The 72,089-nt window shown below is 44.4% G+C and overlaps 2 protein-coding genes, 1 non-coding gene and 1 pseudogene across 13 annotated transcripts in view; all 4 read right to left on the bottom strand.

Moving 5' to 3' along the window:
* The window catches only part of LOC121541446 (peptidyl-prolyl cis-trans isomerase A), an 8,950-nt gene extending 445 nt beyond the window's left edge, over positions 1 to 8,505 (bottom strand). The window contains exons 1-4 of the mRNA XM_041850455.1: positions 8,332 to 8,505; positions 4,823 to 4,853; positions 2,520 to 2,608; positions 1,787 to 1,959 (exon numbers count right to left, since the gene is read on the bottom strand). Of these exons, the coding sequence (XP_041706389.1) occupies positions 1,787 to 1,959; positions 2,520 to 2,608; positions 4,823 to 4,853; positions 8,332 to 8,400 (362 nt within the window). The 5' untranslated portion in view covers positions 8,401 to 8,505. The remainder of the gene's footprint in view (positions 1 to 1,786; positions 1,960 to 2,519; positions 2,609 to 4,822; positions 4,854 to 8,331) is intronic.
* On the bottom strand, positions 1,586 to 1,671 carry LOC121542247. The gene has a single exon (XR_005995856.1). It is a non-coding gene; the product is annotated as a small nucleolar RNA SNORD35 (small nucleolar RNA).
* On the bottom strand, positions 2,099 to 2,170 carry LOC121542248 (annotated as a pseudogene).
* Positions 8,506 to 17,757: 9,252 nt separating the features above from the next.
* LOC121541447 (zinc finger MIZ domain-containing protein 2-like) lies at positions 17,758 to 71,210 on the bottom strand. 11 transcript variants are annotated; one of them, XM_045208054.1, is made up of 21 exons: positions 70,679 to 71,209; positions 46,848 to 46,936; positions 46,015 to 46,129; positions 45,478 to 45,668; positions 44,707 to 44,878; positions 43,132 to 43,383; positions 42,786 to 42,971; positions 42,095 to 42,184; positions 38,228 to 38,414; positions 37,771 to 37,912; positions 37,499 to 37,595; positions 35,859 to 36,011; positions 35,526 to 35,631; positions 35,213 to 35,370; positions 34,966 to 35,033; positions 34,786 to 34,854; positions 34,279 to 34,520; positions 34,033 to 34,148; positions 20,632 to 20,853; positions 20,125 to 20,161; positions 19,683 to 19,775 (listed from the first exon to the last, which is right to left on the bottom strand). In XM_045208054.1, exons 2-21 carry the CDS (start codon positions 46,895 to 46,897, stop codon positions 19,765 to 19,767), a joined length of 2,664 nt encoding a protein of 887 aa, XP_045063989.1. In that variant the 5' UTR covers positions 46,898 to 46,936; positions 70,679 to 71,209; the 3' UTR covers positions 19,683 to 19,764. The 11 variants fall into 11 exon arrangements, with proteins under 11 accessions (XP_045063983.1, XP_045063986.1, XP_045063988.1 ...); XM_045208052.1 differs by having other exon boundaries at positions 19,693 to 19,775; positions 20,092 to 20,161; positions 70,679 to 71,210; XM_045208048.1 differs by lacking the exon at positions 20,125 to 20,161 and having other exon boundaries at positions 17,758 to 19,775; positions 34,033 to 34,145; positions 70,679 to 71,208.
* Positions 71,211 to 72,089: the final 879 nt, after the last annotated feature.

Raw genomic sequence — 72,089 nt, 5'->3', positions numbered from 1 at the left:
GAGAGCGAGATCAGCACCTCAGTAGTTACAGCAGCATTCTTCCTGACTGGACTAACAGATGTATTCCTGAGGTTTAGGGCAACCAGGAACTGTTCAACAAAACATGTTTGTAGTCAAAGGCTGTGACGATCATGGAATTCTGGGTAAGGATTATTTGTCAGTCAAATGAAGGTCATCACTATACCCGTTCAAAATATAAAATTACATTTTCTCCTGGCCTTCTCCCTGGCACTAGCAGTAGGCACTGCAGCAGGGCCGGGGCTATTGGGTAAAGTATACTGAACAAAAATCTGAAAATAGGCAACAATTTCAAAGATTCTACTGAGTTAAGGAAAATCTGTCAATTGAAATACATTCATTTAGGCCCTAGCCTATGGAATTCACATGACTGGGAATACAGATATGCATCTGTTGGTCACAGATAAATAAATACAAATGTAAGGTAGGGGAGTGGATCAGAAAACCAGTCAGTATCTGGTCTGACCACCATTTGCCTCATACAGCGCGACATCTCCTTCGCATAGAGTTGATCAGGCTGTTTATAGTGGCCGGTGGAATGTTGTCCTACTCCTCTTCAATGGCTGTGCGAAGTTGCTGGATATTGGCAGGAACTGGAACGCGCTGGCATACGCGTCGATCAAGAGCATCTAAACATGCTCAATGGGTGACATGTCTGGTGAGTATGCAGGCCATGGACAAACTGGGACATTTTCAGCTTCCAGGAATTGTGTACAGATCCCTGCGACATGGGCCCGTGCATTACTATGCTGAAACATGAGGTGATGGCGGCAGATGAATGGCACGACAATGGGCCTCAGGATCTCGTCACGGTATCTCTGTGCATTCAAATTGCCATCGATAAAATGCAATGGTGTTCGTTGTCTATAGTTTATGCCTGCCCATACCATAAGCCCACCGCCACCATGGGGCACAACGTTGGCACCCTGCTAGCCCACACGACGCCATACACGTGGTCTGCGGTTGTGAGGCCTAAAACGATGCTGGAGGCGGCTTATAGTAGAGAAATTAACATTCAATTATCTGGCAACAGCTCTGGTGGACATTTGGGCAGTCAGCATGCCAATTGCGTGCTCACTCAAAACTTGAGACATGTGGCATTGTGTTGTGACAAAACTGCACATTTTAGTGTGGCCTTTTGTCCCCAGCACAAGGTGCACCTGTGTAATGATCATGCTGTTTAATCAGCTTCTTGATATGCCACACCTGTCAGGTGGATGGATTATCTTGGCAAAGGAGAAATGCTCACTAACAGGGATGTAATTTTGTGAACAAAATTTGAGAGACATAAGCTTTTTGTGCATATGGAACATTTCTGGGATCTTTTAATTCAGCTCATGAAACATGGGACCAACACTTTACATGTTGCGTTTATTTTTGTTCTGTGTATATCTACTTAAATAAAGTAATTTACCCGATTACTGTACCAGCCCTACCATTGGTGCGCTGCCCTGTAGGACACTCCTTTACACTAGTGAGGACGTGTCTTAGTTTCCGCAGTTTGTGTGTGTGCACGCATTTATCAGAGAGAGACACCATTGAAGGGTCTGAGGAGTGTTAGGAAGGGTGGACTGCATCAGTTTTGTTACCATTAGGTAGTGTCGTCACAACCACAAGGTTTGGAAGACCATCGTGATTTAAGCATCACTTGCAGAGTATGCATGTAAATTATTCACTAAATTTCAAATCAATGAACTCATCTCACCAATCAGTGTCAACTGTATGTGTGTGTGTGAGATATATATATATATATATATATGCCCCTCACCAGTCGGTGTTAGCAGTGCAGATGAAGAACTGGGATCCGTTGGTGTTGGGGCCGGCGTTGGCCATGGACAGACAGCCCATGCCTGTGTGCTTCAGGGTAAAGTTCTCGTCGGGAAACTTGTTGCCATAGATGGACTTGCCCCCGGTTCCATTGTGGTTGGTGAAGTCGCCACCCTGGGGGAAGGCAAAGAATAAGGGACATCATGACCATTTTCTTTGTATAGCTATCCCCTTTCTCTAATCATGCCACTGACAAGGCTCCTGTATTCCACAAGAATCCCAACTTTGAGGCATGTTGGGGGACTGCATCAGTGTTGTTGCCATTAGGCAGTGTCGTCACGACCACATGGCTCGGAAGACCACCGTGAGAAAAATATCACTGGCAGGGAATGCTTGAAAATTATTATTATGGTTGGTAGGGGCCCAGCATTGGGCCTGGTTGCACCAGTCTAATCTAAATCAGATCAGGGCCCATATTCAGAAAGAGTCTCAGAGGATAAGTGCCAATCTAGGTTGAGGTCCCCCCCCCCCATATAATCTTATTCATTATGATCTAAAAGGCAACAAATTATCCTAGAACAGCACTTCTTGTTTGAGACACTTTATTCATATCAGCGCCGGATTGAGGAGCCGAAGCAGCCTTTGGGACTATTGAGTTTAGTCTGGAAACAGCAACCCAGAGTCTGCTGCCACCCAACCCACCCACCCACCCACCCAACCCACCCACCGCTCACCTGGCACATGAAACCGGGGATGATGCGATGGAAGCTGGAGCCCTTGTAGCCGAACCCCTTGTCCCCGGTGCACAGGACACGGAAGTTCTCTGGGGGAAACAGGCACCCTGTTATAGTCAGTGATATGTGCAAATCTGCTTAAAAGGATACTTCGTAATTTTACAAATGAGGCCATTTAGCTACTTCCCTAGAGTCAGATGAAATCGTGGATACAATTGTTATATCTCCGTGTCCACTATGACCAGCATTAGCGCAATGACTGGAAGTCTATTGCTATACAGTGCACTCTGAAAGATTTCAGACCCCTTGACTTTATCCACATTATGTTATGTTACAGCCTTATAAAAACACTTTAATATCACATTTACATAAGTATTCAGACCCTTTACTCAGTACTTTGTTGAAGCACCTTTGGCAGTGATTACAGCCTCGAATCTTCTTGGGTATGTCGCTACAAGCTCGGCACACCTGTATTTGGGGAGTGTCTCATTCTTCTCTGCAGATCCTCTCAAGCTCTGTCAGGTTGGATGAGGCGTGTCGCTGCACAGCTATTTTCAGGTCTCTGCAGAGATGTTCACTCGGGTTCAGGTCCGGGCTCTAGCTGGGCCACTCAAGGACATTCAGAGACTTGTCCCGAAGCAAATCCTGCGTTGTCTTGGCTGTGTGCGTATGGTCGTTGTCCTGTTGGAAGGTGAATCTTCACCCCAGTCTGAGGTCCTGAGCAGGTTTTCATCAAGGATCTCTGTACTTTGCTCTGTTCATTTTCCCCCTCGATCCTGACTAGTCTCCCAGTCCCTGCCACTGAAAAACATCCCCACAGCATGATGCTGCCACCACCATGCTTCACTGTAGGGATGGTGCCATGTTTCCTCCAGACGTGACGCTTGGCATTCAGGCCAAAGAGTTCAATCTTGGTTTCATCAGACCAGTGAATCTTGTTTCTCATGGTCAGTGTCTTTTAGGTGCCTTTTAGCAAACTCCAAGCGGGCTGTAGTGCCTTTTACTGAGGAGTGGCTTCCGTCTGGCCACTCTACCATAAAGGCCTGATTGGTAGAGTGCTGCAGAGATGGTTGTCCTTCTGGAAGGTTCTCCCATCTCCATAGAGGAACTTTGGAGTTCTGTCAGATTCACCATCAGATTCTTGGTCACCTCCCTGACCAAGGCCCTACTCCCCCAATTGCTCAGTTTGGCCGGGTGGCCAGCTCTTGGAAGCGTCTTGGTGGTTCCAATCTTCTTCCATTTAAGAATGATCGAGGCCACTGTGTTCTTGGGGACCTTCAAAAAGGTACCCTTCCCCAGATCTGTGCCTCGACACAATCCTGTCACAGAGCTCTAGGGACAATTCCTTCGACCTCATGGCTTGGTTTTTGCTCTGACATGCACTGTCAACTGTGGGACCTTATATAGACAGGTGTGTGCCTTTCCAAATCATGTCCAATCAATTGAAATTACCAAAGGTGGACTCCAATCAAAATTATAGAAACATCAAGGATGAGCAATAGAAACAAGATGCACCTGAACTCAATTGAGTCTTATAGCAAAGGGTCTGAGTACTTCTGTAAATAAGTTCTGTTTTTTATAAATGTGCACAAATTTCTAAAAACCTGTTTTGCTTTGTCATTATGGGGTATTGGGTGTAGATTGAAGATGTATTTAATCTATTTTAGAATAACGCTGTAACGTAACAAAATGTGGAAAAAGCGAAGGGGTCTGAATACTTTCCGAATGCACTGTATGCTAGCATGCAGATACACCCAACTTTTTTCATACTGGACACAGACATAAAACTGGTATCCACGAGTTCACCCGACTCTGGGGAAGTAGTTTAAGGGTCTCATTGCCAAAATCCCCACTTATCCCTTTAAAGGCATAAAGGTTGCATGAAGTCAAAATAGTGGTTTTCTGCTCCTGATCACTGAAATCTATCAAGACTGACAAGGTTGGCCAGGGCCGCTCAATGCTACTTAATTACTAACAGGAAGCAAACTTGCTCTTTTGCATTTATATGCATCAGCTGTTGCATTGTATATGATATCTGATCATTCAGCAATGCATTTTGTCATGTAGCGTAGATGGAACTAAACGTATGCTGCTGGCCTTCGGGGACCAGAGCTCACTGATGACACAAAAGGCGCCATTGAAGGGGGTGAGGAGCGTGGGGAAGGTTGGACAGCGTCAATTTTGTTGCCATTAGAAGGCAACGTCACAACCACAAGGCTTGGAAGACCATTGTGAGATAAACATCACTTGCAGAGTGTATGTGTTTATTATTCAGGAAATGTCAATCATTGAAGCAGTCTTACCTGCAGTCTTGGGGACCACATCAGCGAAAAGCTGCAAGAAGAGAAGAGGGCTTTTCATTAGTATAAATAAAATGTTATTTGTCACACACGTGTTTAGCAGATGTTATAGCGGGTGTAGCGAAACGCTTGTGCTTCTAGCTCCGACAGTGCAGTAATATTTAACAATTTCACAACATATACCCAATAAATGAAGGGGAAACAGCATGGAGATCAATGGAGGTAGAGCTCAAGTTGTCACTAAGGAATAACGTGATCATTATAATCCAGGGTAATAAAAGACTACAGCTAAAGCATTGACCACAGGACCCAAAGCAGACGGGGGCTAGAGTCTAAACAACTTCGATTCTAGGTGTTGCTTCTAGACTTATTCTGATCTAGAACAACTCCCATGTGAGAATCACATGACAGTAGGCATGTTTCCACTGACCAAGGTTTATTCGACAAAAGCAATGTCATAAAAAATAAATAAATAGCGACACGTGTAATGGAAACTGCATATATAGACGTTTTCTAAATATCAACAATTTGTATCTGTTCAACTGGGATGGATTTGTCTTTTGTCTAACTTTATTGCAACAAATGAAACCGTGTTCTTCGACTAAATGATGATTGCCAAATACTTTTGAAGGTACGCAGGGCACGTGATGTCATCATGTAACTATAAGCTCTACGCCACATTTAATTCTAAATGCTGGCAAAATAAATATTTAAAAAATAATGTTTCTTTGCAGGACAAGGATTGTCCTGACTTTCAAGAATGACCGAATTGCGTCATCTTACTTTTCTGGTAGGCTGGCAAGTTCCAGCAACCAATTATTTCAGATCTACAGGCGTGCAAGTTTCAACATAGCACAGACCTTGGCAATATGTTGGCACATGAGAATTATTAGAATATGCCAAATATTAGTCAATTATTGCAGTCTATCGATGCTGGCTTTCGCAGGCTACCCGAGGTATGAAACATAGGTGGGAGGGCATACAGGCTGCCACCAATTTATTAAGGCACAATTTGCCTAAATGGGTAAAGGAAACACTTCAACCACTACATTTTTATTCGACACTAGGTTTTTGCTAAAGTTTTTTTGTTGGGTTGATGTCATTACGTCTCCAGCTGTTTTTAAATCGACACAAGATAGTTCAAATGGAAACATAACCTAGCAGGCAATTGTCGCATCTACACTATTTTATGTGATCTATCTATCTATTCACTGGACAAGTTAATGTTAACAGCTACTGATTGTGTGGGACAAAGGTGCATCTCTACAGACACCATTTCCAACCTATCGCATGACAGTCAGTCTGGGGCAATCGACTAGCAACAACTGGCCACTACAGCTACAGGCAATGATGTCACTGAATTCCACAGCAAGACACATGTCAAGTGTAGTGTGCACCATCTCACTCACCTCATACAATCCACCTGCTCACATTACACTACCAGCTAACTACTGGTATAAAATGAAATCACTCTTTGCCTTAAGGTACTGATCTAGGATCAGTTTACCCAAAATCCTTTAAAATACATTAGGAGGGATGGGATTATGTTAGATCAGTGTCTAGAGCAAATGAGGCTATATTATATTCCTGCCAAGCACCAACCACCTGTGAAAAGTGAACGTTGACATATAGGCCCTTACACAACATTCCTTTCCCTCCACCAGGCAGCTACTGTGATGGGAGGGCCTCAGCATGAAATGGCAGATTCCAGCTGACACAGCCCCTCTTCTCACTTCCCTCCCTCCTCCAGCCCCAGACACACCCTCAGCTGTAGCCCAGTACTTTTCCACTCCTTAGATGAGGAACAAGTTCAAGGAAAAAGGAATTCACTACTGCAGTCATTGGGCCAATGTTGTAGGATAAAGTTGCCCCATCCCCATAGAGGCTGGTCTAAGATCAGTTTTGAGTGTCCCGTGCCCTAGTGTGGGTAAAGGTAAAGATTTAGGGAGGATATACTTTTTCTAGATCTGTGATTTTGACCAACTTCTGTACCTACACTACAATGTTTAGCTTAGCAAGAAGCACCAGAGCTACTGGCATCATGGCCGTAAACAATTGGTGTCAGCTGCACGGCCACGTGCTCCCTCCCACGGGATGACAAAATGTTTGGAGAAATTGTCCAAAACGAATCAAAAGGCAATGCTACAAGAATCACCAAGTACTACACTCCATTTTGCCATTTGGAAGATATTGTGTAACGTTTGATGTTTAAAAAAAAAAAGGGAATTTTCTCCTGCATTTCGCGCCAGGCTTGCGGGTGGATGGCTGGCCTTAAATGCGTTCTGGTGTGCGCCACTGCACCTACAACTAGTCAACAAAATCTGAGATGTAAGTTAATGCCATTCTAAATAATGCAGATATTGTGAAGGGAGTGAATGGGCATACAGGCTATCTAGGGCCACGTGCTGTTTGAATGGAAAACAAGTATGCAGCAGTAAACAGCAGCAAGGTTTTACCGCATAGAGAGAAAGGTCCGGCAGCTGAAAATGTATGGCCTTTATAGCATATTTCATAACAATAAACAGTTAGCATAACGTTACACCGCAGTACAGCGGATTGCAGAGGGACCATAGTCCACTTATTTTTTTTGCCATTTAGCAGACGCTTTTATCCAAAGCGATTTAGTCATCTGTGCATACATTTTTACGTATGGGTGGTCCCGGGGATCGAACCCACTACCCTGGCGTTACAAGCGCCATGTTCTACCAATTGAACTACAGAGGACCACATTCTCCTTGGTGCCTTATAATAATAATGGGGCTGGGTAAATTACCAGATTAATCAATTCATTACAATTTGTCGATTGCACCAAATCAAAGTATTGGCTGCGGTGTGCTTTTAGGTACATTGCGTTCCCTTAACCACACATCCCTCCTTTTTCAAAATGGCATCTGGCGCTATGAAAAGAAAATATGCTGAAAATGGCGACTGGCTAAAAATGGCATGTCCAGAAAACTTGAGTGAAACAGCAGAAACCAACGTTAGTTAGCTATGTTAATCTAAACAACGCAATTAACTATTTTACGCGCACATATTTTCAGTTCCATGATTGCAGGAGCATGGGATTATTATTGCGAAAGTAAGACCATTATTTTACATCAGGATGGTAAAACCTCTGCTCCAGAAACAACGCTGATTTAGATACCGACAAGAAAACAATGCAAAACATGGCTTTTAATATTGCGTTAATGCCCAATGAAAATGCAAGAACAGCAAATACAAACCACAATCATTGACTATACATTGTTTAAAATGTATGCAGATCAAGTGAGGTTCGAGCAAAGTTGGGGAGCTTTCAATGAAACTAAGTACAGTAACGTTAGTTAGCTAACGTTAGCCAGTTAGTAAACATGTCAAAGATGAAAGCACGTGGACCCGAGTCTGACACCATCCCGGTTGCATGCAACTATCTGGCAGCGAGCTAAAGCAGACCCTAACGAGAATTAAGCAATTATTTTAAAGATGTAAAGTTATATTTATTCCGAAACATCTCGATTTGCTCTGCTCCTTACCTCAATTTCAATCCTGCCGGCGGGGGCATCGCCGATAGTGATGTCGAAGTAAACTCTGGGGTTTGGCATGATTGGGATTAAACCGTTTTTTCTTTCGTGAAAATACACGAGTACAGGCCAAGTTTACTGGACGGTGCCGCAGCTGACTCGGAACGGAAACACTGCTGTGTACACAAAATATATATGCGCACCCCAGGGAAGCCTCCGGAGCCAATGCGAACCAGTAAGAAGACTGGGACCACTGAGTGACATGAGCTTGAACCAATTAATGTCTCGGGGGCGAATAAAGTAGAACAATGGTCCCTTCCCCTGCACGCCCGTTTGATCAGCGAGGTTTGGGGGACGGACTCGTGATTGGCCCATTGTGGTGCATACAAATGATGATGATACATACTGCCCAATGCGCTGCCAGGGAAAGTCTAGGCGTGTACTGTCCGCTAGCTGTATTGTACAGGGCGTTTCCCGCCGAATAAAATCGCCATTATGGCTGAAATATAAAAGTGAGTTACCAATGGCATTGTATGGAGCAACAGATCCAAAATGGCCTGTGTTTGTCGTTAACCACTTGACAAAGCGCTCGCGGAATGTATGCGGCATTAGCACGAATGATTGTATGCCTAACAAAAGACACCGAGTGAGGGGGGAGGGGGCACGACTGAAACGATGCGGTTGTATCGGGTTTCTGACTCGAGCCAGGGTCGTGGCTGGTAATGTCTAGATGGGATCCTGCTTGTCAAATTTACGTCAAAGCTCTATTATTTATTTATTTATTTGCATTTTAGCTAACCCTAACCTGCCGCGTAAATTCTCCTAAACCTGCTAGGAAAAGTCAATTCTGACAAAAGCTGGATCCCTTATTTTAACTTTTGTGAAACGGATGTCACTGGCAATTCATGTGTAGTTATTTGTATATATTTTTTTGCTTAATTTATTTTATGCTTCTTGAGAAAATATATTTGTAGTGGTGTCCTGTTTTTGTTATTGTATTGTAATAAAAAAAAAGGGATGTTGCTCATGTCAAAGTGAATTTTTGCATTTTAGCAAACCCTAAACCTTTTCCTAACCGTAACCTAATTTTCCTAACCTGCTGCATAAATTCTCATAACCTGCTACGGAAAGTCACTGCTGCATCCCATCTAGACAAAACCTGGTTTCTGCTCTCGGGTTCTGCTGCACATGGGATAAGTCAGGATGTACACAGAGAGCTAACATTAATAATATACATGTCAATCTCTCCTGGCTCAAATTGGAGGAGAGATTGACTTCATCACTACTTGTATTTCTGAGAGGTATTGACATGTTGAATGCACTGAGCTGTCTGTTTTGAACTACTGGCACACAGCAAGGGACACCCATGCATACCCCACAAGACATGCCACCAGATGTCTCTTCACACTCCCCAAGTCAAGAACAGACTATGGGAGGCGCACAGTACTACATAGAGCCATGACTACATGGAACTCTATTCCACATCAAGTAACTCATGCCAGCAGTAAAATTATATTTTAAAAAACAGATAAAAATACACCTTATGGAACAGTGGGGACTGTGAAGCAACACAAACATAGACACATGCATACAAACACACAATAACATATGCACTATACACACATGTACACATAGATTTTGTGTTATAGATACAGTTGAATTCTGAAGTTTACATACACTTGGTTGGAGTCATTCAAACTCGTTTTTCAACCACTCCACAAATTTCTAGTTAACAAACTATAGTTTTGGCAAGTCGGTTAGGACATCTACGTTGTGCATGACACAAGTAATTTTTCCAACAATTGTTTACAGACAGATTATTTCAAATCAAATCAAATTTTATTGGCCACATGCGCCGAATACAACAGGTGCAGACATTACAGTGAAATGCTTACTTACAGCCCTTAACCAACAGTGCATTTATTTTTAATAAAAAAGTAAAATAAAACAACAAAAAAGTGTTGAGAAAAAAAGAGCAGAAGTAAAGTAAAATAAAATAACAGTAGGGAGGCTATATATACAGGGGGGTACCGGTGCAGAGTCAATGTGCGGGGGCACCGGCTAGTTGAGGTAGTTTAAGTAATATGTACATGTGGGTAGAGTTAAAGTGACTATGCATAAATAATTAACAGAGTAGCAGCAGCGTAAAAAGATGGTGTGGGGGGGCAGTGCAAATAGTCCGGGTAGCCATGATTAGCTGTTCAGGAGTCTTATGGCTTGGGGGTAGAAGCTGTTGAGAAGTCTTTTGGACCTAGACTTGGCACTCCGGTACCGCTTGCCGTGCGGTAGCAGAGAGAACAGTCTATGACTAGGGTGGCTGGAGTCTTTGACAATTTTGAGGGCCTTCCTCTGACACCGCCTGGTATAGAGGTCCTGGATGGCAGGAAGCTTGGCCCCAGTGATGTACTGGGCCGTACGCACTACCCTCTGTAGTGCCCTGCGGTCGGAGGCCAAGCAGTTGCCATACCAGGTGGGGATGCAACCAGTCAGGATGCTCTCGATGGTGCAGCTGTAGAATTTTTTGAGGATCTGAGGACCCATGCCGAATCTTTTCAGTCTCCTGAGGGGGGATAGGCTTTGTCGTGCCCTCTTCACAACTGTCTTGGTGTGTTTGGACCATGATAGTTCGTTGGTGATGTGGACACCAAGGAACTTGAAGCTCTCAACCTGTTCCACTACAGCCCCGTCGATGAGAAAGGGGGCGTGCTCAGTCCTCTTTTTTTCCTGTAGTCCACAATCATCTCCTTTGTCTTGGTCACGTTGAGGGAGAGGTTGTTATCCTGGCACCACACGGCCAATGTCTCTGACCTCCTCCCTATAGGCTGTCTCATCGTTGTCGGTGATCAGGCCTACCACTGTTGTGTCGTCGGCAAACTTAATGATGGTGTTGGAGTCGTGCCTGGCCATGCAGTCATGGGTGAACAGGGAGTACAGGAGGGGACTGAGCACGCACCCCTGAGGGGCCCCCGTGTTGAGGATCAGTGTGGCAGATGTGTTGTTACCTACCTTTACCACCTGGGGGCGGCCCGTCAGGAAGTCCAGGATCCAGTTGCAGAGGGAGGTGTTTAGTCCCAGGATCCTTAGCTTAGTGATGAGCTTTGAGGGCACTATGGTGTTGAATGCTGAGCTGTAGTCAATGAATAGCATTCTCACGTAGGTGTTCCTCTTGTCCAGGTGGGAAGGGCAGTGTGGAGTGCAATAGAAATTGCATCATCTGTGGATATGTTGGAGCGGTATGCAAATCGGAGTGGGTCTAGGGTTTCTGGGATAATGGTGTTGATGTGAGCCATGACCAGCCTTTCAAAGCACTTCATGGCTACAGACGTCAGTGCTACGGGTCGGTAGTCATTTAGGCAGGTTATCTTAGTGTCCTTGGGCACGGGGACTATGGTGGTCTGCTTGAAACATGTTGGTATTACAGACTCAGTCAGGGACATGTTGAAAATGTCAGTGAAGACACTTGCCAGTTGGTCAGCACATGCTCGGAGTACACGTCCTGGTAATCCGTCTGGCCCTGCGGCCTTGTGAATGTTGACCTGCTTAAAAAAGTCTTACTCACATCGGCTACGGAGAGCGTGATCACATAGTCATCCGGAACAGCTGGTGCTCTCATGCATGCTTCAGTGTTGCGTGCCTCGAAGCGAGCATAGAAGTGGTTTAGCTCGTCTGGTAGGCTTGTGTCACTGGGAAGCTCGCGGCTGTGCTTCCCTTTGTAGTCTGTAATAGTTTTCAAGCCCTGCCTCATCCGACGAGCGTCAGAGCCGGTGTAGTACGATTCAATCTTAGTCCTGTATTGACTCTTTGCCTGTTTGATGGTTCGTCGGAGGGCATAGCGGGATTTCTTATAAGCGTCCGGGTTAGAGTCCCGCTCCTTGAAAGCGGCAGCTCTACCCTTTAGCTCAGTGCGGATGTTTCCTGTAATCCATGGCTTCTGGTTGGGGTATGTACGTACGGTCACTGTGGAGACGACATCATCGAGGCACTTATTGATGAAGCCAGTGACTGATGTGGTGTACTCCTCAATGCTATCTGAAGAATCCCGGAACGTGTTCCAGTCTGTGCTAGCAAAACAGTCCTGTAGCTTAGCATCTGCGTCATCTGACCACTTTTTATTAAGCGAGTCACTGGTGCTTCCTGCTTTAGTTTTTGCTTATAAGCAGGAATCAGGAGGATAGAGTTATGGTCAGATTTGCCAAATGGAGGGCGAGGGAGAGCTTTGTATGCGTCTCTGTGTGTGGAGTAAAGGTGGTCTAGAGTTTTTTTTTCCTCTGGTTGCACATTTAACATGCTGGTAGAAATTAGGTAGAACGGATTTAAGTTTCCCTGCATTAAAGTCCCCGGCCACTAGGAGCGCTGCCTCTGGATGAGCATTTTCCTGTTGACTTATGGCCTTATACAGCTCATTCAGTGCAATCTTAATGCCAGCATTGGTTTGTGGTGGTAAATAGACAGCTATGAAAAATATAGATGAAAACTCTCTTGGTAAATAGTGTGGTCTACAGCTTATCATAAGATACTCTACCTCAGGCGAGCAAAACCTCGAGACTTCCTTAGTATTTGATTTTGTGCACCAGCTGTTTACAAATATACACAGACCGCCACCCCTTGTCTTACCGGAGTCAGCCATTCTATCCTGCCGATGTAGCGTATAGCCTGCTAGCTGTATGTTATCCATGTCGTCGTTCAGCCACGACTCGGTGAAACATAAGATATTACAGTTTTGAATGTCCCGTTGGTAGGATAACCGTAATCTTTGGTCATCCAATTTATTTTCCAATGATTGAAGATTGGCTAATAGGGTTGATGGGAGCGGCAGTTTACTCGCTCGCCTTCGGATCCTTACAAGGCACCCCGACCTACGTCCACGATATATCCGTCTCTTCCTCATGCGAATGACGGGGATTTGGGCCTTGTCAGGTGTCTGTAGGATATCTTTCGCGGCCGCCTCGTTGAAGAAAAATTATTTGTCCAATACGAGGTGAGTAATCGCTGTCCTGATATCCAGAAGCTCTTTTTGGTTATAAGAGACGATGGCAGAAACATTATGTACAAAATAAATTACAAATAACGCGGAAAAACACACATAATAGTACAATTGGTTAGAGGGCTGTAAAACGGCAGCCATCTTCTCCGGCGCCATTTCGTTCAGTTATGATTCACTGTATCACAGTTCCAGTGGGTCAGAAGTTTACATACACTAAGTTGACTATGCCTTTAAACAGCTTGGAACATTCCAGAAAATGATGTCATGGCTTTAGAAGCTTCTGATAGGCCAACTGACATCATTTGAGTCAATTGGAGGTGTACCTGTGGATGTATTTCAAGGCCTACCTTCAAACTCAGTGCCTCTTTGCTTGACATCATGGGAAAATCAAAAGAAATCAGCCAAGACCTCAGAAAATAATTGTAGACCTCCACAAGTCTGGTTCATCCTTGGGAGCAATTTCCAAATGCCTGAAGGTACCACGTTCATCTGTACAAACAATAGTACACAAGTATAAACACCATGGGACCACGCAGCCGTCATACCGCTCAGGAAGAAGACCCGTTCTGTCTCCTAGAGATGAACGTACTTTGGTGCGAAAAGTGCAAATCAATCCCAGAACAACAGCAAAGGACCTTGTGAAGATGCTGGGGGAAACAGGTACAAAAGTATCTATATCCACAGTAAAACAAGTCCTATATCGACATAACCTGAAAGGCCACTCAGCAAGGAAGAAGCCACTGCTACGGTTTGCAACTGCACATGGGGACAAAGATCGTACTTTTTGGAGAAATGTCCTCTGGTCTGATGAAACAAAAATATAACTGTTTGGCCATAATAACCATCGTTATGTTTGGAGGAAAAAGGGCAAGGTTTGCAAGCTGAAGAACATCATCCCAACCGTGAAGCACAGGGGTGGCAGCATCATGCTGTGGGGGTGCTTTGCTGCAGGAGGGACTGGTGCACTTCACAAAATAGATGGCATCATGAGGAAGGAAAATTATGTGGATATATTGAAGCAACATCTCAAGACATCAGTCAGGAAGTTAAAGCTTGGTAGCAAATGGGTCTTCCAAATGGACAATGACCCCAAGCATACTTCCAAAGTTGTGGCAAAATGGCTTAAGGACAACAAAGTCAAGGTATTGGAATGGCCATCACAAAGCCCTGACCTTAATCCTATAGAAAATGTGTGGGCAGAACTGGAAAAGCGTGTGCGACCACGGAGGCCTACAAACCTGACTCAGTTACACCAGCTCTGTCAGGAGGAATGGGCCAAAATTCACCCAACTTATTGTGGGAAGCTTGCGGAAGGCTACCCGAAACGTTTGACCCAAGTTAAACAATTTAAAGGCAATGCTACCAAATACTAATTGAGTGTATGTAAACTTCTGACCCACTGGGAATGTGATGAAATAAATAAAAGCTGAAATAAATCACTCTCTACTATTATTCTGACATTTCACATTCTTAAAATAAAGTGGTGATCCTAACTGACCTAAAACTGAATTTGTACTAGGATTAAATGTCAGGAATTGTGAAAAACTGAGTTTAAATGTATTTGGCTAAGGTGTATGTAAACTTCCGACTTCAACTGTATGTGGTAGTATAGTAGAGGCCTGAGGGCACACACTTAATATGTTGTGAAATCTGTTATGAATATATTGTAATGTTTTTAAAATGTATAACTGCCTTAATTTTACTGGACACCAGGAAGAGTAGCAGCTGCCTTGGCATCAGCTAATGGGGATCCATAATAAATACAAATACAATACCTAGCTCTGAATCACTGTTCCACTCTGTCATTCATCAGATGAGAATAGATTATCTGAATCGGCAGTAATTGTCTGACTGAGGCCACATCCTCATCTGTTTCCCTATGGAATGCTGATCGATCAAATGTATTTGTATTTGTCATATGCTTCGTAAACAACAGGTGTAGACTAACATTGATGGAAGAGAAAAATTTGAAATAATAGAAAAATAATAACACAAGGAATAAATACACAGAGTAAGGAAAAGGTATATACAAGAGGTACCAGTACCGAGTTGATGTACAGGGGTACGAGGTTATTGAGGTAGATATGTACATATAGGTAGGTATAAAGTGACTAGGCAACAGGATAGATAAAACAGTAGCAGCAGCGTGGCGCAGCTGTAGAACCTTTTGATGATCTGAGTGCTCATACCAAATCTTTTCAGCCTCCTGAGGGGGAAGAGGCTCTGTTGTGCCCTCTTCACAACTTTGTGGGTGTGTGGGCCATGTTAATTCCTTAGTGATGTGGACACTGAGGAACTTGAATCTCTCGACCCGCTCAACTACAGACCCATTGATGTGGATCGGTGTGTGTGCGCGCCCCTCTGTTTCCTGTAGTCCACGATCAGTTCCTTTGTCTTGCTGACGTTGAGAGAGAGGTTGTTGTCCTGGCACAACACTGTCAGGTCACTGACCTCCTACCTATAGGCGGTCTCATCGTTGTTGGTGATTAGGCCAACCACTGTCGTGTCGTCAACAAACTTAATTATGGTGTTGGCGTCGGGCACAGCCACGCAGTCGTGGGTGAACAAGGAAGTACAGGAGGGACTAAGAACGCACCCCTAAGAGGCCCCGTGTTGAGGGTCAGCGTGGCGGATGTGTTGTTGCCTACCCTCACCACCTGGGGGCGGCCTGTCAGGAAGGCCAGGATCCAGTTGCAGAGGGAGGTGTTTAGTCCCAGGGTCCTGAGCGTATCTTAGTGTTCCTCTTGTCCAGGTGGGAGAGGGCAGTGTGGAGTGCAATAGAGATTGCGTCATTTGGATCTGTTGGGGCAGTATGCGAATTGGAGTGGGTCCAGGGTGTCTGGGATGGGGTTGATGTGAGCCATGACCAGCCTTTCAAAGCATTTCATGGCTACAGATGTGAGTGCAATGGGGTGATAGTCATTTAGACAGTTTACCTTGGTGTTCTTGGGCACAGGGACTATGGTGGTCTGCTTGTAACAAGTAGGTATTACAGACTTGGTCAGGGAGAGGTTGAAATATCAATAAAGACACTTGCCAGCTGGTCAGCGCATGCTCTGAGGACGCGACCTGGTAATCCATCTGGCCCTGCGGCCTTGTGAAAAGCTGGTGCTCTCATGCATGGATCAGTGTTGCTTGCCTCGAAGCGAGCATAGAAGGAATTTAGCACGTCTGGTAGGATCGTGTCACTGGGCAGCTCTTGGCTGGGTTTCTCTTTGTAATCCATGATAGTTTGCAAGCCCTGCCACATCGGACGAACATAAGAGCCGGTGTAGAAGGAGTCGATCTTAGTCCTGTATTGTTGTTTTGACTGTTTGATGGCTCGTCAAAAGTCGTAGCAGGATTTGTTATAAGCGTCCTCCGTATTAGTGTCCTGCTCCTTGAAAGCGGCAGCCCTAGCCTTTAGCTCAGTGCGGATGTTGCCTGTAATCCATGGCTTCTGGTTGGGATATGTACGTACGGTCACTGTGGGTCGATGCACTTATTAATGAAGCCGGTGACTTATTTGGTATACTTCTCAATGTTATCGGATGAATCCCGGAACATATTCTAGTCTGTGCTAGCGAAACAGTCCCATAGCTTAGCATCCGCTTCATCGGACCACTTCCGTATTGATCGCATCACTGGGACTTCCGGTTTGAGTTTTTGCTTGTAAGCAGGAATCAGGAGGATAGAGTTATGGTCAGCTTTTCCAAATGGAGGGCGAGGGAGAGCTTTGTATGCGAGACATAGAAAAAACAGCTAGATGTGTATTATCCTTTTCCTTGTTCAGCCACGACTCTGAGAAACATTGGATATTACAGTTCTTCAGGGTCCCGTTGATAGGATAGTCTTGAACGGAGCTCGTCCAGTATGTTCTCTAGTGATTGTACGTTCACCAGTAGAACGGAGGGTAGAGGCGATTTATTTACTCAACGTAGTCTCGTCAGGGAGCCCGCTTGTTCGCGTCATCTCTTTCTCTTTAGAGTCCAAGGGATTAGGGCCTGGTCCAGAATGAGCAGTACATCAACAGCTGCCGAGTCGTTGAAGTAGAAACCAAATCGAGGTTAGCAATCGCTGATCTGATGTCCAGAAGCTGTTTTTGGTCATAGAAAATATTATGTAAAAATAAGTTGATCAGTGTAATTTTTTTAAAAAAAATAGCAGAATTGGTCAGGAGCCCATAAAACGGCTGCTTCCATCTCTGCAGCGCCATCTTATTTCAGTCAGTGGGAATTACATCAGTTATAGTAGTCTTGTGTAGCTCAGTTGGTAGAGCATGGCGCTTGCAACGCCATGGTTGTAGGTTCGATTCCCACGGGGGACCAGTATGAAAATGTATTCACTCACTAACTGTGAGTCGCTCTGGATAAGAGCATCTGCTAAATGACTAAAATGTAAATGTGTCATTTCCTGTAGCCTACACCTGCTAGCTTGGGGGGCCAAATACAGTAAAGAGAACTAGGGAAACATGATCAGAAGTAATATTTTTTACTTATAAAACATAATGGAAATATTTCACATCATTTTTAGAAAAACTGGTGTGCAGTTAATATGACAATTCAACAATGTATTAATTGTATTTACTGACATGGGCCTCTTAAGCATCATCATCTAGACAATAATAAAACATGAGAAATTGTTACCTAGCAGATGCTGGTCTTGTCTCTGAAATCCCTTGTACAGTCTCATATAGTAACCAGGGCCCGTATTCACAAAGCATCTCGGAGTAGGAGTGCTGATCTAGGACATGGTCCCCCCAGAGAATTTTATTAATTATGATCCGAAAAGGAAAACTCATCCTAGATCAGGACCCTGAGACGATTTGTAAATACAGGCCATCATAAGTCTACTGACATCATGAATTTGACACGTTTCTGAACTCATGACCTCTGCTAGTTTAAACACATATTGGACAGATGTGCACAGCTTCACCAACTCTGGAATTACTCTAATAAACAACAATATCATGATTATAAAACAATTTATATCATACACAAATGTTTTCTAACAAAAACATTGCACGTCCAACTTCTGGTGCCATGAACAGTTAGGCCTATCATACAAAAACTTTACAAACCAATGACAACCTCAGAGAGGAGTGGGGACAGGTAGATAGTCCCCTCAGGCTAAAGACCCAGGGAGAGGAAGCAGAAAGGCTGTTTAAACCTTGTTATTGTTTTAAATGTGTGTTACGGGGCTGGAAAGAGAAGGGCTGGAGGAGGAAGAGAGGGTGGTAGAATGCACAGTCACTCCCTGATATACAGGAAACACATGGTCAGCACAACTTCTCCCCCTCTCCATCAATGCACAGGACTTTACTGGGGATCCCTTCTTGAAAGTGTGTGTGTGTACAATTGTGCATGTTTAAATGTCTCTGCAGTATAGTTGTTGTTATCTTCAAGGAGGGAGAGCAAGAGAGAAGGGAGGATTACCAGAGACAGACAGGGTGTGAATGGAGGTGAGAGTTCCCCATGTCTGGCTTCTGACTCACCCTCTCTTCCTCCTCCTCTTCCCTTCTCTCTGTGCCCTACCCAGTGCAACAACAACAAAAAAACGGTTCAAACATGCAGTAGTTTCCTTATTTACCAACTGGTGTGATAGGACACACCTCTCTCTCTGTATCTCTCCTGGTTTCTCTCTCACTCTACAAGTCTAGATCAGGGTAAGTAAGAAAAATCCCTCCCATCTTCTTTTGTGTGCTGGCTTTGTATGTAAGTGTAGATACAGTAAGGTGTGTACTGTATGTATTGCCCAGGTGTGAGGCTGCATATCCTCATTTCAGCATTCATAACACCACCTCTTACTTTCTTTATGACACTAAGTCATGTCAACAGAGATCCACTATGCCTATTCCACATGAATTGACAAGTTCCACAATCATAAATACACAATGGAAAGTCGACATAACACTATTTTTCCTCATTTCTAAAAATATCCATTAAAAAGTGAAATCCTTCGGCTTGCGATTTTTTAAGAACATTGAATTAGTTATAGTGGCTGGCCTGTGCAGGCAGTCCCATGTGTCAGTCAGTCAGTCTTGGACAGACAGTCATTCTCTTTTTCCTCTGAATTTTTTAAAACTTATTTGATGGATCCAGAGTGCAATGGGACGCTTTACAATAAGTCTAAAAACACTATAGTCTTGACAGAGAAACAGTCATGTCTGTCTGTCTCTCCCTCTCCCTCTCTCTCACTACCCTCTGCACCTTCCCTTGGAAAGCCTGTTGGTCTGGTCCACAGAGGGTAGGGATGGGGCAGTCATAGGGTATACAAACATGGATCCCTCTCTGTCTGTCCTGGCTCTCTTCTTCTTGCTCCACTCTCCTGCTCTCTTCCCCCTCTAGAAGGATGAAGCAGTCCCTAAACGAGGATGAAAGAGTCTTCAGTTGTTCTCGAACAGAGAGAGCAGGTCATCGTTGTTGTTGCTAGGTAGATCTGGAGGACCTAGGTAGGACAACAGCTCGTCTGGATTGGTCAGCTCAGGGAGAAGCTGGAAAGGGGAAAGAGAAAGAGAAGAGAGAGAAAGTGTTATTGTTGTCATTGTTTGCTTTGACGTGTTCCTTTGCTTTTCATGCCAATAAAGCCTCTTGAATTGAAATTAATTAATAAAATAAAGCAGAGAGAAAGGGGTAGGGGGAGAACGAGAGAGAGAAAGGTTTGTTTGTGGCACATGGATGTGGCAAAAAACAAGCGCTTTCCAAGAGTGAAGGTAGCTTCAGATAGCTTCAGTTCCACATGCCCAATATCACTCAATCCACATTATCGCTGAACGAGCAGCTAGCTAGCTTTCTGTGTGGTTGCCTTACAGTTGTCTAACGGTTGTCTTATGGTTGTCTTACGGTTGTCGTAGTAGATTGATCTGTGGAAGTTCCTCCCCTGCACCCGGTTCGCCCCGTCCCCAGTAAAAGAGGGAGGGTCGGGGTTAGTATAAGACCACCCACATGGGCACAGGGCCACGGTCCTATATCCACACTAGCAATATCACTTAGGATGTCTGCGCAGCATGCCCCAATATAGGACTTTAGTCTAAGTGAAATTGCTAGAGTGGATATTGGAACAGAGCCCACGGCTAGAAATCGTAATGGCATCACATGCATCACATGCACACTCAACTTAACTCACACCTGCATGAATAATCACCACTTCGCATTGGTGTTGAATCTTCAAACCCAATGTGTAAATTTGCAAAACTGAATGTTCGCTATCGCTGCTGTTGCCCGAATATCACAAGGAGAAAACGTGTTTTTGCCATATCTGTATCTGCATTGGCACCATGGTCAAGAACATATCAGTATCGGACAGCATTTCCATATGAGTGTCTAGACAGGGCTGAGGTGGTGACTTACATCCAAGGCGTGATCCGCTCCCTCTCCTCCTCCCGCTACCCCCGTTCCTCCTGGACCCCCCTGGCCGAACGAGCCCTCCACCTGCAGCCGGGCATTCTGGGTATTGGAGTTCCGCTGCTGCATCTGTCCGCCAACGCTGCTTCCAAGACTCTGGTTACCGTGGAGACCCTGCTGGTGCTGCAGGGCATTATGGGAAGGGTCTATACGGCCAGAGTGGGACATCTGATGGCGAGAGAAAGAGGGAGAGAGAGAGAGAGAAAGAGACAGGAGAGCGACCGAGAGTCGAGGAGAAAGAGAGGGATAGGAAGGGAGAAAAATAAAGGGAAGAAAAAGAGAGGATATTGAGTTTCACATTGTATGACGTTACATGGAGGTTAAGTTCACGATCGCTGAACAGTTGTGAATGTGTTCAAAATGGTGCAACAAAGCGGTGGTAAAGTGCAATCCTTTTTGGCTCCACAGTGTCTGTGTATGACAGAGAGAGAGAGGGGTAAAGAGAGGGAATGGTGGACATTTTGTGTTCCTCTAAAAAGCTTTCTTGGACAACTAAGCGCCTGCATGTGTAAGAGTGTGGGTGGGTGTGAGAGTAAATGCTGTCTCCTCCAGGCCTAGTCAAAAGGCTCTTTACTGTAAATACGAGCCATAAGGGCACGACAGTCATTCTTACATAACTAACATAGATGAATACATCACTTTATATAAAACACACACACACACACACACACACACACACACACACACACACCACAGTAAATTGCTTCAGAAAAAACTAATGTAATAACATGGTCAATCAGCTGATGCTCTTATTCAAAGCCATTTATGGTGAACACAGAGGACACACAATCTTCGCCCTACTCAGAAATCCACCCAACTGGTGTGGCAAGCACCATGCTCTAACCAACTGGTGTGGCAAGCACCATGCTCTAACCAACTGGTGTGGCAAGCACCATGCTCTAACCAACTGGTGTGGCAAGCACCATGCTCTAACCAACTGGTGTGGCAAGCACCATGCTCTAACCAACTGGTGTGGCAAGCACCATGCTCTAACCAACTGGTGTGGCAAGCACCATGCTCTAACCAACTGGTGTGGCAAGCTCCATGCTCTAACCAACTGGTGTGGCAAGCACCATGCTCTAACCAACTGGTGTGGCAAGCTCCATGCTCTAACCAACTGATGTGGCAAGCACCATGCTCTAACCAACTGGTGTGGCAAGCACCATGCTCTAACCAACTGGTGTGGCAAGCACCATGCTCTAACCAACTGGTGTGGCAAGCACCATGCTCTAACCAACTGATGTGGCAAGCACCATGCTCTAACCAACTGGTGTGGCAAGCACCATGCTCTAACCAACTGGTGTGGCAAGCACCATGCTCTAACCAACTGATGTGGCAAGCACCATGCTCTAACCAACTGGTGTGGCAAGCACCATGCTCTAACCAACTGGTGTGGCAAGCACCATGCTCTAACCAACTGGTGTGGCAAGCACCATGCTCTAACCAACTGGTGTGGCAAGCACCATGCTCTAACCAACTGGTGTGGCAAGCACCATGCTCTAACCAACTGGTGTGGCAAGCACCATGCTCTAACCAACTGTGCCATTGGAACCAAAGACATGTCTCTGACTACTCTACTGTGTCAAGGATAGTCAATGGTTGCGTCACAAATGGCGCCCTATTCCCTATAGTACACTACTTTTGACCAGAGCCCCATGGCCCTGGTCAAAAGTAGTGCACTATATAGGGAATAGGGTGCCATTTGGGACATAAACAATGTGCGTAATTGGAAGCACAAGACGGTAATCTGATATGGGACACATTCCTGGGAGTAACTAGTGTGTCTACTCTATGTGTAGTCTTTTACTCATTGACTGTTAGGCACTTTAGGATGCCCAATATGTTCATATTTAAAAGTGTACTATGCATATACAAATTATTGAGGATTCCTAAGCCCTAACAAGTGCGCATCTGATAAGGCAACATTCCAATGAAGTTCATGGTAGTGAGCCAGTATCCATGCAAATGTATTATTTAATCCGTCTGTATATCTACAGTGGCTTGCGAAAGTATTCATCCCCCTTGGCATTTTTCCTATTTTGTTGCCTTACAACCTAGAATTTAAATGGATTTTCAGGGGTTTGTATCATTTGATTTACACAACATGCCTACCACTTTGAAGATGCAAAATAATTTTTTTTGAGAAACAAGCAAGAAATAAGAAAAAAAAAACAGAAAACTTGAGTGGGCATAACTATTCACCCCCCCCCCAAAATCAATAATTTGTAGAGCCACCTTTTGCAGCAATTACAGCTGCAAGTCTCTTGGGGTATGTCTCTATAAGCTTGGCACATCTAGCCACTGGGATTTTTGCCCATTCTTCAAGGCAAGTTGGATGGGTTCCGCTGGTGTACAGCAATCTTTAAGTCATACCACAGATTCTCAATTGGACTGAGGTCTGGGCTTTGACTAGGCCATTCCAAGACATTTAAATGTTTCCCCTTAAATCACTCAAGTGTTGCTTTAGCAGTATATTTAGGGTCATTGTCCTGCTGGAAGGTGAACCTCCGTCCCAGTCTCAAATCTCTGGAAGACAGACACAGGTTTCCCTCAAGAATTTCCCTGTATTTAGCGCCATCCATCATTCCTTCAATTCGGAACAGTTTCCCAGTCCCTGCCGATAAAAAACATCCCCAGAGCATGATGCAGCCACCACCATGCTTCACTGTGGGGATGGTGTTCTCGGGGAGATGAGGTGTTGGGTTTGCGCCAGACATAGCGTTTTCCTTGATGGCCAAAAAGCTCAATTTTAGTTTCATCTGACCAGAGTACCTTCTTTCATATGTTTTGGGAGTCTCCCACATGCCTTTTGGTGAAAGCAATGGCTTTTTTCTGGCCACTCTTCCGCAAAGCCCAGCTCTGTGGAGTGTACGGCTTAAAGTGGTCCTATGGACAGATACTCCAATCTCCGCTGTGGAGCTTTGCAGCTCCTTCAGGATCATCTTTGGTCTCTTTGTTGCCTCTGATTAATGCCCTCCTTGCCTGGTCCGTGAGTTTTGGTGGGAGGCCCTCTCTTGCCAGGTTTGTTGTGGTGCCATATTCTTTCCATTTTTTTATAATGGATTTAATAGTGCTCCGTGGGATGTTCAAAGTTTCAGATATTTTTTTATAACCCAGCCCTGATCTGTACTTCTCCACAACTTTGTCACTGACCTGTTTGGAGAGCTCCTTGGTCTTCAAGGTGCCGCTTGCTTAGTGGTGTTGCAGACTCTGGGGCCTTTCAGAACAGGTGTATATATACTGAGATCATGTGACACTTAAATAAAGTCTACCTGTGTGCAATCTAACTAATTATGTGACTTCTGAAGGTAATTGGTTGCACCAGATCTTATTTAGGTGCTTCATAGCAAAGGGGGTGAATACACACAGTTGAAGTCGAAAGTTTACATACACCTTAGCCAATACATTTCAACTCAGTTTTTCACAATTCCTGACATTTAATCCTAGTAAAAATTCCCTGTCTTAGGTCAGTTAGGATCACCACTTTATTTTAAGAATGTGAAATGTCAGAATAATAGTAGAGAGAATTATTTATTTCAGCTTTTATTTATTTTATCACATTCCCAGTGGGTCAGAAGTTTACATACACTCAATTAGTATTTGGTAGCATTGCCTTTAAATTGTTTAACTTGGGTCAAACGTTTCGGGTAGCCTCCCACAAGCTTCCCATAATAAATTGGGTGAATTTTAGCTCATTCCTCCTGACAGAGCTGGTGTAACTGAGTCAGGTTTGTAGGCCTTTTTGCTCGCACACGCTTTTTCAGTTCTGCCCACAAATCTTCTATAGGATTGAGGTCAGGGCTTTGTGCTGGCCACTCCAATACCTTGACTTTGTTGTCCTAAGTATGCTTGGGGTCATTGTCCATTTGGAAGACCCATTTGCGACCAAGCTTTAACTTCCTGACTGATGTCTTGAGATGTTGCTTCAATAAATCCTCATAATTTTCCTTCCTCAGGATGCCATCTATTTTGTGAAGTGGACCAGTCCCTCCTGCAGCAAAGCACCCCCACAGCATGATACTACCACCCCCGTGCTTCACGGTTGGGATGGTGTTCTTCGGCTTGCAAGCGTCACCCTTTTTCCTCCAACATAACGATGGTCATTATGGCCAAACAGTTCTATTTTTGTTTCATCAGACCAGAGGACATTTCTCCAAAAAGTATGATCTTTGTCCCCATGTGCAGTTGCAAACTGTAGTCTGGCTTTTTTATGACGGTTTTGGAGCAGTGGCTTCTTCCTTGCTGAGCGGCCTTTCAGGTTATGTCGATATAGGACTCGTTTTACTGTGGATATACACTGGGGAGAACAAGTATTTGATACACTGCCGATTTTGCAGGTTTGCCTACTTACAAAGCATGTAGAGGTCGGTAATTTTTATCATAGGTACACTTCAACTGTGAGAGACGAAATCTAAAACAAAAATCCAGAAAATCACATTGTATGATTTTTAAGTAATTAATTTGCATTTTATTGCATGACATAAGTATTTGATACATCAGAAAAGCAGAACTTAATATTTGGTACAGAAACCTTTGTTTGCAATTACAGATATCATACGTTTCCTGTAGGTCTTGACCAGGTTTGCACACACTGCAGCAGGGATTTTGGCCCACTCCTCCATACAGACCTTCTCCAGATCCTTCAGGTTTCGGGGCTGTCGCTGGGCAATACAGACTTTCAGCTCCCTCCAAAGATGTTCTATTGGGTTCAGGTCTGGAGACTGGCTAGGCCACTCCAGGTCCTTGAGATGCTTCTTACGGAGCCACTCCTTAGTTGCCCTGGCTGTGTGTTTCGGGTCGTTGTCATGCTGGAAGACCCAGCCACGACCCATCTTCAATGCTCTTACTGAGGGAAGGAGGTTGTTGGCCAAGATCTCGCGATACATGGCCCCATCCATCCTCCCCTCAATACGGTGCAGTCGTCCTGTCCCCTTTGCAGAAAAGCATCCTCAAAGAATGATGTTTCCACCTCCATGCTACACGGTTGGGATGGTGTTCTTGGGGTTGTACTCATCCTTCTTTTTCCTCCAAACACCGGCGAGTGGAGTTTAGACCAAATAGCTCTATTTTTGTCTCATCAGACCACATGACCTTCTCCCATTCCTCCTCTGGATCATCCAGATGGTCATTGGCAAACTTCAGACGGGCCTGGACATGCGCTGGCTTGAGCAGGGGGACCTTGCGTGAGCTGCAGGATTTTAATCCATGACGGCGTAGTGTGTTACTAATGGTTTTCTTTGAGACTGTGGTCCCAGCTCTCTTCAGGTCATTGAACAGGTCCTGCCGTGTAGTTCTGGCCTGATCCCTCACCTTCCTCATGATCATTGATGCCCCATGAGGTGAGATCTTACATGGAGCCCCAGACCGAGGGGGATTGACCGTCATCTTGAACTTCTTCCATTTTCTAATAATTGTGCCAACAGTTGTTGCCTTCTCACCAAGCTGCTTGCCTATTGTCCTGTAGCCCATCCCAGCCTTGTGCAGGTCTACAATTTTATCCCTGATGTCCTTACACAGCTCTCTGGTCTTGGCCATTGTGGAGAGGTTGGAGTCTGTTTGATTGAGTGTGTGGACAGGTGTCTTTTATACAGGTAACAAGTTCAAACAGGTGCAGTTTATACAGGTAATGAGTGGAGAACAGGAGGGCTTCTTAAAGAAAAACTAACAGGTCTGTGAGAGCCGGAATTCTTACTGGTTGGTAGGTGATCAAATACTTATGTCATGCAATAAAATGCAAATTAATTACTTAAAAATCATACAATGTGATTTTCTGGATTTTTGTTTTAGATTCCGTCTCTCACAGTTGAAGTGTACCTATAATAAAAATTACAGACCTCTACATGCTTTGTAAGTAGGAAAACCTGCAAAATCGGCAGTATCAAATACTTGTTCTCCCCACTGTAGATACTTTTGTACCTGTTTCTCCCAGCATCTTCACAAGGTCTACAATGTTTTTTCTGAGGTCTTGGCTTATTTTTTTTCATTTCCCCATGATGTCAAGCAAAGAGGCACTGAGTTTGAAGTTAGGCCTTGAAATACATCCACAGGTACACCTCCAATTGACTCAAATGATGTCCATTAGCCTATCAGAAGCTTCTAAAGCCATGACATCATTTTCTGGAATTTTCCAAGCTGTTTAAAGGCACAGTCAACTTAGTGTATGCTACCAAATACTAACTTAGTGTATGTAAACTTCTGACCCACTGGAATTGTGATACAGTGAATTATAAGTGAAATAATCTGTCTGTAAACAATTGTTGGAAAGATTACTTGTGTCATGCACAAAGTAGATGTCCTAACCGACTCGCCAAAACTATAGTTTGTTAACAAGAAATTTGTGGAGTGGTTGAAAAACGAGTTTTAATGACTCCAACCTAAGTGTATGTAAACTTCCGACTCCAACTGTATGCACGCACCACTTTTCCGTAATTTATTTTTTAGAATTTTTTGAAACAAGTTAGTTTTTTCATTTCACTTCACCAATTTGGACTATTTTGTGTATGTTCATTACATGAAATCCAAATAAAAATCCATTTAAATTACAGGTTGTAATGCAACAAAATAGGAAAAATGCCAAGGGGGATGAATACTTTTGCAAGGCACTGTATATGCTTTGGTTAAGTGAATGTATCACTAGGGTTTATTAACACACATTATTTAAAATACCAGGTAATTGGAAATAGTACCGTAAAATGAAGCTCTGGTACTCAAAATATTGTGTGGTTCACATTCCCAACACAGGAACAAATAACGTGTATTTAACTTTTCTGTACTGAAATAATTTTAGTTGAAACATTTGAAATGCATATAAAAGTTAACTAATTCCATTAATTGAGCAGATAACGATGGAAAATAAAATTAGAAGATTTCAAGTGCTTGTTCGAGGATGAAAATGTAGCCAATGCTTTCCGAGTACTCCAGAGTCCATTTGCACATGCACGTTCACCCGTTCATATGTTGGTTTATAAATTGTTTTATTTTATATCCTTTTCACAGGCTCCTAATTGGAGCCTGTGAAAGGTCTCTTTATAGAAAAGAGAGAGGCCTGATGTAAGAACATCAGGTGTGTACTTTGGCCCTGTGTGTGTGTTCATTCACTCCCTTTCTCTGACCCTGACCGACTAGAAATGGAATTGACCCCCGAACCTAGTCACTGTGGCCTGAGGGAACCTCTAGTACCCTGGTATGGTGAGAGCGCATGTGTGTCCCTGTGTATGCGTGTCTGTTAGCGGTGAGCGATTAACCAACATTTTGGTTATTTCTCGTTTTTTAAACAACTAATTGACCGATGTCTGTTCAATTATTTGAATTCCATCTAGTTCATTTTTGTTTATGTGAGCTAAATGCGCAGTTTCTCTAGCGATAAATCAGATCAAGCCCCAACTGTGCGATGTAATAGTTTAGCGCAGAAAAGGTGGTAATTAACTACACTGAACCAAAATATAAACGCAACATGTAAAGTCTTGGTCCCATGTAGTTTCATGAGCTGAAATAAAAATATCACAGAAATGTTCCATACGCACAAAAAGCTACAGTGGGGAAAAAAAGTATTTAGTCAGCCACCAATTGTGCAGGTTCTCCCACTTAAAAAGATGAGAGAGGCCTGTAATTTTCATCATAGGTACACGTCAACTATGACAGACAAATTGAGGAAAAAAAATCCAGAAAATCACATTGTAGGATATTTAATGAATTTATTTGCAAATTATGGTGGAAAATAAGTATTTGGTCACCTACAAACAAGCAAGATTTCTGGCTCTCACAGACCTGTAACTTCTTCTTTAAGAGGCTCCTCTGTCCTCCACTCGTTACCTGCATTAATGGCACATGTTTGAACTTGTTATCAGTATAAAAGACACCTGTCCACAACCTCAAACAGTCACACTCCAAACTCCACTATGGCCAAGACCAAAGAGCTGTCAAAGGACACCAGAAACAAAATTGTAGACCTGCACCAGGCTGGGAAGACTGAATCTGCAATAGGTAAGCAACTTGGATTGAAGAAATCAACTGTGGGAGCAATTATTAGGAAATGGAAGACATACAAGACCACTGATAATCTCCCTCGATCTGGGGCTCCACGCAAGATCTCACCCCGTGGGGTCAAAATGATCACAAGAACGGTGAGCAAAAATCCCAGAACCACACGGGGGGACCTAGTGAATGACCTGCAGAGCTGGGACCAAAGTAACAAAGACTACCATCAGTAACACACTACGCCGCCAGGGACTCAAATCCTGCAGTGCCAGACGTGTCCCCCTGCTTAAGCCAGTACATGTCCAGGCCCGTCTGAAGTTTGCTAGAGTGCATTTGGATGATCCAGAAGAGGATTGGGAGAATGTCATATGGTCAGATGAAACCAAAATAGAACTTTTTGGTAAAAACTCAACTCGTCGTGTTTGGAGGACAAAGAATGCTGAGTTGCATCCAAAGAACACCATATCTACTGTGAAGCATGGGGGTGGAAACATCATGCTTTGGGGCTGTTTTTCTGCAAAGGGACCAGGACGACTGATCCGTGTAAAGGAAAGAATGAATGGGGCCATGTATCGTGAGATTTTGAGTGAAAACCTCTTTCCATCAGCAAGGGCATTGAAGATGAAACGTGGCTGGGTCTTTCAGCATGACAATGATCCCAAACACACCGCCCGGGCAGCGAAGGAGTGGATTCGTAAGAAGCATTTCAAGGTCCTGGAGTGGCCTAGCCAGTCTCCAGATCTCAACCCCATAGAAAATCTTTGGAGGGAGTTGAAAGTCCGTGTTGCCCAGCGACAGCCCCAAAACATCACTGCTCTAGAGGAGATCTGCATGGAGGAATGGGCCAAAATAACAGCAACAGTGTGAAAACCTTGTGAAGACTTACAGAAAACCTTTGACCTGTGTCATTGCCAACAAAGGGTATATAACAAAGTATTGAGAAACTTTTGTTGTTGACCAAATACATATTTTCCACCATAATTTGCAAATAAATTCATAAAAAATTCTACAATGTCATTTTCTGGATGATTTTTTCTCATTTTGTCTGTCATAGTTGACGTGTACCTATGATGAAAATTACAGGCCTCTCTCATCTTTTTAAGTGGGAGAACTTGCACAATTGGTGGCTGACTAAATACTTTTTTCCCCCACTGTAATTTCTCTCAATTTTGTCCACAAATTTGTTTACATCCCTGTTAGTGAGCATTTCTACTTTGCCAAAATAATCCATCCACCTGACAGGTGTGGCATATCAAGAAGCTGATTAAACAGCATGATCATTACACATGTGCACCTTGTGCTGGGGACAATAAAAGGCCACTAAAATATGAAGTTGTGTCACAACACAATGTCACAGATGTCTCAAGTTTTAAAGGAGCGCTCAATTGGCATGCCGACTGCAGGAAGGTCGACCAGAGCTGTTGCCAGAGAATTGAATGATCATTTCTCTACCATAAGCTGCCTCCAATGTCATTTTAGAGAATTTGGCAGTACATCCAACCGGCCTCACAACCTCAGACCACGTGTAACCACGCCAGCCCAGGACCTCCACATCCAGCTTCTTGACCTGCGGGATCGTCTGAGACCAGCCAACGGGACAGCTGATGAAACTGTGGGTTTGCACACCCGAAGAATCTCTGCACAAACTGTCAGAAACCATCTCAGGGAAGCTCATCTGCATGCTCATAGTCCTCACCAGGGTCTTGACCTGCAGTTCGGCGTCATAATTGACTTTCCCAGTTTCAACTGTACCAGGCAGATGGCAGACGTATGGTGTTGTGTGGGTGAGCGGTTTGCTGATGTCAATGTTGTGAACAGAGTGCCCCATTGTGGCGGTGGGGTTATGGTATGGGCAGGCATAAGCTACGGACAACGAACACAATTGCATTTTATCGATGGCATTTTGAATGCACAGAGATGTCGTGACGGGATCTTGAGGCCCATTGTCGTGCCATTCACCCGCCGCCATCACCTCATGTTTCGGCATGATGATGCATAGCCCCATGTCGCAAGGATCTGTACACAATTCCTGGAAGCTGAAAATGTCCCAATTCTTCCATGGCCTGCATACTCAGACATGTCACCCATTAAGCATGTTTGGGATGCTCTGGATCAACGTGTACATCAGCGTGTTCCAGTTCCCGCCAATATCCAGCAACTTCGCACAGCCATTGAAGAGGAGTGGGACAACATTCTACAGGCAACAATCAACAGTTTGATCAATTCTATGCGAAGGAGATGTGTTGCGCTGCATGAGGCAAATGGTGGGCACACCAGATACTGACTGGTTTTCTGATCCATGCCCCTACTTCTTTTGTTGTTCTTGGTATTTGTGACCATCAGATGCATATCTGTATTCCCAGATTTAATGAATTTATTTCAATTGACTGATTTCCTTATATGAACTGTAACTCAGTAAAATCTTTGAAATTGTCGCATGTTGCATTTATATTTTAGTTCAGTGTATAATGACCATAATCCATTGCGCGCCTACTTGTCCGGTCTGTGTTTCTTTTACGCCTGCTACGTAAAAGAGACAGAAGATTGCTGGATAGAGGGATAGAGAACAGTTGATTCAGGAGGCATCTCTACCTGAAAATACATGATCTAAGTGATTGATAGTTGGTATTCAGCAGTCATAAACGTAGGCCTTACTTTGAAGAACTACTAAAATAGTGATTTTGTCAGGCAGCAGATCTGTAGCGATGAGATGACTTGGAATGAAATAATAAAGTAATCAGATGAAACAAATGTAATATACACAACAACTGAAATATTTTATTAAAGTAAAGTTAATAAATGATGGTTAATAAGTGATAAGCAGTAACGGGCAGTCACTACCATCGTGGGACTTTTATAAATTGTGTCATTCTGTGTTGTTACAGCATTCAATCCACATAATGTATAGTGCATTTAATAAAAATAAAACAATTTTATATATATCCGACCATCAACCCTGGTGAGACAAAACCGTGACTCATCAGTGAAGAGCACTTTTTGCCAGTCCTGTCTGGTCCAGCGACGGTGGGTTTGTTCCCATAGGCGACGTTGTTGCCGGTGATGTCTGGTGAGGACCTGCCTTACAACAGGCCTACAAGCCCTCAGTTCAGCCTCTCTCAGCCTATTGCGGACAGTCTGCGCACTGATGGAGGGATTGTGCGTTCCTGGTGTAACTCGGGCAGTTGTTGTTGCCATCCTGTACCTGTCCCACAGGTGTGATGTTCGGATGTACCGATCCTGTGCAGGTGTTGTTACACGTGGTCTGCCACTGCGAGGACGATCAGCTGTCCGTCCTGTCTCCCTGTAGCGCTGTCTTAGGCGTCTCACAGTACGGACATTGCAATTTATTGCCCTGGCCACATCTGCAGTCCTCATGCCTCCTTGCAGCATGCCTAAGGCACGTTCACACAGATGAGCAGGGACCCTACTGGCCCCCCATGGGAATCGAACCCACAACCCTGGCGTTGCAAGCGCCATGCTCTACCAACTGAGCTACAGGAGGGCCATACAATGAAGTTATTTGGATTTTTACGAATTATCTTTGAAAGACAGGGTCCTGAAAAAGGGACGTTTCTTTTTTTGCTGAGTTTATATACAGTGAGGGAAAAAAGTATTTGATCCCCTGCTGATTTTGTAAGTTTGCCCACTGACAAAGACATGATCAGTCTATAATTTTAACAGTAGGTTTATTTGAACAGTGAGAGACAGAATAACAACAAACAAATCCAGAAAAACTCATTTCAAAAATGTTATAAATTGACTTGCATTTTAATGAAGGAAATACGTATTTGACCCCCTCTCAATCAGAAAGATTTCTGGCTCCCAGGTGTCTTTTATACAGGTAACGAGCTGAGATTAGGAGCACACTCTTAAAGGGAGTGCTCCTAATCTCTGTTTGTTACCTGTATAAAAGACACCTGTCCACAGAAGCAATCAATCAATCAGATTCCAAACTCTTCACCATGGCCAAGACCAAAGAGCTCTCCAAGGATGTCAGGGACAAGATTGTAGACCTACACAAGGCTGGAATGGGCTACAAGACCATCGCCAAGCAGCTTGGTGAGAAGGTGACAACAGTTGGTGCGATTATTCGCAAATGGAAGAAACACAAAATAACTGTCAATCTCCCTCGGCCTGGGGCTCCATGCAAGATCTCACCTCGTGGAGTTGCAATGATCATGAGAACGGTGAGGAATCAGCCCAGAACTACACAGGAGGATATTGTCAATGATCTCAAGGCAGCTGGGACCATAGGCACCAAGAAAACAATTGGTAACACACTACGCCGTGAAGGACTGAAATCCTGCAGCGCCCGCAAGGTCCCCCTGCTCAAGAAAGCACATATACAGGCCCGTCTGAAGTTTGCCAATGAACATCTGAATGATTCAGAGGAAAACTGGGTGAAAGTGTTGTGGTCAGATGAGACCAAAATGGAGCTCTTTGGCATCAATTCAACTCGCCGTGTTTGGAGGAGGAGGAATGCTGCCTATGACCCCAAAAACATCATCCCCACCGTCAAACATGGAGGTGGAAACATTATGCTTTGGGGGTGTTTTTCTGCTAAGGGGACAGGACAACTTCACCGCATCAAAGGGACAATGGACGGGGCCATGTACCGTCAAATCTTGGGTGAGATCCTCCTTCCCTCAGCCAGGGCATTGAAAATGGGTTGTGGATGGGTATTCCAGTATGACAATGACCCAAAACACACGGCCAAGACAACAAGTGGCTCAAGAAGAAGCACATTAAGGTCCTGGAGTGGCCTAGCCAGTCTCCAGACCTTAATCCCATAGAAAATCTGTGGAGGGAGCTGAAGGTTCGAGTTGCCAAACGTCAGCCTCGAAACCTTAATGACTTGGAGAAGATCTGCAAAGAGGAGTGGGACAAAATCCCTCCAGAGATGTGTGCAAACCTGGTGGCCAACTACAAGAAACGTCTGACCTCTGTGATTGCCAACAAGGGTTTTGCCACCAAGTACTAAGTCGTGTTTTGCAGAGGGGTCAAATACCTATTTCTCTCATTAAAATGCAAATCAATTTATTACATTTTTGACATGCATTTTTCTGGATTTTTTTGTTGTTATTCTGTCTCTCACTGTTCAAATAAACCTACCATTAAAATTATATAATTGTATAATTATACTGTCAGTGGGCAAACGTACAAAATCATCAGGGGATCAAATACTTTTTCCCTCACTGTATATATAAAAAACATTTAAAAAACTGTGATCCTTTTTTTAATAATCAAACCGATACCGAACAGACCTCAAAAAGTACTAAATCGCTCAGCACTACTGTCTGTTTATCGCTGTGATCCTGTGTGTCTGTGCATTAGTGTGTAAGTGTGTGCCTGTGTGTGTGTGTGTGTTACCTGGTCCTGTTGGTAGATGTTAGGGGGTCCAGGGGAGGTGAAGTCTCTCAAGGTGGGAGTTCCAGGGGTGTTGGGGAAGTCAGAGAAGCCTGACTGGCTGGAGTATCCTGGACCTGCTGGAAGAACAACACGCATATGAGGACACGTGTGTGTGTGTGTGTGTGTGTGTGTACAATTTTCAATTGTAACTAATAGGAGACAATGCACATAATTTGCAGTGTGAGCGCGTGTCTGTCTCCTCCCTACCTTGGCTGTTGTAGTCAGGTGTGTTCCTGCCCCCTGGTGGTAGACCCTGGTAGGGTGAGGAGGCTGGTCCCAGGGCAGCGATCATCTCCATGACGCTGGGCATCATCATGTGACTGGGGCTGACCGTCCGGCAGCGTTTCAACACCGGCCCGTCTGCTTCCTCCTTTATGTGGATATCTGGTTTGACGGGTACCGGCCTCCAGCCACACACTGGGTCAATGGTGATCTCCTCATAGTCCGAACTGAGGAGGGAAAAGGGGGAGAGAGAGGTTAGACAAGGAAGAGAAAGAGAATGCAAAAAAGATTTCAAGGGGCCCCTTTCAAGGACACCTAACTGTAGACCTAATTATGGTTAAGCTAAAGAATAACTAAATATGAACATAGTAGGGCAGGCAAATTCTGTTGCTTTTCATTCTGGACACTAGGTGGGAAAACCAGCGAGCAGTACTCCGGACCTCCAGGCTCAGATTTAAATACCCCTGTAGTAGGGGACAGACACACACTTACTTCTGTATGTATATTAGAATGCCCAGCATGTACTGGTCCACTTCTAGTCCTTCCAGCAGCGCCGTCTTACTGTTGTGGAGAAATACACATGGTCCGGATGACTAAAACACAACAGGTCTTTGTCTATGAGAAAGATAAGGCATGCTGAAAGATTATAGGTAAATTGTGGTGTTAACGTACTTGCACACAGGGCATCTCCAGGTCCCTCTCTCACAGTTCAACTGTAGGTACGACTCCAGGTCAAAACACTGCAGAGAGAGACACAGAAAGAGGTTTAGGGTGTGTGTGTGTGTGTGTTTGTCTCTCACCTGTATGTTAAGAGTGATGGTATGTGTGTGTGTGTGCGAGTAGGTGTGTTTTCACCTCTATGTGTGTGTGTGTGTGTGTGTGTGTGTGTGTGTGTGTGCCTGTGTGTCTAGTCTCTAACCTGTATGTGTCTACAGTCGTGTCCGCGTGCGGGCAGCTGGATGCGCCTGAAGGTGATAGGACATTTCAGGGAGACTTTGATTGCCGTCTGTTCCACACCGTCCTCTCCGTTCTGCCCTGGGGTCCCGGGGATGGTCCCACTACTGAAGTTCCTCTTAACTGAGGAGAGGGAGATTGGGGGAGGGAGAGAAAGAGAGAGGGAGAGGAAGAAACAAGAGAGCAGGGAAGAGAACAGGTGAGAATTGTGGTGAGAAGTCTTTATGTATTTCTGAGAACCAACCAGCCAGTCAGGTATGTGTATGTGTTCCACTCACTCTTAGTGACACAGTGCTCTGCAGGCAGTAGTCTCTTCTTCATTAACCCCTGAAGAACCGAGCGTACTGACGGCCTGTGGACCAGCTGCAACACAAACAGGTGGGACTGGAGAGAGCGGGGGTGAGAGAGAGAATTTGGATTACACACAGGTAAATATATCCTTTTCATGACAAGATAAAGATATCATGGGAAAGATGACATATTTTGGTTACTATCAAAGATCAGAACCAGATTGCAACCAAGATGAAGACCTAACAAAATGTCCTTATACAAACAGTACGCAACCTGACTATGACTTCATAAAGCATTTTTGCCTGTATGGTACTACTTACGCAGCAGCAGGCGGTGACGGTGATCTGGATGGTGTTGCGCCCCGGCTGACACACCTGCTTGAGGTAGAGGGGCTTGTGGGACGTCTTGTTGTCGCCCCTCTCGATGGTGAGCGGTGTGGCGTTCACACTCACCTGTAAGCAAGGACCAGACACCTACATGACAGACAGGTGAATGGAGGATCGGCTAACACGCTAGTCACAGTCGTCACACTGGGCTCAGAGTAGGAGTTCTGATCTAGGATCAGGTCCCCCCCCCTGTCCATATAATCTTATTGGTTATGATTCAAAAGGCAAAATTGATCGTAGATCAGCACTCGTACTCTTGAGACACTTTATGAACACAGTCCCTGGGCCACCTTTAGTATAGGGTGCAATATTGTGGAACGTTCAGATAGAAATACGTTGTGTAGAAAAGACATGCAGAATAGAGATGTAGAGTAAGGAATCATATCAGTTCTATTGATGGTATTTCTATCTAAAACATTCAGTACGTTGCACCCTCCTGAACGCGACCCTGTCTAACCAATGAAGTCCTCAACTGGCTAGCCAATCAAGTTCAGTCATCACCTTGCTAACCCAGATCTAAGGCTGGATCTCCACTCATGGCTTCATGACTGTCGTGGAAATTACCACTAAATACCCCAAAGTCAAGCTTAAATGAGTTTATGTTTTTTTCAAGCTAGCAGAGAGATTATAGACAAACAGCACTTCATGGGGAGGTTAGTCAGAAGTTCTGACGAGGTATTTCCCCCTCAGCATATTTATACTATCACTACGGGTTACACAAAGATAGCCAAGTGCATCCTTTCTCAGCAAAGCGTTTGCTCCCAGAGACCGGCTGCAGAGGAGGAGAACACCTGGCAACCACCGAGTCTGGGCATTCAGCCAATATTTCCACTCCCGCTGAGCCGACCTTGTAAGAGAAAACCTCAGACACCCTGTCTGTCTACAACAGGCGCATTTCTAAGTATGCAACAGGTCAAACATGTATGATAAGTGTGAGACACTGTTAACAGAAAGAGACACAGTAAAATTCCACTACAACTTCACCACTTGTATGGAGGGCTCCACACAGAGATGTAGGTGCATGGCACTTTATGCAAGAGTCAGTGAGAGCACTTGGGGGAGTGTAAACCCAGCCTAACCCATTCTGATAGGTGTGTGTAAATGCACATAGATCAGGTTGTATGTAAAAAAAACATCTAAAAAACAAAACACTTAGTAATATTGTGTTTTGTTTGATGTCGCATTTTCATCTGTGTGTGTGTGGACGTGTTTAACTATACTTGTGAGGACCAGAAGTCCCCACAAGAATAGTAAACCAATAAAAATTTGACCAACTGGGGGCATTTTGTTGGTCCCCACAAGGTCAAATGCTATTTCTAGGGGGTTTAGGGTTAAGGTTAGAATTAGTGTTAGGGTTAGGAGACGGGGTTAGTTTTAGGTTTAGGAGATGGGGTTAGTTTTAGGGTTAGGAGCTAGGGTTAGGTTTAGGGTTAAGGTTAGGTTTTGGGGTTAAGGTTAGGGTATAGGTTAGGGGTTAGGGAAAATAGGATTTTGAATGGGACTGAATTGTATGTCCCCACAAGGTTAGCTGTTTAAGACTGTGTGTGTGTGTGTATGTGTATTTGAGTGGGTACCTGTAAGTGCGATTGTACCTGTACAGAGGCGGGCCAGTTAGTGTTCATCTGTCTGTCCTCGTGGTGATAACACTTAAACTGCAGCTCCAGGTCAGGCCTAGAGGACATACACATGCAGTCATCAGATCCACACAGGCACACACAAATGCGGACGCATGAACGCGCGTGCACACACACCAAAACGGTCAATTAATAAATGTGGGAAAACTATGGTGTTAAAACACTGGATCACGTCACAGTAACGGCTGCTTTGATTGGCGGTGGGCTCTGACCTCATCATGAGGGTCTTGTAGACGGAGTCACGCAGCTGGAAGGCATGGTTGCTGACCGCCAGGTTGTGCTCCAATCGGAACGGCTCAAGCACCACGCCGTCGCGCACTGGGAAGGTCAGCCGCAGGTCGTCGCTAGGGTTACCTGGAGGGGGAGGGGAGATGAGGAGAGTATTTAACGTACGCATTCGGCCCAGGGTCCTCTTCATTAGGGAATGCAACAGAAAACATTTCAAAACATTTTGCAACTTAATATTTTTATTTTATTTCTTATTGGACAAGTCCCTTCCTGTTTCAGTCCTTTTTTCTTCCGTTTGCTGTCTAATGAACACGACTCAGGTCTGATCTCTATATATATTTCCATCAGTCCGTATCGCGGCTCTATTCAATCCATATCGCTTCAGCGATACAGATTGAATAGAGCCCTTAATAAAGGAGTGTTGTAGTAAGTGGGTCTCACCAGTGGGGAGCTGAAGGGAGTTGATGTTGGGCTTGACGTCGGGGCCTTGGGGAAGGTAGGGGGGCTTGGTGTCTGGCCCTGGCCCACCGGGGGAGAGGTAGGGGGGCATGCTGCCCGGTGTCATGGGAGGGGTGGGGTTACCACCCAGAGGAGAACTGGGGTATCCCGGCATCACACGGCTACCCTGCTGAAAGAGGGCGGAAGGGAGAGAGAATTTGAAACATAGAAAAACAACATCATACATTATATTATACAAGGCTAGGCCACAAAGATGTACAGTGAGGGAAAAAAATATTTGATCCCCTGCTGATTTTGTACATTTGCCCACTGACAAAGACATGATCAGTCTTTAATTTTACTGGTAGGTTTATTTGAACAGTGAGGGACAGAATAACAACAAAACATTCCAGAAAAACACATGTCAAAAATGTTATAAATTGATTTGAATTTTTATGAGGGAAATAAGTATTTGACCCCTCTGCAAAACATGACTTAGTACTTGGTGGCAAAACCCTTGTTGGCAATCAGAGGTCAGACATTTCTTGTAGTTGGCCACCAGGTTTGCACACATCTCAGGAGGGATTTTGTTCCACTCCTCTTTGCAGATCTTCTCCAAGTCATTAAGGTTTCGAGGCTGGCGTTTGGCAACTCGAACCTTCAGCTTCCTCCACAGATCTTCTATGGGATTAAGGTCTGGAGACTGGCTAGGCCACTCCAGGACCTTAATGTGCTTCTTCTTGAGCCACTCCTTTGTTGCCTTGGCCGTGTGTTTTGGGTCATTGTCATGCTGGAATACCCATCCACGACCCATTTTCAATGCCCTGGATGAGGGAAGGAGGTTCTCACCCAAGATTTGACGGTACATGGCCCCGTCCATCGTCCCTTTGATGCGGTGAAGTTGTCCTGTCCCCTTAGCAGAAAAACACCCCCAAAGCATAATGTTTCCACCTCCTTGTTTGACGGTGGGGATGGTGTTCTTGGGGGTCATAGGCATCATTCATCGTCCTCCAAACATGGCGAGTTGAGTTGATGCCAAAGAGCTCCATTTTGGTCTCATCTGACCACAACACTTTCACCCAGTTCTCCTCTGAATCATTCAGATGATCATTGGCAAACATCAGATGGGCATGTACAGTGGGGAAAAAAAGTATTTAGTCAGCTACCAATTGTGCAAGTTCTCCCACTTAAAAAGATGAGAGGCCTGTAATTTTCATCATAGGTACACGTCAACTATGACAGACAAATTGAGGAAAAAAAATCCATAAAATCACATTGTAGGATTTTTAATGAATTTATTTGCAAATTATGGTGGAAAATAAGTATTTGGTCACCTACAAACAAGCAAGATTTCTGGCTCTCACAGACCTGTAACTTCTTCTTTAAGAGGCTCCTCTGTCCTCCACTCGTTACCTGTATTAATGGCACCTGTTTGAACTTGTTATCAGTATAAAAGACACCTGTCCACAACCTCAAACAGTCACACTCCAAACTCCACTATGATCAAGACCAAAGACCTGTCAAAGGACACCAGAAACAAAATTGTAGACCTGCACCAGGCTGGGAAGACTGAATATGCAATAGGTAAGCAGCTTGGTTTGAAGAAATCAACTGTGGGAGCAATTATTAGGAAATGGAAGACATACAAGACCACTGATAATCTCCCTCGATCTGGGGCTCCACGCAAGATCTCACCCCGTGGGGTCAAAATGATCACAAGAACAGTGAGCAAAAATCCCAGAACCACAAGGGGGGACCTAGTGAATGACCTGCAGAGAGCTGGGACCAAAGTAACAAAGCCTACCATCAGTAACACACTACGCCGCCAGGGACTCAAATCCTGCAGTGCCAGACGTGTCCCCCTGCTTAAGCCAGTACATGTCCAGGCCCGTCTGAAGTTTGCTAGAGTGCATTTGGATGATCCAGAAGAGGATTGGGAGAATGTCATATGGTCAGATGAAACCAAAATAGAACTTTTTGGTAAAAACTCAACTCGTCGTGTTTGGAGGACAAAGAATGCTGAGTTGCATCCAAAGAACACCATACCTACTTTGAAGCATGGGGGTGGAAACATCATGCTTTGGGGCTGTTTTTCTGCAAAGGGACCAGGACGACTGATCCGTGTAAAGGAAAGAATGAATGGGGCCATGTATCGTGAGATTTTGAGTGAAAACCTCCTTCCATCAGCAAGGGCATTGAAGATGAAACGTGGCTGGGTCTTTCAGCATGACAGTGATCCCAAACACACTGCCCGGGCAACGAAGGAGTGGCTTCGTAAGAAGCATTTCAAGGTCATGGAGTGGCCTAGCCAGTCTCCAGATCTCAACCCCATAGAAAATCTTTGGAGGGAGTTGAAAGTCTGTGTTGCCCAGCGACAGCCCCAAAACATCACTGCTCTAGAGGAGATCTGCATGGAGGAATGGGCCAAAATACCAGCAACAGTGTGTGAAAACCTTGTGAAGACTTACAGAAAACGTTTGACCTGTCTCATTGCCAACAAAGGGTATATAACAAAGTATTGACAAACTTTTGTTATTGACCAAATACTTATTTTCCACCATAATTGGCAAATAAATTCATAAAAAATCCTACAATGTGATTTTCTGGAGAAAAAAAAATCTCATTTTGTCTGTCATAGTTGACGTGTACCTATGATGAAAATTACAGGCCTCTCTCATCTTTTTAAGTGGGAGAACTAGCACAATTGGTGGCTGACTAAATACTTTTTTTCCCCACTGTATATGTGCTTTCTTGAGCAGGGGGACCTTGCGGGCGCTGCAGGATTTCAGTCCTTCACGGCGTAGTGTGTTACCAATTGTTTTCTTGGCGACAATGGTCCCAGCTGCCTTGAGATCATTGACAAGATCCTCCCATGTAGTTCTGGGCTGATTCCTCACCGTTCTCATGATCATTGCAACTCCACGAGGTGAGATCTTGCATGGAGCCCCAGGCCAAGGGAGATAGACAGTACTTTTGTGTTTCTTCCATTTGCGAATAATCGCACCAACTGTTGTCACCTTCTCACCAAGCTGCTTGGCGATGGTCTTGTAGCCCATTCCAGCCTTGTGTAGGTCTACAATCTTGTCCCTGACACCCTTGGAGAGCTCTTTGGTCTTGGCCATGGTGAAGAGTTTGGAATCTGATTGATTGATTGCTTCTGTGGACAGGTGTCTTTTATACAGGTAACAAGCTGAGATTAGGAGCACTCCCTTTAAGAGTGTGCTCCTAATCTCAGCTCGTTACCTGTATAAAAGACACCTGGGAGCCAGAAATCTTTTTGATTGTTGAGGGGGTAAAATACTTATTTCCCTCATTAAAATGCAAATCAATTTATAACATTTTTGACATGCGTTTTCTGGATTTTTTTGTTGTTATTCTGTCTCCCACTGTTCAAATAAACCTACCATTAAAATGATAGACTGATCATTTCTTTGTCAGTGGGCAAACGTACAAAATCAGCAGGGGATCAAATACTTTTTTCCCTCACTGTATGGACACGGATGAAATTGTACATGAATTAATCAATTGTCAGTTAAACTCCAGTTAACTATTTTCAGACGAGCTGCATACGGCATAAGGGCAGACATATTGTGCGTTTGACGGACAATCATCTCCGTACATTATACGTCAACGGATGACTCGCATCGAAAAACATTTGTCTCAATCCGTAATTTCCGGACACAAAATCCCTGTGTGGCCTAATTAATAAATGTGCTTAATTTGGGTCCACAAATTACATTACATTTGCAAAGGACCCAAAAATTCCAAAGGTCATACGGAGGCCTGGATAATGTCATGGAAACAAAAAGCACCATCTCCTCCACACTGCCAAGGCACACACACACACACACACACACCAGGTTGGCTTACCGCAATGACAGCAGCCTGTGTGAAGGCATTGTAGCCTCCTGATGCTCCTGGTGGCATGTTACCTTGCTGCCCGTTATACTGCTGCTCCTGCTGAAACACACATACACATAAACAGGCAAAACAGATCCTAGATCAGCACTCCTACTCTTGAGACGCTTTGTGAATACAGGCCCTGGTCAGATTTGATGCGAGCTCCGTCTCTACACTACAAACATATGTGTCAGGGAGAAGTCTCTTTGGAGCCAGGTTCATACTAGCGGTGTGTTAAAAGGCTCTAGTCCACCATCAAAATCCTTTGAAATACACACGTTCCTAGCTTAAAGCCGCAATCAGCAGTATAAACAATAACAACGCATTTTTCCCAGCCCCTTTCGGTAAAAAGCTGAGGGATGGGCCTGGAGAAATGTAACCACTCAAATTCACAGACAGAGCTATAGATGATATCAAAATGATAGTTTTAACCATGTTGAGGCTCTATAGCATTTGTTTACAGACATTGGCGTAAAACAAGTTTATATTTTGGGTTCTGATGGGGTACAACAGTTGAACTAAGCCCATGGGGCATTTATAAGTCATATTCTTCAAAAATCAATGGGTACATACCATTAATTTATAAGTAAAAAATATTGATGTAGCAACTGCTGATTGCCCCTTTAACTAGTGTGTTTGTGTGTGTGGTCTCACTGTTTACCTTGTAGTACTGTGCAGGGTTGGGTGGACCTTGCTGGTACTGCCCCATGGGGGGCATACGCTGGTTGGGGTGGTAGGAGGGGGACTGGGGCTGGCGCTGCTGGGGGCCGGGGGGGTACTGGAGGGGCTGGCCACCGTGGTACGGAGACATCCCCCCTGAACCATACTGCTGCTGCCCTGGGAAACCCTGGGGGAGGGACGGAGGAGAGAGGGGGAGGGAAAGAGGAGAGAGGGGGAGGGACAGAGGAAAGGGGATGAGTGTGTGGCCACTAGTAAACAATTTATGTAAATTGTTAGCGTCTTAGTGTGTGTGTGTGCAAGCACCCATGTGTTTTCCAGCACTGTACCTCTGATTGGTAGGGGCGTTTGAGCCCTTGTTGTTGGCCTCCTGGGTAGCCTGGGTGTTGCTGGGACATCCTCTGGCCCTGGCCCTGGGAGGGGTGCGAGGGGTACCCCATGCCCCCCATGGAGGGGTGCTGCCCAGGCCGGGACTGGACCATCCCACTGGGGCTCATGCCTGGGGGGCCGCGGGGGCCACCCTGCTGGGGGCCCGGGTGGGACAGGAACTGGGTACTGTAGGAGGAGGGGCCTCCACCCATCTAAAGAGAGAGAGAAGAGAGAGAGAAAGAGAGAGAAGAGAGAGAGAGAGAGAGAGAGAGAGAGAGAGAGGGGAGAGAGACATGGTGAAAAATGCAGAGCACACACCTAGTGGCAGAATAGGGGTTCGAATTGAAGTCAGTTAATTCAGGAAGTAAATGGAAATTCAAATTCAAATATAGAAAAACAGGCTTATATTTTCAATGAATTCTCACCAAACTGAAAAGGAGAAGCTATTTATTTGAAATGTGTTTCACATTTTAAAATGTTAAATGCAAATCATGTGTGACTTCAATTAGAATTGACCCCAACCCTGATACACAATACTGTGACAGGAGACAGACACAGAGAGAGAGAGAAACACAGAGAGAGTGAGAAACACAGAGTGAGAGAGAGACTGTTAATATTTATTGTTTATTTCACTTTTGTTTACTATCTACTTCACTTGCTTTGGCAATGTTAACACACGTTTCCCATGCCAATAGCCCTTAAATTGAAATTGAATTGAATTGAAGAGAGAGAGAGAGAGAGAGAGAGAGAGAGAGAGAGAGAGAGAGACACACACACACACAGAGAGAGACACAGAGAAAGAGAGAGAGACACAGAGAAAGAGAGAGACACAGAGAGAGAGAGAGAGAGAAAGAGAGAGTGAGAGAGAGAGAGAGAGAGAGAGAGAGACACACACAGAGAGAGATACACAGAGAGAGACAGAGAGAGAGACAGAGAGAGAGAGAGAGACACACACAGAGAGAGACACAGAGAAAGAGAGAGAGACACAGAGAAAGAGAGAGAGACACAGAGAAAGAGAGAGACACAGAGAGAGAGAAAGAAAGAGAGAGTGAGAGAGAGAGAGACACACACAGAGATACACAGAGAGAGACAGAGAGAGAGACAGAGAGAGAGAGAGAGAGAGAGAGACACACACAGAGAGAGACACAGAGAAAGAGAGAGAGACACAGAGAAAGAGAGAGAGAGACACAGAGAGAGAGAGAGAGAGAGAGAGAGAGAGAGAGAGAGAGAGAAAGAAAGAGAGAGCGAGAGAGACAGGAAAGGATGGAAGACTCCCTGTAGGATTTACAGTGTGGTTTCTCCCTAGAGACAGAGCGTAGACATGTAAACAGTCTGCTAGAAGAGACTTACGTTCTCTCTCTAATCAAAGCCATGTCTCTGGAGTAAGTGTGTGTGTGTGTGTGTGTGTGCGTGGCAGAGCTAGTGAATGATATCAGCAACATTTCCACATTAAGTGGTCGGTGTTGATAATTTGGGGTTTATCGTCCCAACTCTAACATGCGTGCGCACACACACGGGGAGGCTGAGCCTCTTACCTGGCCATAGTTCAGTTCCTGGTTCTGCTTCTCCTGGATGGCAGCAACAGTAGCCGTAGCAGTGGCAGTCGCCGTGGCAGCGGCAGCGGCAACAGCGGCGGCAGCAGCCTGGGTGAAGTCAGAGGGAGGGCGTTGGCCCATACCTCCTCCGCCACCACCATTATTAGAGTAACTAAGATACAGACACAGACACAGACAGAGAGACAGAGAGAAAGAGACAAAATATAATTATTTGGAACTCACTCCTGAGGTCAAGCACTATAAACAATGGCATTTCCTTGATTCCATGCTTCCTCTCTCCTTTTCCAAACCCATTGGATGAGAAGGTCAGAGGGGAGAGACCTTCAACTAATGGGTTTGGAAAAGGAGGCGAAGAGGGAGAACGTGAGGAATTAATGAAATGCCGTTGAGATTCTCCCCATGTGTCTGACCGACTGAATGGACCCCTGGGTTGTGTTCATTCGGGCAATGAAAATTAACAACTTTAAAATATATATATTGTAATGGAAAAGACAAATGAGTGTTTCTGATTGGACAAGGGGTACGTCTAATTCATTAGAGCCCACCATAGCAAAATTGTTTTCAAACGAAAACGAGCGTTTCTTATGTTCAGGTAGTCCGTCCCTCTTTCAGTCTACTTTCTTCCATTTCGTGCCTAGTGAATATTTCACAGATATTACGTCCCCGTTTCACTCGGTTTTCTTCCGTTTCGTGCCCAGTAAACAAGACCCTGGTGAAGATATACCATACGAATAAGTCAAAGATGTTTACCTCTGTCCATATGGCGGGGCTTGGTTATAGGCGGTGTTGGGGCGGCCGTAAAGCCCTGGTTGTCCGTAGCCCTTATCACCGTAGCTCTGGTACTGGTGGCTCATACCGGGACTCATCCCCCCACCTCCACTGCTGCTCTGCATCATGTGACCTCCAGAGTTACCACCCGGACCCATGGGCGCTCCAAACACCTAGACGGGGGAAACACAGGAAGTGAGGTAGTGGAAACAGTAATGTGTTAGAGAAGAGGAAAAACGCCATGTGACATTCCAGACAGTCTGCAAAGCACTTATGCTTTACATATTAAACAATGAATGAATGTAGTTGGGCATCGGATTGCGATACCATTGATGTGGATTCTGATAGTTATACACTTCATTCAGGCCTTGTGAGTTTTGGTGGACAACTGCTATGTAGGCAGCCTGGAATGTGGCAAAAGAAATTTGCTCTCCTTGATAAATTAAGATAAAATAGATAGAAGGATGGGTGAGAAAAAGGAAGAAGAGGGAGGGAGGGCCATGATTGGCTGGTCGTTACCTGGCTGTGCGAGGGATTGGTCACGCCCCAGACAGTGGTTACCACGGAGAGTGCTCCTGGCTGTTGATTGGTGCCTTGTTGCCAGGAGGCAGAGTCATACAGGAAGTTACCGTCACTAAGGAAGACAGAGACAGGAAGCAAAGGCATTATGGGATGAATTCATGTACAGCAGTGGGGTGCATCTCAATAGTGACAAGTGGCTTCCTCTCCATCTGCACTGATCGTGAAAGACCTGGGCCTTGTGTATCTAGCGTGTCAGAGTCCAAGTGCTGTTTTAGGATCAGTTTTGCATTTTGCCCAATGCTGGAAGGGGGGCCTGAGTTTAAAACTTTAGGAACCCCTGCATTAGACTATTCGTTTGTTGAGGAGAAAAACTAGTGGGAGTCTTTGTAGGAGTTAAATGACTTGTGCCACAGCACATCACATCCTCAAGAGGCACTCCACAACATTTCCATAACAACAACAAAGCAGTCACTTAGAAACCAGTAAGGGCAGCCCAGCTGAGGAAGAGGAGGCTCCTGAGTGTGTACGTTTGTGTGTGTGTGTGTGGCTGAGGTTACCCTCCACTTCCTCAACTGAAATCACAGGATGTGAACTCGCTGGTACAGGAAACCAGCGCTCCAGCGCCAGGGCCAGCAGCAGCCAATGAGCACCCAGAGTCCCAGAGCCAAGCCAATAGCGGGAGCGGTGAGAGGTCAAAGCCAACCAAAAGCCAACTGACGGTTTGTCTGAGGACAATGCGCTCAGCACTCCCTCTCTGAGTCACTCAGTGTGTGTGTGTGTGTGTGTGTGTGTGTGTGTGTGTGTGTGTGTGTGTGTGTGTGTGTGTGTACCTGTGCGGAGTGGGAGGCAGACCGGGTTTCATGGAGTTGAGGGGGTTCATCGGAGGAACGGGGGGGTCAACGAGACCCTGACAGGCAGCCTAAGAGAGAGAGAGAGAGAGAGAGTTATTGAAATTGTATGTTATTTGGGTTGTTGTGTTCTTATTCTTTTGACCGTGTAATTATTTGTGTGATTATTCATAATGCCATGTATTATCGTTTCCTTGTTGTCAGCAATATCATGTAAATAAAGCTCATCGAGTTAAGAGAAACTGTGACTCATAGCATTGAACTGAAGCAGTGACTTCACCACCATCATAGCTAACACTCTCTCCCTCACACAGAGAGATACACACATTCACACAAGCTTACCTTCCTCTCCCTTTTAGCTTCTGCTCTGTCTGTCTGTCTGTCTGTCTGTCTGTCTGTCTGTCTGTCTGTCTGTCTGTGTGTGTGTCTGTGTGTCTGTGTGTGTGTGTCTGTCTGTGTGTCTGTTGTGTCTGTCTGTGTGTCTGTCTGTCTGTGTGTGTCTGTGTGTGTGTGTCTGTCTGTGTGTGTGTGTGTCTGTCTGTCTGTCTGTCTGCCTGTGTGTCTGTGAGAGAAAGAGAGAGAGAGAGAGAGAGAGTTAGCCTATTACTGCCTGGCATAATGGTTCTCATAGAAGGGAGGGGGAGGGGCAGGCAGCAGGGTCTAAATTCAGCTCTGATTTCTACAGAAATTTAAGAGAACAGCAAATTAGGAGGCTTCCTACACACACTCACTCCAGGGTTTCTGTTAGCCGGTAATAGCCGGCTTTTGGCCCCAAAAATATATGAAAAGCTGATAAATAAAATTACCACTGTCCAATTGTCCGGGAGAAGAAAATAAATCCCATTGTGAAAATGCATTTTTGCCTATTAATTGATTGAAATACCAGTCGATATAGCACCAGAGCTGCTGCTAGTTTGTTGCTGCTGGAGTGAAACATGCTTTTATAAGCCCAATCATTGCGCAATAATTCTAAATGCAATCACGTATTAAAAACACTTTGATGGCCATGATTGAAAAGAGCTACTATTGTTATTTCTCAACTGGTAATTGAAGCTCGCTTCCCATTCGCCATTCAAGTGCTTAGGCAAAGGTAGGCAGGCTTCAGCTTATCACACACCAATTCACACCATTTTGCGGAAGTATGCATTTTGAAAACATACCTACTTGTTTGAAACCTGAACGTTTTACTACATATTATGAGGCATGTCTTACCTTGCTTCAAAGTAGCCTAGACAAAATAAAACCAAACGTGCAGGCAATTATTGTATAGGCTAGAGACTGCCATATGCCATTGAAACCAGTATAGCCTATTTCTCTCATGTTCTATTGGTTTTCAAATCAACTTTATTTCATTGTCCAGTAGCCAAAGGCACAATCCTAGTCATATTAGCAACCGATGCTAGTTGTCCCACCTTTTAGATCTCCCCTCTTTCTAAATTGCTAACAGATATTTTCATCTACATCTCATGAAACCACTCGCATGTGCGGTGCGCTTTTGACAACGCTAATTGCATTACGTAACTAACATTTGTGCGTAGCCTACTTACTGCCTTGTGACAACACTTGTGCACACTGCTGCGGTTATGTGAATAAATAATAGTTTATCAACATTTTAAGCTAAACGTTCTGATCTGTTACATCAGACTCATTGCTTTTTACGTTTTTTTTTTAATGTAGCCTAGGCCTACTGGTTGGATGAATTTGGGATCTATCGTCCCACAACTGTCCAGAGTTTGTTTGGAATAGGCTTTTCTTCCTAGCACAGAACTGCAAGCTAACCAATAGAATATATACACTTTTCTACTATGGGGGATAGTAGGCCTACATTGATATAGGCTAGTGATTTCGCTGTTCGTTACGAGTCTTGTTGGCTGAGTAAAAGTAAACGTGGACAGTTATTCTAATCTCTTCCAATTGCGCATCAGAATTCGGTAAGAAGTACACCGGTTGCGTGTGTCTGGCGCTACATTTTACTCACAGAAATCCTGACACACACACAGCTCGTTAACGGCTGAGAGATCACAGGCTTTCAATACAGCTTCATCTCCATCACCTCACCCTCTCTCTCTCTCTCTCCATCCCGATCTCTCTCTTTCGCAGTAAATTACTCTTCATCTCAGGGTAAACTCCTGTGAGGGAAAAGTACTTAGTGGTGAATTTCAACGACACTCCGCTAACTGACATGATAACCAGACCGCACGCACGCGTGCGTCTGCCATCGCGCGCAAGGTAATTTTGTCCCCCCACACCAGACACGATCAAGAAACGCAGGTTGAAATATCAAAATAAACTCTGAACCAATTATATTAATTTGGGGACAGGTCGAAAAGCATTAAACATTTAGGGCAATTTAGCTAGCTAGCTTGCTGATGCTAACTACTTTGTCCTGGAATATAAACATTGGGTTGTTATTTTACCTGAAATGCACAACGTCCACTACTTCGACAATTAATCCACAGATAAAACTAGACTGGAGTGTGTCTTTCAAATTGCCCACGTGGGTAGATGCTCCTAAAAACCAATGAGGAGATGGGAGAGGCAGGACTTGCAGCGTGTTGAGCGTCACAAATAGAACAGAGTTCTATTTTAGCGCCTGGCCACGCAGACGCTCGATGACGCACGAGCAGTGTGGGTGCAATGATTGAATAACAAGTATGTGTACATTTATTTTGTAACGCTCACGCACGCGAAGCCTAGCAGTTAGAATAATAATAATATGCCATTTAGCAGACGCTTTTATCCAAAGCGACTTACAGTCGTGCGTGCATACATTTTTGTGTATGGGTGGTCCCGGGGATCGAACCCACTACCTTGGCGTTACAAGCGCCGTGCTCTACCAGCTGAGCTACAGAGGACCGTAGAACGTTGGGACAGTAACGTGGTTGCCGATTAAGGCAGCCCCCCGCACCTCTCTGATTCAGTGGGGTTGGGTTAAATGCGGAAGACATTTCGGTTGAATGCATTCAGTTGTGCTGACTAGGTATCCCCTTTCCCCAATTTCTAGCCAACATCGGTTTTCCTCTCCTCACAGAATTGGGTCAGACACCCCGCAGATTGAGCAGAGGAGTGTGTGTGTGTGTGTGTGTGTGTGATTGAGAGAGGGGGGAGGGGATATGTAGAGTGGCAGTTACCAGACAGACACCTTCTATATCGATATTAGTTCCCTGGCCATTTCCTATGAAAGGACCCATGAGCACCAACATGAAGTCTTCCGAGTGGCGCAGTGGTCTAAGGCACTGCATCGCAGTGCTAGCTGTGCCACTAGAGATCCTGGTTCGAATCCAGGCTCTGTCGTAGCTGGCCGTGACCGGGAGACCCATGGGGCGGCGCACAATTGGCCCAGCGTCGTCCAGGGTAGGGGAGGGAATGGCCGGCAGGGATGTTTGTAGAGCATGGCGTTTGCAACGCCAGGGTTGTGGGTTCGATTCCCACGGGGGGGCAGTATGAAAAAAAAAATATATATATATATATATAAAATGTATGCACTCACTAACTGTAAGTCGCTCTGGATAAGAGCGTCTTGTAAATGACCAAAAAAAAAAGACAATAAAATAAAAATTAGAAAAAATATATGTTCATAGGAGCATGTGAAATTGAAAGCTAAGAGTCCATTTTTTAAATATTTATTAAGGCATATATAAATGTTTCCACCATTTTCCACCCCAAAAATTAAGAATAAGCAAAGGCTTTGATTTCTGGTCAAACAGATGGAAAAGGGGTCTTAGAAAAAGTCTTACATATGTATTAGAAATATATCATAACACAATAACGTTGAAGTAAAGACCCCTGCCAACTAATATCAACAAGGAAAAATGTATCCAAACTAAATACACCTTCTGTAAGTTTAAGAAACATTGCCTTGCGCCTTGAAATTCCATTACCAAAAACCCACATTCTAATTTCTCTCCCTCATAAGGAGGGAGGATAATGAAAGTTCACAGAAGTACAGGTAGACCTATCAATTAGTTTGTGTTTATACTGATATATTTATGAATTATTAAGTGATTTAAAAACTCGAAATTCCGTTACCAATTTCCAACGAATCGGTAAGGGAATTGGTGCAATTTAATTGGCTACAATGGGAAATCAGCAAAGTACAGTACAGTAAAGAAAAGTATAGTTCAGCACAGTAGACAGCAGAGCACACTATAATGTACTGAACTATACTAGGGCTTTCGCGGGCTAAAATAAATTATTGGTGGACCAATAGTCATCTGTTCTTTCGACTAATCGACTGATCGAAATTTTAAAATGTGTATTTTTCCATAAATAGACACACCCTGTGTTTTAATGAAGTCAACTATATGTAGGCTACTAAGCTTGTCTGATGATTTTGTCACGATCGTTATTAGATGAGACAGACCAAGGCGCAGCGTGATAAGCATACATCTTTAATTAGTACTTAACACACGAACAAAACCAAAACAACAAACCAACGATACGTGAAGTCCTGAGGTTACACACACCAAACCTTTACGGATCAAGATCCCACAAACTAACTGGTGCCAACAGGCTGCCTATGTATGGTCCCCAATCAGAGACAACGAGCTACAGCTGTCTCTGATTGGGAACCACCCTGGCCAACATAGATCAACACGATCTAGAACAAAAACATAGAAAACTAAACAATGAAAATCCACACCCTGGCTCAACATTTAAGAGTCCCCAGAGCCAGGGCGTGACAGTACCCCCCCAAAGGCGCGGACTGCGACCGCGCCACACAAACACAAGAGGGTAGGGGCCGGGTGGGCATTCCGCCTCGGAGGCGGATCCGGCTCCGGGCGTGACCACCACCTTTTCTCCACCTCCCCGTTGCGCCCCTGGTCTGGTCTGGCCCCGCTGACTGGAGCTGGACCCGACGACGGTGGACCAAACCTTACCGGCTCCGGACTGGAGCCGCTGGCACCGGTGGAGCGGATTGCTCTGACTCCGGAGTGGAGCAGCTGACCGGTGCTGGCTGACCGGTGCGGACCGGGCTGGCGACGCGCACCACTGGCTTGGTGCGAGGGACAGGAACAGGCCGGACCGGGCTGGCGATGCGCACCACTGGCTTGGTGCAGGGAGCAGGAACAGGCCGGACCGGGCTGACGACGCGCACCACTGGCTTGGTGCGGGGAGCAGGACCAGGCCGGACCGGGCTGGCGATGCGCACCACTGGCTTGGTGCGGGGAGCAGGAACAGGCCGCACCGGGCTGATGACGCGCACCACTGGCTTGGTGCGAGGGACAGGAACAGGCCGGACCGGGCTGGCGATGCGCACCACTGGCTTGGTGCGGGGAGCAGGAACAGGCCGGACCGGGCTGACGACGCGCACCACTGGCTTGGTGCGGGGAGCAGGAACGGGCCGGACCGGGCTGGCGACGCGCACCACTGGCTTGGTGCGGGGAGCAGGAACGGGCCGGACCGACGATGCGCACCACTGGCTTGGTGCAGGGAGCAGGAACGGGCTGGAACGGGCTGGCGACGCGCACCACTGGCTTGGTGCGAGGGTCAGGAACAGGCCGGACCGGGCTGGCGACGCGCACCACTGGCTTGGTGCGCGGGACAGGAACAGGCCGGGCTGGACTGGGAACACGCACCACTGGCTTGGTGCGGGGAGCAGGAACAGGCCGGGCTGGACTGGGAACACGCACCACTGGCTTGGTGCGGGGAGCCGGAACGGGCCGGGCCGGACTGTGGAGGCGGACTGGAGGTCTGGAGCGGAGAGCTGACACAACCCGTCCTGGCTGAATGCCTATTTCCACACAATATGTGTGAGGCATCAGCACAGGACGTACAGGGCTGTGCACTCGTACTGGCACTACAGCATGTGGCACTGGCGCAGGATATATGGGACCGAGGAGGCGTACTGGAGGCCACGAGCGTTGAGCCAGCACACCCCGTCCTGGCTGCATGCCCATCTTAGCACGACACGTGCGTGGTGCTAGCACCGGACGTACAGGACTGTGCCGGAACACTCGCGGCACAGTACGTGGCTCCGCATAACACGGAGCCTGCCCAGTCTCACGCTTCCTAGCCTGAGTACGGGGAGTTCGCTCTGCTCTAACTCTAGGCTCCGCCAACCACCCTTTTAGCCCCCCCAAAAAAAATTATTGGGGCTGTCTCTCGGGCTTCCTCCTCGGCTGGTACCCTCTGCGTTGCCGCTGCTCCTCTCTGTAGCGCGCCTCCACAGTCTCTTCCCAAGTCCAGGATCCCTTCCCGTCCAGGATCTCCTCCCAAGTCCAGGCTGTCTGTTCCTGGACACGCTACTTGGTCCTCTTTAGGTGGGATCTTCTGTCACGATCGTTATTAGATGAGACGGACCAAGGCGCAGCGTGATAAGCGTACATCTTTAATTAGTACTTAACACACGAACAAAACCAAAACAACAAACCAACGATACGTGAAGTCCTGAGGTTACACACACCAAACCTTTACGGATCAAGATCCCACAAACTAACTGGTGCCAACAGGCTGCCTAAGTATGGTCCCCAATCAGAGACAACGAGCTACAGCTGTCTCTGATTGGGAACCACCCTGGCCAACATAGATCAACACGATCTAGAACAAAAACATAGAAAACTAAACAATGAAAATCCACACCCTGGCTCAACATTTAAGAGTCCCCAGAGCCAGGGCGTGACAGATTTAAGCACACTGTGATTAAATAATTAAGACACACAAATGACTCAAGAGGGAGCCAGAGATCAAGGTAGCCTAACCAGAAAAAGAAAATATAGATAAACAGTTCACGAACCACCTCCTCCTACTGCTGCTGGCCTTCACCGATTCTGCCATTAAAGGCTCTGCATGGTCAATCCGACATCTGCATTTGCCGTGCAGCATTTACGGTGATATGGCCTCTGCAGAAGTCAGGGCATTCATACTTCTTGCGTTTCGCCGAGCAGCACAGAGCTGTTGTGAAGGAAGTTGTCAAGGAAGTGAGTGTGTTTATACAAGACCTCCCGCCCTCATCTACCGTCAACCAATCATGTCAATGCGGAGCTATACAGAGCCCTCTGCACTGTAAACATTTTTGAGAGGCTCACGGTGATGCGGTACGGAGCTCAATTTGGCCTCTGTGTGCCGCCGGAGGCCCCGCAATTGCGTCACACCATTCATACTGCGCCTCTGACCACATTTTCAGATCAAGCCTAAATTGGCTCTTATGCTCCCGAAGTTGCCGGTAATAGGCTACACCAGGGGTCGGCAACCTTTTCCATTTGGAGTGCCAATTTATCTTGCCATAAATAAATAAATAAATAAAAATTGTAACGTGATTAATGAAAATTACATCGAAATGAAAATTACACACATTTAAAAGTAACTTCTATTGCCAACTATGTAAAATAGCCTACATAAAGCCAACAAACAAAAACATTGCAGCCTGCAGGTAGAAAATATCCTGATAAAAATAAAATCACATTTGCTAAGCATGGCCTGTCTGCAAGGAACTTGAAACTATCAATTTGGTCCAGCCAGCTTACGCTAACAAACTTGCAACATTGTATAAAATATTCTGGACCCTCAGAGTTTCCTGCGCCTCTGAGCTCCGGACAGACACAGCTGTATTTACGCAAGGGATAAGAAGTAATCAGGTAGACCTATTTTATGACATTTCCACCGGATCAGAGCATGACATTTTTTTCCCCTTTCAAGCTGAGTGGTTATGAAAGGGAGAGAGCTGGAAATATTTTTCTAATGGGCTACTTTGAGGAACTATTGTCATTCTCAATGGATGTAAAAACAGACTTAATTTACTTGCTGTTTAAAGTGAAGAAAAATTTACTTTGAGAAGCTTTACGGCTCATTAGTGGTGGTGAGTCAAGAAAATCAGAAATACAATACCATCAGATCCCCAAATGGGCACATTTATAAGTCTACATTTGCGCGCAGGCCAGGTAGCCTAGGCTTACTTCTATGCGTAATCAGGTGGGTGTCCTTACTCAACATTGACAGGAGCGCTCCAAACAAAACACAATTAATAAATTGACAACCTGTAAATGGAATGAAATAAACCAAAACTTGTTTCTCACAAGTTTAGGCTAGGTTGTGCGCTCTGCAAACAACGTGTCCACTATGACAATGACAACTGTAAAATACTACTACTACTACTACTAATAATAATAATAATAATGTATTGGATGCAGGGGCGCAACATTGTCCCCCCACATCATTCAGAATTTGCATTTTCTAACCTCTCTGGATTACAACCAAATTATGATAAATGTACTATATTACGTATTGGATCACTAAAAAATACAATTTGTACATTACCATGTAGTTTACCAATAAAATGGTCTGATGGTGATGTGGATATACTCGGAATACATATCCCAAATGAAATAAATGATCTCACTCCAATACATTTTAATAGAAAGTTAGCAAAAATAGATCAGACCTTGCTACTATGGAAATGTAAATACCTGCCTATTTGTGGAAAAATCACCCTGATTAACTCTTTAGTCTTATCCCAGTTTACCTATTTGCTTATGGTCTTGCCTACGCCTAGCGAACATTTTTTTAAATTATGAGAAAAAAAGATTCCATTTTATTTGGAATGGCAAGCCAGACAAAATTTAACTGGCCTATTTATATAATGAATATGAATTTAGAGGACAGAAATTATTAAATATTAAAAACAGACCTATCACTAAAAGCTTCAGTCATCCAAAAGTTATACTTAAATCCGAACTGGTTCTCTAGCAAATTAGTAAGATTGTCTCACCCCATGTTCAAGAATGGCCTTTTTCCCTTTATTCAGATTACAACCTCTCACTTTCAGTTATTTGAAAAGGAAAACATCTCCCAAATATCACTATTTCTAAAACGAGCCATAGAAAGTTGGTTGCAATTTCAATTGAATCCTCCAGAAAACAACAGAACAAATAATGCAACAAATATGCTAATTGTCAAAAAACCATTATTTTTTGAAAAAATGTTTTAAAAAGGGTATAAATCTTCGTAAATGATATCATAGGTAGGACTGGTGGAGTTATGTCGCACATGCAGCTAACAAAAACATATGGAAATGTCTGCTCTCACAAAATTACAACCAAATAATTGCAGCATTACCGCAAAAATGGAAGAGGAAAGTGGAATTGGGAAGAAGTAAGGAACTTGTCTGTCGGCCCTGCATTAAAGAACATAATTGGTTAAAGAAAATTGTGATAAATAAAAAAGTATACCAGTTTCATTTAAGGACCAAAGGATTGACAGCCGTCCCATATACAGTGGGGAGAACAAGTATTTGATACACTGCCGATTTTGCAGGTTTTCCTACTTACAAAGCATGTAGAGGTCTGTACTTTTTATCATAGGTAAACTTCAACTGTGAGAGACGGAATCTAAAACAAAAATCCAGAAAATCACATTGTATGATTTTTAAGTAATTAATTTGCATTTTATTGCATGACATAAGTATTTGATACATCAGAAAAGCAGAACTTAATATTTGGTACAGAAACCTTTGTTTGCAATTACAGAGATCATACGTTTCCTGTAGGTCTTGACCAGGTTTGCACACACTGCAGCAGGGATTTTGGCCCACTCCTCCATACAGACCTTCTCCAGATCCTTCAGGTTTCGGGGCTGTCGCTGGGCAATACGGACTTTCAGCTCCCTCCAAAGATTTTCTATTGGGTTCAGGTCTGGAGACTGGCTAGAACACTTCAGGTCCTTGAGATGCTTCTTACGGAGCCACTCCTTAGTTGCCCTGGCTGTGTGTTTCGGGTCGTTGTCATGCTGGAAGACCCAGCCACGACCCATCTTCAATGCTCTTACTGAGGGAAGGAGGTTGTTGGCCAAGATCTCGCGATACATGGCCCCATCCATCCTCCCCTCAATACAGTGCAGTCGTCCTGTCCCCTTTGCAGAAAAGCATCCCCCAAAGAATGATGTTTCCACCTCTATGCTTCACGGTTGGGATGGTGTTCTTGGGGTTGTACTCATCCTTCTTCCTCCAAACACGGCGAGGGGAGTTTAGACCAAAAAGCTCTATTTTTGTCTCATCAGACCACATGACCTTCTCCCATTCCTCCTCTGGATCATCCAGATGGTCATTGGCAAACTTCAGACGGGCCTGGACATGCGCTGGCTTGAGCAGGGGGACCTTGCGTGCGCTGCAGGATTTTAATCCATGACGGCGTAGTGTGTTACTAATGGTTTTCTTTGAGACTGTGGTCCCAGCTCTCTTCAGGTCATTGACCAGGTCCTGCCGTGTAGTTCTGGGCTGATCCCTCACCTTCCTCATGATCATTGATGCCCCACGAGGTGAGATCTTGCATGGAGCCCCAGACCGAGGGTGATTGACCGTCATCTTGAACTTCTTCCATTTTCTAATAATTGCGCCAACAGTTGTTGCCTTCTCACCAAGCTGCTTGCCTATTGTCCTGTAGCCCATCCCAGCCTTGTGCAGGTCTACAATTTTATCCCTGATGTCCTTACACAGCTCTCTGGTCTTGGCCATTGTGGAGAGGTTGGAGTCTGTTTGATTGAGTGTGTGGACAGGTGTCTTTTATACAAGTAACGAGTTCAAACAGGTGCAGTTAATACAGGTTATGAGTGGAGAACAGGAGGGCTTCTTAAAGAAAAACTAACAGGTCTGTGAGAGCTGGAATTCTTACTGGTTGGTAGGTGATCAAATACTTATGTCATGAAATAAAATGCAAATGAATTACTTAAAAATCATACAATGTGATTTTCTGGATTTTTGTTTTAGATTCCATCTCTCACAGTTGAAGTGTACCTATGATAAAAAAATTACAGACCTCTACATGCTTTGTAAGTAGGAAAACCTGCAAAATTGGTAGTGTATCAAATACTTGTTCTCCCCACTGTATATTGCAAAATAGTTGGGAAGAGATTTTTGACGTACCGATTCCATGGCATAGTGTTTTATGAACGAATACGCAAAATGACGCCGGATTCAAAACGTAGAATTTTTCAATTTCAATTACTACACAAAATTCTTGCTACCAATATAATGTTATTTATATGGGGGATACAATCTTCCCAGGTCTTCAGATTTTGCTGCGAAGAGACAGAATCATTAGATCATTTGTTTTGGTACTGTCCATTTGTAGCTTGTTTTTGGTCACAGGTCCAGAAATGGCTGAATGATTGCAATATTTACCTGGAGCTAACCTGGCAGATAGCACAACTGGGTGATCTGAAAAGTCATAGTCAAATCGATCAATAATATAATAATACTTTTAGCAAAAATGTTTATTTTCAATTTACAATCTGTAGAAACAATGAGAATAGAAGGGTTCAGAACATTTGTGAAACATTATAGTACAGTTGAAAAATATATGGCAAATAGAAATCCTAGATGGATGGTGTTAAGAGATAGATGGGTGGTGTTGAATGGAGCTGAAGGATGAGACTAATAACAACTAACAACAACAAGATATCTAATGTAAAGCATACTGTGTTCATAATAAGTATTTAGGTTGAGAGCTTTTGTGAAAGAGCACAGTTGGAAAGATATGGCATATAGAAGCAAACCGGATGGACATCATGAAAATGATCGGAGAGGTTGAGGGTAGAGGAAGTTCAGGAGTAAAAAAACTAACAAAATAGAACTATTGTAAAATTGACTGTGTCCATAAAATGTATATAGTATGTACAGTCGTGGTCAAAGGTTTTGAGAATGACACAAATACTAATATTCACAAAGTCTGCTGCCTCAGTTTTGATGGCAATTTGCATATACTCCAGAATGTCATAAAGAGTGATCAGATGAATTGCAATTAATTGCAAAGTCCACCTTTTCCATGAAAATGAACTTAATCCCTAAAAACATTCCCACTGCATTTCAGCCCTGCCACAAAAGGACCAGCTGCCATCATGTCAGTGATTCTCTTGTTAACACAGGTGAGAGTGTTGACGAGGACAAGGCTGGAGATCACTCTGTCATGCTGATTGAGTTAGAATAACAGACTGGAAGCTTTAAAAGGAGGGTGGGTGCTTGAAATCATTGTTCTTCCTCTATTAACCATGGTTACCTGCAAGTAAACACGTGCCGTCATCATTGCTTTGCACAAAAAGGGCATCACAGGCAAGGATATTGCTAGTAAAATTGCACCTAAATCAACCATTTATCAGATCATCAAGAACATCAAGGAGAGAGGTTCAATTGTTGTGAAGGCGTCAGGGCACCCAAGAAAGTCCAGCAAGCGCCAGGACCGTCTCCTAAAGTTGATTCAGCTGTGGGATCGGGGCACCACCAGTGCAGAGCATGCTCAGGAATTGCAGCAGGCAGGTGTGAGTGCATCTGCACGCACAGTGAGGCGAAGACTTTTGGAGGATGGCCTGGTGTCAAGAAGGGCAGCGAGGAAGCCACTTCTCTCCAGGAAAAACCTCAGGGACAGACTGATATTCTGCAAAAGGTACAGGGATTGGACTGCTGAGGACTGGGGTAAAGTCATTTTCTCTGATGAATCCCCTTTCCGATTGTTTGGGGCATCCGGAAAACACCTTGTCCGGAGAAGACAAGGTGAGCGCTACCATCAGTCCTGTGTCATGCCAACAGTAAAGCATCCTGAGCCCATTCATGTGTGGGGTTTCTTCTCAGCCAAGGGAGTGGGCTCACTCACAATTTTGCCTAAGAACACAGCCATGAATAAAGAATGGTACCAACATATCCTCCGAGAGCAACTTATCCCAACCATCGAAGAACAGTTTGGTGACGACCAATGCCTTTTCCAGCATGATGGAGCACCTTGTCATAAGACAAAAGTGATAACTAAGTGAACAAAACATCGACATTTTTGGGTCCATGGCCAGGAAACTTCCCAGACCTTAATCCCATTGAGAACTTGTGGTCGATCCTCAAGAGGCAGGTGGACAAACAAAAACACACAAAAACACACAAATTCTGACAAACTCCAAGCATTGATTACGCAAGAATGGGCTGTCATCAGTCAGGATGTGGCCCAGAAGTTAATTGACAGCATGCCAGGGCGGATTTCAGAGGTCTTGAAAAAGAAGGGTCAACACTGCAAATATTGACTCTTTGCATAAACTTAATGTAATTGTCAGTAAAAGCATTTGACACTTATGGAATGCTTGTAATTATACTTCAATATACCATAGTAACATCTGACAAATATATCATAACACTGAAGCAGCGAACTTTGTGAAGACCGATACTGGTGTCATTCTCAAAACTTTTGACCACGACTGTAAAAGCAGGAAGTAGAGGCCTAAGCGTTGTTGTTACATAAAAAATAAATAATTGTAAACATTTAAGTCATTTAGCAGACGCTCTTATCCAAAGCGACTTACAGTTAGTGAGTGCATACATTTTTCATACTGTTCACTAGTTTACTCCAAATTAGGGAAGGGGTGGTGGGGTTGGATAGTAATTAAGGGAAATATACAGTGGGGAGAACAAGTATTTGATACACTGCCGATTTTGCAGGTTTTCCTACTTACAAAGCATGTAGAGGTCTGTAATTTTTATCATAGGTACACTTCAACTGTGAGAGACGGAATCTAAAACAAAAGACCAGAGAGCTGTGTAAGGACATCAGGGATAAAAGTGTAGACCTGCACAAGGCTGGGATGGGCTACAGGACAATAGGCAAGCAGCTTGGTGAGACGGCAACAACTGTTGGCGCAATTATTAGAAAATGGAAGAAGTTCAAGATGACGGTCAATCACCCTCGGTCTGGGGCTCCATGCAAGATCTCACCTCGTGGGGCATCAATGATCATGAGGAAGGTGAGGGATCAGCCAAGAACTACACGGCAGGACCTGGTCAATGACCTGAAGAGAGCTGGGACCACAGTCTCAAAGAAAACCATTAGTAACACACTACGCCGTCATGGATTAAAATCCTGCAGCGCACGCAAGGTCCCCCTGCTCAAGCCAGCGCATGTCCAGGCCCGTCTGAAGTTTGCCAATGACCATCTGGATGATCCAGAGGAGGAATGGGAGAAGGTCATGTGGTCTGATGAGACAAAAATAGAGCTTTTTGGTCTAAACTCCACTCGCCGTGTTTGGAGGAAGAAGAAGGATGAGTACAACCCCAAGAACACCATCCCAACCGTGAAGCATGGAGGTGGAAACATCATTCTTTGGGGATGCTTTTCTGCAAAGGGGACAGGACGACTGCACCGTATTGAGGGGAGGATGGATGGGGCCATGTATCGCGAGATCTTGGCCAACAACCTCCTTCCCTCATTAAGAGCATTGAAGATGAGTGGCTCCGTAAGAAGCATCTCAAGGTCCTGGAGTGGCCTAGCCAGTCTCCAGACCTGAACCCAATAGAACCCCTCCCCCTCCCTCCCCCCAGCTTGTCATAACACTCAAATGCATTAAGGAAAGAAATTCCACAAATTAACTTTTAAGAAGGCACACCTGTTCATTGAAATGCATTCCAGGTGACTACCTCATGAAGCTGGTTGAGAGAATGCCAAGAGTGTGCAAAGCTGTCATCAAGGAAAAGGGTGGCTACTTTGAAGAATCTCAAATATAAAATATATTTTGATTTGTTTAACACTTTTTTGGTTACTACTTGATTCCATATGTGTTATTTCATAGTTGTGAGGTCACTATTATTTCTACAATGTAGAAAATAGTAAAAATAAAGAAAAACCTTGGAATGAGTAGATGTTTTCAAACGTTTGACTGGTACTGTATACACTACCGGTCAAAAGTTTTAGAACACCTGCTCATTCAAGGGTTTTTCTTTATTTTTATTGCTGACTAAGAAAAATCTCAGTCGACCAACAGCATATCGACCAAATTATCGACCAGTCGATTAAATGGAGTCAGCCCTAAACTCTACGTTACTGAACTCTACTGTTCGTTATTCTGTTGTGCTGTACTGTACTTTGATGTCCAAACTTGTGAAGCAGACGTCTATGATTGATTCAGATTTGGTCCGGAACAAACTAATTTGGTCTTGTTTGGGGCAGAGCTCATAAAAAGAATAGCCAGTGTGTAGAATAATACCCTAATATGCAAAGTAGGATATTGCGTATTTCTACCTTTTGTGTACCTATTTTGGATACATCACCATAAAGAGAACGACATTCATATCCATAATTATGTACTTCTGTGTAGTACAGATCAGGGACACATGATGAAATTCCATTACCGGAATTCCATTACTGTAGTTCAATAATCAAGAGAGATTTTTTCAAAGTCATTGTGTCATGTGCTGGTTCTAATCCCCGAGCCGACTAGGTGAAAAATCTGTCGATGTGCCCTTGAGCAAGGCACTTAACCCTAATTGCTTCTGTAAGTCGCTCTGGATAAGAGCGTCTGCTAAATGACTAAAATGTAAATGTCATAGCCGACATCCCATTCTTTCTGCAGACATCATTGAATCTTAATTCGTAGCAGATATTTTATTTTATTTTATTGTCGTGTACACCCAAAAATTATTTTACTGAAATTCCAGTAAATATGTTTAACATTTTCAGTAGAAAAATTGTTAAGAAGTGTCATTCTGCATAGAGTTGTATGGTTTGTTAAACTTTGAAATCAATGTTTTTTGTTTGGCATACATTTTATGTGAAAAAAGCGGAATCTCAGAGCAATTCTGTGACCGTGGAATTGCCCCCCTTCAACCTTGTGTGTGAGAGTGTGTGCGCGCGTGTGTTTGTGAGGGAATAGTAGCGCAGACAGTTCCAGCGCTGTGATGAACAGAACACACTGTTCTCTCTCCTTCCCCCTCTCCTCGCAAACCAAAACACCACCTGACCGTCCAACCACTGCCTCTTGTTTTCCCTCCTTAATAGACAACGTGTGCGCCGCCGTAAGCTGCATCACTGCTGTCTGTGGGGGTTTTGCATGGAGACAGAACAGCTACATGTGTCAGAGAGGAAGTCCCACCCACATCTGACTCACTGACAGAGCCACACGCACACTCAGACAGGATATTATAGATATTCAAACCTATCTGTCACTCAGTGTGAGTACAGCTACTTGCAGCAGTCAGTCCTCCATACACTCAATTCATTCACTCATCTGGAGCACTTAAATTGGGTCTCTTATGAATGTAACTACGTATCTAAGGGTATGCAGCCGGTGGAAAGGCAATCAGAAATGACCATCGGTGACCTCAGAACACTGATACACACCCCCTGCCCCCTCTTACGGCATGTGCACTAGGGTTGAATGTCGGGAACTCGGTTACCGAGATTTACCACCCAAAACCACTCCCTTTTCCCGGGATAAATAACTGAGAAAACTGTAAATTCTAATAAATTATTTATATGAGCAGCATGACGTGAAATGGAACTGTTAAATGATATGCAATGCCTAAATCTAGCTTTTCTTCTGCTGTTTCTCTACGTGATGAATCATCAACGCCCAGGGTGGGGAAAAACAGCCCATCGGAGTTTGGAGCGCAGTTCACAATGCATGTAGACCTATCATGGTAACTTTCTTTCTTGTGACAGGTAGGCCTACATTTGTTGCAGAATAGCCTATGCTACACTAATATAAAGACCGAATGCAAGTCTTTACACATCTCCATCTGGCTTTCAGGGGTCACCTTATTTTTTAATTGTAAAGATTTTTTATTTTTTTTATTGCAGTTTTAAATACCTATCACTCGAATATTGTTGCTTTAGATCACTGCACGCGCGAGCAGTCTCTCTCCATCAATGCCATTCAAATTGCATCCAAACTAGATCATCCTCTTCAAGATTGATAGGCCTATATTTAGATGTCCTATATAAATCCAATGCAGTACTAGCCTTAAATATAGCTAATGAATGATGGGTTATGCATAAGCTTTTAACTTATAGCCTCTGTCTCCTGCGCAACACGCATGCACCTGTGCTCCGCTGGCCTGTTTCCTTAAAAAAAAAAACACACTCCTTAGCTCTAGAAGTCCCATGCAGGAAAAGCGACATTAGAATAGCTTGCTGGACATCATTTTCTTTGCATTTATTATACCAATAGACTATTTGAAGAGGGACGCAAGTCCTTGTTTGCTGAATGTTAAATACAGCAGGCAACAGAACTCACGGGTCGTTTGAAAGACGATGGTAGGCTACAGCAGTTATTTATTCAGACCTAAAACCATTCAATATTCATGATGTGAAAGCCTTCTGCATCTAATTCAAGTCCTATATTATTCAAACATGTCATGAGAATGATGAAGACAATGAGAGAAAGAGGTGGTAGGCGAATAACATTTGGGGAAATATTATGAAATACACACACACAGTGCATTTGGAAAGTATTCAGACCCCTTCTCCACATTTTCTTACGTTACAGCCATATTCTAAAATTGATTAAATAAATGAATTGTTGTCCTCACCTACACACAATACCCTATAATGACAAAGCGAAAACAGGTTTTTAGATAGTGTTATTTATTTTAGAATTAGGCTGTAACATAATAAAATGTGGAAAAAGTCAAGGGGTCTGAATACTTCCAAATGCACAGTATAGACAGTACCAGTCAAAAGTTTGGACACACCTACTCATTCAAGGGTTTTATTATTTTTACTATTTTCTACATTGTAGAAGAATAGTGAAGACATCAAAACCCCAAAAAATGTTAAAACAAATCGAAATGTTATATTATAGATTCTTCAAAGTAGCCACCCTTTGCCTTGATGACAGCTTTGCACACTTTTGTCATTCTCTCAACCAGCTTCACCTGGAATGCTTTTCCGACAGTCTTGAAGGAGTTGCCACATATGCCTAGCACTTGATGGATGCTTTTCCTTCACTCTGCGGTCCAACTCATCCCAAACCATCTCAATTGGGTTGAGGTCGGGTGATTGTGGAGGCCAGGTCATCTGATGCAGCACTCCATCACTCTCCTTCTTGGTAAAATAGCTCTTACACAGCCCGGAGGTGTGTTGGGTCATTGTCCTTTTGAAAAACCAATGAGTCCCACTAAGCGCAAACCAGATGGGATGGCGTATTGCTGCAGAATGCTGTGGTAGCCATGCTGGTTATGTGTGCCTTGAATTCTAAATAAATCAGTGTGTTCAGACCCCTTGACCTTTTCCACATTTTGTTACGTTACAGCCTTATTCTAAAATTGATTAAATTGTTCCCCGCCCCCATCAATCTACACACAATACCAAAGCAAAAAAAATTGAAATGTTTGTACATTATTTGAAAATAAAAACGGAAATATCACATTTACCTAAGTATTCAGACGCTTTACTCAGTACTTTGTTGAAGCACCTTTGGCAGCGATTACAGCCGAGTGTTCCCGGGTATGACGCTACAAGCTTGGCACACCTGTATTTGGGAACTTTCTCCCATTATTTTCTGCAGATCCTCTCAAACTCTGTCAGGTTGGATGGGGAGTGTCGCTGCACAGCTATTTTCAGGTCTCTACAGAGATGTTCGATCGGGTTCAAGTCTGGCTGGGCCACTCGAGGACATTCAGAGACTTGTCCCGAAGCCACTCCTGCATTCTCTTGGCTGTGTGCTTAGGGTCGTTGTCCTGTTGGAAGGTGAACCTTCACCCAGGTCTGAGGTCCTGAGCACTCTGGAACAGGTTTTCATTAAGGATTTCTCTGTACTTTACTCCTTTCATCTTTGCCTCGATCCTGACTAGTCTCCCAGTCCCTGCCGCTGAAAACCATCCCCACAGCATGAGGCTGCCACCACCATGCTTCACCATAGGGATGGTGCCAGGTTTCCTCCAGACGTGACACTTGGCATTCATGCCAAAAAGTTCAATCTTGGTTTCATCAGACCAGAGAATCTTGTTTCTCATGGTCTGAGAGTCCTTTAGGTGCCTTTTAGCAAACGCAAAGCAGGCTGTCATGTACCTTTTACTGAGGAGTGGCTTCCGTCTGGCCACTCTACCATAAAGGCCTGATTGGTGGAGTGCTGCAGAGATGGTTGTCCTTCTTGAAGATTCTCCCATCTCCACAGAGGAACTCTGGAGCTCTGTCAGAGTGACCATCGAGTTCTTGGTCACCTCCCTGACCAAGGTCCTTCTCCCCAGATTGCTCGGTTTGGCTGGGCGGCCAGCTCTAGGAAGAGTCTTGGTGGTTCCAAACTTCTTCCATTTAAGAATGATGGAGGCCACTGTGTTCTTGAGGACCTTCAATGCTGCAGACATTTTTTGGTACCCTGCTGCAGACATTTTTTGGTACCCAATTGTGGGACCTTATATAGACAGGTGTGTGCCTTTCCAAATCATGTTCAATCAATTGAATTTACCACAGGTGGACTCCAATCAAGTTGTAGAAACATCTCAAGGATGATCAATGGAAACAGGATGCACCTGAGCTCAATTTCGAGTCTCATAGCAAAGGGTCTGAATACTTCGGCGCATGTGACAAATAACATTTGATTTGATGACTTTTGACCTGTCCTCTGCCCCCAGCCTGACCTCAGATGAGATTGTGCTTATAGCCGATCTCAACATAAAGCTCCCTTTTGTTCCTGCTGTACAGTCCAGTGCCCCCGTTAACACCTCTCTACTACAGTAAACCACTGTTCTCTCACCCTCTCTCTCCGTTTGTCTTTCTCCCTCTCGTTCTCTCCCTCCCCATGCCAAGGTCAGACAATGTGTTTACTGCTCGACACCAGGGTGGTATTCATTAGGGCACACCGTAGAAAAGCGCTTCAAAACGTTGTGCAATGGAAAACGTGAACAAGCTATTCTTATTGAACAAGTTGAGATAGTACCTCCCCATTTTCTTCCATTTTGTGCCTAATTAATAGGACCCAGGGCTGAAAAACACACTGATGGATTCCCCCCATCTGTGCCCCTACTGCTCTGCTGGCTGTAAATGGAAAACTTGGCTCTGGTTCATGACCGGTGCTACTCTGTTTATTATCTATGCATAGTAACTTTCCATCTAACTACATGTACATATAACCTCAATTACCTCAACTAACCTGTGCCCCCGCACATTGACTCTGTACCGGTACCACCTGTATATAGCCTCGCTACTGTTATTTTACTGCTGCGCTTTAGTTATTTTTCTAACTTATCAATTTTTTACTTAACACTTATTTATCTTAAAACTGCATTGTTGGTTAAGGGCTTGTAAGTAAGCATTTCACTGTAAGGTCTACACCGGTTGTACTCTGCACATGTGACAAATACAATTTGATTTGATGGCATGACTTGCTAATTGATGTTGTGTATCAACAGTCCAAACATACACTTTTATACAACCAGTGTCCCAAACTCCCACAGCAGTGGTTTGGGCCGTATTCACAAAGTGTAGAGTGCTGATCAAGGATCAACCCATCCCTTCCTAATAATTATCATCAAATAGGCTAAACTGATTCTAGATCAGCACTCCTACTCAGACGCTTTGTGAGAGAAGGCCATGGCTGGTCTTCAAACCTAGTCCTTGAAGGTTACATGGTGTGCAGGCTTTTGTGCCAGCCCAGCATTAACACATACACCTGATTCCAAAAATCCACGGATCATCTAGACCTTAATGAGTTGAATTAGTTGTGTTACTATTGAGCTGGTACAAAAGCCTGCCCACCCTGTAGCTTGCCATAACCGGGAATCTCTCTCTGCCTGCCAGCCCATCTGTAGAGTGGCTGTAGTGGGCTCAAAGCCCTATGAATGGACTCCTTTGACTGTCACCTACCAGACCAGCAGGACAGGTTTAGGTGGCTTTCACTCACTGAGAGGAGGATGAAGGAGTGTGGAAGGGGAAGATAGACCAAGTGGAAAGGGAAGTTTGTCTACTTCTTACCTCTCACACTCACTTTCTTGCTACAGTGCCACTGTACCATCTATAAACATTTATTTGCAAACCTTCAATCACCAGAGCTTGTAAACGTTATCATCATACGCGCGGGTGTGGATTTACATTAAAAAGGTGCTACACATTGGATTTTCTTTATAGAATTTTTGCATTGTAATTTCAGAAAATGTCCATAATATATACATTTTACATTACATTTTAGTCATTTAGCAGACGCTCTTATCCAGAGCGACTTACAGTTAGTGAGTGCATACATTATTATTATTAATTTTTTTCATACTGGCCCCTATCTGGTGCTAATAGTGGAACAATAGTGTTGCACACTACTACTTACCCGCCAGTGTTGTGGTTGGCTGTGATATTTGCTTATTGATTTCTCCCGCCGCAGCGGAATCTGTTGTCAAACTGGAAAAGCTGTTCTGACTTGGTGGCTGTGTTATCTAGTGGAAATCGCTCATTTTCTGGTTGCTAAAATTCTACACTGTTCGCTCAATTTCAGTTTATGTGAGGAGAAAACAAGCACTGAATAGTGTATGGATCATTGTACCATCTAAATCACTGTGAAATATATTTTCAATAACAAACAAAAAAATCATTTTTACAGCTGTTTGAAGCTGGTGGACCAAAACCGCTGTTTGAAGCTGGTGGACCAAAAACCAAAGTAACTTTTGTTTTGGTCCACCAGCTTCAAACATCTGTAAAAACGATATTTTCTGTTATTGAAAAGATATTTCACAGCGATGTAGATGGTATAATGATTCCTTACACTATTCACTGCTCGTTTTCTCACATATACTGAAATTGAGCGAACCATGTAGATTTTTTGCAACCAGGATATGATAGCTATTTCCACTAGAAAACACACCCACAAAGTCAGAACAGCTTTCCCATTTTGACAACAGATGCCACTCCGGTGGGAGAAATCAATAGGCAAATATCACAGCCAATCACAACACTGGCTGGTAAGTAACACTGTGAAACACTAGCGTTCCACTATTAGCGCCAGATATATTATGGACATTTTCTGAAATGACAAAGGAACAAATATTTTTAAATCCTATGTGTAGCACATTTAAGGTCTGAAAGGCACTTGCCCATTTTTGGTTATAGAATATTATTAGTATTCTGGAGTTTCTGCACCTAAATATAAACAGTGCCAGCACTCAAAATGAGTATGCACTTATTTCAGTCCAAGTCAAGCATTGAGCAGAAGGTTATACAGTATGATTGTGATGCAAGTCAAATGTGCCTCAATGACTATTAATTAATAAATGACTTATCATAAATTCACTTTCAAAGGCAATCCCCCAAAGAGGAACAGGGATGCTACAGGTCGGTAACATCTCCAGGAGCGTGTGTGTGTCTAACAGTAGTGAGAGACAGAGTAACAGGTGACACAGCAGCTGTTCTGTTGAGATCCAGCAGAGCCCTCTGGTCATCCAGAGTGAACACACACCTTCTGTCTGTCTGTGAGAGAGCCAGACAAACAGTGGGTGCATTTCAGACACATAAATTCAGCACAGGCCTACAGATTACAAAATCATTGTATCCTATTGATGTGGTTCCTGAGTTCAACACTTCTCCAGGCATTGTAAAGATCTGATATTCCGCACAGCCCTGTGCAGAATGTGTGAATATGCCTAATCTCATCCACCTCTGGGTTGAACTCCATCTAGCAGCCAGGGGACATCAGGTCAGCCGATAGGCACCCATACCATCTGTTGTTGTCACCTAGTCTCACCTTTAACCTCTGACAGCCAGCTGCCTCACCTAGCTGCAGCTGGACTCCAAATCACCTGGAGCAGCGTCCCTCAACCAGCACTGGTCCCTGGGATGTTGCTGACCGGTCCTTCAGATGGTTGTCTTGGCTGACTCACTCCAATTTAGTCTGTTTTCAAGTCTTAGGCTAGTTTGGTCCTACAAGTAGGAAGATCCCATGGTCCATAGGATTTAACTTATTTTTTTTTAATTCCCTAGGGTTGTTATTGGTGTATTGTTGTACTTGTAGATCTGGGTGTAAGTGTTCAAACTAACCATTTACATATACAAATTCCTCATGAATACACAGCTAAGCAGCGGCTGGGGTGATACACAGCAGTGATAATCTTCTTTGACTGCCTTGAACTGGGTTAAATTTGTACTACTATTCTCATGAGATGGTTGAAGCTTTTTGGCGTTAGGTTACTTAGCATTTCAGATCTCATCATGATGAGATTGATGGATCACAAGATAAACTGTCAGTGTGTATTTGTTGTAGCCTAATACGAACACATTCAACCCAATCCACACACACCTGCAAAACATCGACCATATCCTCGCCTACCCTTGCAGGATTGTTATGCTTTGCACATATACAATGTAGCTAATGCACAGACACGTTTCTACTGAAATCGGGCATCGCTTACAGATGTCAGAGAATTCCAAAGCAGTCAGTGCTACATTGTAGCCACCATGCTAAACGTGCTGCTCGGCTTGAAATAACAATGGGAGACATTTTGTTTCACCTTGCAATTCGTTTATCAGAGGCTGCCCAGAGTTGTTGCAACACGGTTTGTTTAGGCCTACAACCAGCCTCTATCTTCCTGTCATTTATAGTTTCCCAATGCGATAAAGGGACTCAACAGCGGAATTAGGCTAGCTACTTTGTAGCTACATTTGCGTATGCCTTATTAGCTGAGGAACGCTAAACTCCGTTCTCTCATATCGAGGCGGAGTTAAGTTTTGATAATTGGTCGCGCGAATTGTTAGCAGCAACATTGAGTCACCATCAGTCGATACTTGTAAAAAATGTCAATTTTGAAAACACTTACCTGTCCCTATGTTTGTCCTGTACAACCGCGGTCCTTCCGCGGGGTGTGGAAATTCATACTTTTATTACAAACTTATCGAATACAACCACGGCCTTTTCCTCATTTGTGTTACTCAACTTGAATACTGAACGTTAGCCAACAAGGCATTACAAAACAACTGTGTAGATGTGTGCAACGTGTTCTGAGCGCTTCTAAGACCAAACGAAATCCACACGCTGTTCTAACATTATACAGCCTTTTGACTGCATATTTAGGCTGGGATATATTAGCAAATAGCTCAGTGGCTAAAGTAGCCTATTCAACAACGCTAGCCTAGCCGTCTGGTTTTATGCTGGGGGCTTACCTTTGACTCTACCCGTGGTTAGAATTGTATACTTGATTCCGTATTCTTCAGCTGCTAGATAGCTCCAATAAATATCGGTGGGTGACAAGAAAATTAGGCTATGTTCGTTCTTTTTCCTTGTATCCACAACAGTTTGTCTAGTCTGTCTTCAAGATGTAGCTCCCATGTCTGCAATTGTGGCGAATCGTTCCCTTTCAAAACTGTAGCTGGCAGCGTCTTCCAATGTGACTCAAAAAAAGATTCGCATCGCTGCTTGACCGGCGTAGATCCGATCGTCACTACTCGGAATGTAAGCATGCACAAAAGTGAGAAGAATCGCTGGGTCCTTGCTCTGAGCGGCCGTGTTCGCCTATAAACTGTATTGCATACCTCCCTGACTATTGCACAATGGCCCGCTAGCTATAATGTATTCAAGAGATCACGGGTCTGGTTTCTCTGACGGGAGAAAGGCATTTTTCACACACCCTCCACAAGGCTCGCTCGCGGCTGACTTCTCTCCTCCTCGCCCCTAGACCAGAGTAGATGATCATTACAGGAGTCATCGACAGAGATGTCACCCCCCGCCTCAATGGTAACGTCGGTTCAGTAACGATCGTTAATCAGATTCCCACAGGCGATTACATTTTGTGTATGCCTATCGTATATTAGGCCTATTTCAGAATAATCTAATGATATGCTTTTTATAGAGATAAATAGTAATGGCGTCTTTTTGTAGGCACTACCTCCGCCATGGTTCGTTGGACAAAACCTATGGGGAAATTAATGCCGTTTTTGGAGTTTTTTTAAATTAACGCTGAAAATAAGGTCTGTGATAAACACAGGCTTAGGAGCTCTTATATGTTTTGGTCTATGAGATAATCTTCATCAGTTAATGTCACTTTTTTGTGAATTCTCATAATATTCATAAAGGTCATGTTAACTGACTGATTATCTCATAGAACAAAAGGTATAAGATCTCCTAAGCCTGTGTTAACCTCAGACGTTATTTTCGGCCTTCATCCCAAAACCCTATTCTTTCCCCATTCATTTCCCCCATAGGGATGGCTGAACAAACCAAAGGTAACTCATTTCCAGGTTTTAGAACAACAAGCTGGCGAGCTCTATTCAGAGGAAACGATTTAAAGGTTGCAGGTAGAAATGTAGGCCCTGCTCTATAGAATATAGGCTTATAAAGATTGATTTCCACGGGGTAAGTGGGGAATATCTGTTCTATGCATTACATTTCTATTTTCACCCCCACCTCCACCCCTTCTGCTCTGAATAGGAAAATACATTATAAACTGACTTGTTAAGTAAACTGTGGGGTCATGGAAGGACAAAGTCACACACCTGCCCCCTGCTGTAGCAGCAACAGGGGGGAGGAGTTCGAGAGAGGGGTAGAGAGATGGGCCGGCTCAGAAAGCGAGAGGGG

Source organism: Coregonus clupeaformis, chromosome 27, assembly GCF_020615455.1.
Source record: "Coregonus clupeaformis isolate EN_2021a chromosome 27, ASM2061545v1, whole genome shotgun sequence".
NCBI lineage: Eukaryota > Metazoa > Chordata > Actinopteri > Salmoniformes > Salmonidae > Coregonus > Coregonus clupeaformis.
This window is presented reverse-complemented; position numbering and strand designations above follow the sequence as displayed.

What these genes read in the sequence shown, in the direction of transcription:
- LOC121541447 (XM_045208044.1), bottom strand. Translation starts at nt 46,897, where the DNA reads ATGAACCCCCTCAACTCCATGAAACCCGGTCTGCCTCCCACTCCGCAC. An exon ending in GCCCCGCCATATGGACAGAG is followed by an intron (nt 44,879 to 45,477) that starts GTAAACATCTTT and finishes TCTGTATCTTAG; the next exon opens with TTACTCTAATAATGGTGGTG. An exon ending in TGGAGATGCCCTGTGTGCAA is followed by an intron (nt 34,855 to 34,965) that starts GTACGTTAACAC and finishes TCTCCACAACAG; the next exon opens with TAAGACGGCGCTGCTGGAAG.